The following is a 72089-nucleotide window of genomic DNA, read 5'->3' on the forward strand; positions in this document are numbered from 1 at the left end:
AGAAACTAGGTATAGGCCAATATCTCACATCCTATACCAAGATATGGTCAAGATGGGTATATGATTTAGACATAAAGGGTGATACCATAAGTAAATTAGGGGAACATAAAATAGTTTACCTGTCAGATCTATGGAGAAGAGTTTATGGCCAAACAAGAGATAGGAAAGTGAATAATTTTAACTATATTAAATTTAAAAGTTTTTGTACAAACAAAGCCAATGCAACTGAGATTAAAAGGTAAAAATCAAATAAGGAAAAATTTTCACAACATATTTCTCTGATAAAGGCCTCATTTCTCAAATATATAGAAAGCAAAGTCAAATTTATAAGAATATAAGCCATTCTGCAAACGACAAATGATCAAAGAATATGCATAAGCATTTTCAAATGGAGAAATCAAAGCTATACATAATCATATAAAATGTTCTAAATAATGTTTTAATTAGAGAAATGCAAATTAAAAGAATTCTGAGGTATCATCTAGCACCTTTCAGACTGACCAATATGACAGTAAAGGAAAGTTATAAATGTTGGAGGGGATGTGGCAAAATTGGGACTAATGAATTGTGGTTGGACTTGTGAACTGATACAACCATGCTGGAGGGCAATTTGGAACAATGCTAAAGGGTTATAAAAATGATGTGTTCTCTTTAACCTACAAATACCCCTGCTATGTCTGTATCCCAAAGAGATAATAAAGCTTGGGAAAGGACCTACTTATATAAAAATAGTTATAGTAGTTCTTTTTGTGGTATCAAAGAATGGGAAACTGAGGGGATGTCCATCAGTTAGGGAATGGCCCAACAAATTGTGGCATATGTTTTCAATGAAATACTATTGTATTATAAGAAATGATTTCAGAAAAAAAGATACAGAAAGACCTACATAAACTGATGCAGAGTGAAATAAGCAAAATCAGGAAAACGTATATAGCAATAGCAATATGGTATGATGATCAATTGTGAAAGACTTAGTTGCTCTCAGCAATACAATGATCCAGGATAATTCTGAAGGATTTATGGAGAATAATGCTATACATCTCCAGAAAAAGAATATTCGGCGTGCAGATCAAAGTACATTATTTTTCACTTTAGTTTATTTAGGTTCTTATTTTTATGTTTTAATGTTATATGCGTATTCTCTTACAGCAAAGGACAATATAGAAATATTTTGTATGATAATATGTGTATAACCCAGATCAAATTGCTTATCATCCATAGGAATGAGGAAGGGAAGAGAGGAAGGGAGACAATTGGAGTTTATAACTTTAGAAAATCTATGTGGAAAATTGTTATTGTGTGTAATTGGGGAAATAAATATGTATATGTATATTTTAACAATTTTAAAAAGAAATGAAGAGAAAGATGGTTTTAGCAAAAAATGGGAAGTATTTATAGGAACTGATACAGTGAAGTGAGAAGAACAAATAACAGCAATATTGTATGATGACCAACTATGAATGACTGCCATTTTGATTAATACAATGATGATCCAAGACAATTCAAGAACTTATGATGAAAAGTTCTATTCCTCTCCAGAGAAAGAATAGATTGAGTCTGAATGCTTATCAAAGACAGTTTTTTCTTTTATTTTGCCTACTTTTTTTGACAACATGGGTAATATAGAAATGTTATATGTGATTTCACATTTACATAATTGATATCATATTTCTTGCTTTCTAAATGGATGGAAATAGGTGGTAGGGAGGAAGAGAATTTAGGAACTTCATTTAAAAAACCAATAATAAAAATAAATTAAGAATTAAAATAACAAGGATTACAGAATCATAAAATTAGAATTTAAAGAGACTTTAGAAATCATCAAGTCCAATCTTCTCACTTTACAGTTTAAAAGACAGAGGTACAAAGATATTAAATGACTTACCCAAAGGTACCCAGTTATGGAGTGTTTGAGGCAGAATTTGAACTCTGTTCTTTCAGGCTCCAGTTTAAGTGCTCTGTTCTTTAGATCATTTAGCTGCCAAAATAATACTTAAAATGTTCTATAACGTTGGCTGAGTACACAGGAATTCCAACCTTCCTCTTTATAATTTGATCAAAGGTCCAATCTCATTACATTCTATAAAGTATATAATAAATGAGAACTGAAATTGAAAAAAGGAATTGTTGATTTAAAAATATGAATCCATACAATGTGACTTTTAAATAATTTCATGAATCTCATACATAATTCTGTTCATATTCACCAAAAGGCACCCTATACTTCTGTCATTCTGGAACAACAGAGCTTTCCCATTGGTTCATAGAGGCTGGTTAGCAATATTCTACTGTTGCTCTGACAGAATCCTAGAAGAGGAACTTGAATAACTCAGACCAGCTTGGGCAACAATTATACTTTGACCTGGAAAAGGCCACTTTGTGTAAGCCTTCAGCCTGCCTCTGAAATCCTGGAATAACACAACACTCAATCTATCAAGAAAGCAGCAACAGGACTAGCCCAGGCTTTCTGCCCCCAGAAGTGTGGTAGAGACTGGTCCTAGCACATATTTTGAAATCAAGAATTATGCTAAAAGAATGAACAAACAAACAAACAAACAAAAAGAATTCTGTGACATTGTGGTGGCAGGGTTCCTCAAAACACAAACATTAAAAAAAAGAGGGATAACTCCAAAACATCTATATGCAGTTCATTAGAGAAAAACACAACTTGGGCATGAACTCAGCTGTAATATCTGGAAGAGATAGAGCAAGAGGTTTTTTAAGAGTTAAATATTTGTATTCATAAAATAAGAGCACTTGAGTAAAAAAATGGAAAAGAAATGAGAGCTGAGGAACTAAGAATTAGAAATGGAATTAGCAGCTTGACACAAGAGGTACAAAATCTTATCTAGGCAACAAACTCACTAAAAAAGAAAAATGGACCAAATAGAAGCCATTCATTCCATGAGGCAAAAATAAAGTCAAAAAGCTGAAAATGTAAGGTATCTCTTAACAAAAACAACTGACCTAGAAAACAGACCAAGAAGAACTAATTTAAGGATTATTGGACTATATATGAAACCCAGAACTAAAAAAATAGCCGGGACGTTCTATCGCAAGAAATCTTAAAAGAAAATTGCCCAGATATCTTAGAACCAGAGGGCAAAGTGGAAACAGAAAAAATCCACCAGTTACCTCCAGATAGAAAACCCCAAATGAAAACTCTCAGGAATATCCTAGGCAAAGACCAAAGTTTCTAAGTCAAAAGAAAAATGCTGTAGGCAGCCATAAAGAAAGAATTCAAATACCAAGGAGCCATAATCAGAATCATATATGATTTAGCAGCCCCTATTCTAAAATAATGAAGAACTCCTATATGATATTCCAGAAGGCAAAGTGTATAGGCTTACAGCCAAGAATAATTTGCCCAGAAAAACTGAGTAAAATGCTATAGGGGGGAATGGATCTTTAATGAAATAGAGAACTTCCAAGCATTCCTGATGAAAAGAACAGAACTGTGAAGAAACTTTAAAATTCAAACATAGGAGTGAAGAGAAATATGAAAAGGTAAAACATAAATGAACAATGATAAAGGACTAAACAATAATCTATTGCTTACATTCTAATATAGAGATATGACACATGTCTCCTTCAAGTCCTGTCATTACCAGAGTTCAAAGAGGGAGTGGACAAGGCCTGGGCATGGTTTTGCTATGTTTTGATGAGTTTGAGAAAAGAATGGAAATACAGCAGAAAAGGAATACCAGTAAAGTAAAAGGTAGGAAAAGAAAAGTTAGGGGAAACAACCTTACATAAAGAAATCTCACAAACCAGAATACATGAACACATGAACAGACCTCTATACAAACAAGGAGGAGGTAGTTAGGAGAGCATCTGACATTTTAATCTCATTTTCATCCCAAATAATCAAGGAAGAGAAAAATAAAAATCTGTAGAGATGGGTTTAGATATACAGTTCATTCAACAAGAAATTAAAAGGAGAGAAGAGAGGTGCAGTTAGAAGGATAAATTAAGAAATGGTCCTATGCAAAACAAACCCTAAGGATGTATAAAAATATTTATAGCTTTTCCTGAGGTGGCAAAGAATATGGAATCTTAAATTCCCACATATTGGGGAATGGATGAACATATTATGAAATGTAAATATGATGCAATACTATGGTGTACTCATGTATTAGCATATGACCAACCAATCAAGGTTCCAGAGTACTAATGATGAAATGTTTCCCACCTCCTGATAGAGAGTAAAAAGACTCTGAATGCTGAATGAAACAGAAAATGTATTTTGTCATGGCCAATGTAGAAATGTTTTAATTGACTGTAGATGTTTATAATGTGTTTGCTTTTCTTGTATTCTCATTTGGGGACAGGGTGGGAGAATGAGAAAGCATATGATAGCTAATTAAAACGAGTAAAAATTTAAAATTAAAAAGAAAGTAGGTAGTCAATAGAGAAGGTATAAAATTAGGAGATTATTTAAAACCAGATCTTAAAATTTGATTAAAGACAAAGATGTATTAAGTCAAATTGATTTCATTGGCAGGATGTAGGCTAATCTTTGACAAAAATTTTCCTAAGAGAGAGAAAAAAATAATTTCTTGGAAAATGCAAGTGATTCCTTGTATTAAGACTTCATAAAGGAAGGAGATAAAATTAAACTGAAGCATAATTAAGGGCAGTGATGGACATACATAAAGTATGTATGGAAACATTTCCCCCCTTAATTAACTGAATATAGTCTTTGTGAACAGAAACATTAGACCTCCTGAATTGTCTATTTATCCCAAAATAAATACTACATGGGAAGAATAAGCAAAAAGCTCTCTGTTCCTTAGTCCTGTTCTTAGCCCCTAATCTGCATTCAAAACTTTCAAATGAACTTTAAACCTTCCTGTTTCTCTTTCTACATACTGACTGAAAATTATTCTGAGCTCTACTAAATATTGAATTTAGGAGTAATGAACCACATCATTCTGTTTTTTACCAAGTCTCCTTTCTTTTGATTATTGTTTTAATATGTACCTATCAAATCTAGGAATATAAATAGAAAGACATATGAATTCATATGAATGTTATGATATTTATAATCTTGATAAAAAAGAGGAGATGTTTTCCTTTTCATGGAAATTATACATATGTATGCAGAGAGAGAAGAGGTGAAGGAGGGGAGAGACAGACAGACAGACAGAGACAGAAGGAAAGTGTGAGGGAAAGAAACCAAAAATGAGAAACAAAGAAAGAGAAAAGAAATAAAAAGAGAGCAAGAAAAAGAGAGAAAAGGAAGGAAGATCACAATCACACTTTTAAGTTTATAAGTCTAGACAACAAACAAAACAAATCAAGCTCTGATTTGTAGCTTTAGCAATTTCTGAGCTTAAATTGAGTTTAACAATCACTCACATGAGCTAGACCTAATATATATTTCTAAATCAATGCTCCTTTGACCTGAAAGATCACAAGAATGTGAATTCATAAAGAGTCTGAATTATATTATTATTTGTACTAACATCCCCAGGGCTCAGCACAATGTTTGGCACATAGTAAGGACTTTATAAATAGTTATTGATTGATTGATTGATCTCGAAAGTCTATCTGCAAAGTCCTTTCTGATACTGAATCACTAGATAGTATGAGTTGTTTATTTAATTCCATTATCTAGCTCTGTGTCATTGAGCAAGTCACTTACCTCTCATTTCCTAGCCCTTACTGAGCTTCTAAGACAGAAGATAAAGGTTTAAAAAATTCAATTAGCTCTACAATTATTAAGTTCACATTATATGTGAAGCACATTATATTCCATGGAAGATAAAATGATAAATAAGGTATAATTCCTCTCCTGCATGAGTTTCTATTCCAGTATAGAAGCCCAGAAGAGAAGACAAATAACAACAAATATTAGGATATAAAGTCTAATGAAAAGGACAACAATGCTAAAAGAAAATTCAAGGGAAATGGAAGGCATAACTTTTTCTTGAAAAAGAAACAAACTTCTTTGAGGAGATAGATTTTGAGCTGAGCCTTGAAGCACTCCCCTTCAAGGGCAATTTTAAATAGGTGGGAAGGGGATAGGGATAAGGAGATATCTCAAATGTTAGGAAATTGTATAAACAATTATCAAGAAAAGAAAAGGTAAGTTCTAAGGATTATTTGTTATTGTTCAGTCATTTTTCAGTTGTGCCCTATTCTCTGTGATCCCATTTGGAGTTTTCTTGGCAAAGATGCTGGATTAGTTTGCCATTTCTTTTTCCAGCTCTTTTTACAGATATGGAAACTGAGACAAAAAGAATTATGTGACTTGCTCAGGGTATGTCTGAAGTGTCTGAGTTTAGATTTGAACTTAAAAAGATGGGTCTTCCTGACTCCAGGTCTGGCACTGTATCCACTGTGCCACCTAGCTGCCCCTCTAGGAATAATGGCCCAGTTTAAAATGAGTGTGGATAGAGCACATGAAATAAAATTATACCAGGAGGCTGGCAAGATAGATTAGAGGCGAGTTATGAAGAATCTTTCGTGGCATACTTTGAATGTTTGCTATATGCAATGGGAGTCAATGAAATTTTTGTATGTAAAAACCTGATGTGATGTGATCTGGGCTTGAGGAACATGAATCTGGTGGCACCATTGTGTAGGATGGAAGTGACAAAGGAGATCTGAGGTTAGTAGAATCAAAGTATATGAGAGAATTCAAATGAACAAATATTTATTAATCTCCTTTAAGTGCAATCACTGAATCTAAATTGCAGAAGACAGCAGAGGTCTTTGAATCTAATCATACCTGGAAAAGACTCTTCTTTGTAATGTCCCTGGCAAGTAGTCATTTATCCTTCATTTAAAAACTGCCAGCAAGGGTAGAGCCAATACCCCCAGAGGCAGGCCATCTCACCTTTGAATAGTTGTTAGCAACCTTTTTACTTACCTTGAACTAACATCTGGTTCAATGTAAGAGAAACTGAAACCCCTTGAAACCTGGCTTCCAATATCATCATTCAACTAAAACTTTCCTCTCCACTTAACAGTGATCTTTTAACTGCCAAATCAGATGATGATCTCAATCAATCTTTATCCTTCTTGATTTCTCTGTGCCATTTAACACTATTAACTCTTATCTCCTATAAGATACTTTCTTGTTCTGGGTTTTTCTTATTCTTTTCTCCCCTGGTTCTTGTTCTGTCTAATTGATCTTTTTTGATCTTCTTTGCTGAAGTATCATGCAAATCCCCACCCTCAATCCTCAAGCATTTGCATATACTCAAGGTTCTGTGCTAGACCCTGGTCCTTTCTGTCTCTCTTCTCCTCTCCTCTCCTCTCCCTCTCTCAGTGACCTTATCAACACTGGGATCTATTTACTGTATAACCAAGTGCTTATGAGATGTTTTAAATTGAAGGTCCATAGGTAACTCAAACTCAACAAATCCAAAACTCAGATCATTTTGTTTTCGCCATAATAAACCCTTTTTCTAAAGGTTTTAGTTTCTGTTGAGGATATCACAATCTTCCCAATCACTCTAGTTAGCCACCTGGTAGTCATTCTGATTCTCCTAAGTCTCTCTTGTCCCATATATCCCATAATTTGATAAATCTTGTGGAATTCATAGTTGCAACTTTTTCATCTGTGACCTTCTTTCAATTTGCATGCTGGCCACCTTAGTTTAAGCCCTCAACACTTTTCTAGTGAACTTCCTCATAAGGCTCCCTGCCTAAGGCCTTTCCCCTCTCCAATCCATTTTCCACAGCGTTGCCTTAGAGCAACATAGGTAAAAAGTTATTATTAAAAAAGATGGACCTTTGATTTTTTATGAAAAACGTGAAGTTATTAAAAAGCTTTGCATTTTATTCAAAGCAATATAGCCCATCTCATTGTCCATCTCTATTGTCTGTTCCAAATATATAAACTATTAGACAAACTCTAGAAAGTATCCAGTAAAATACAATTAATCTTTGCAATAGACATTCTTCTTCCACTCAGTCTTTCCTCCATAGACAGATAGGTCATACTTCTTTGAATGATTATAGAGCATTTCCAAAAGTTTCTGCAATGTCCTGAGGCTTGATACATTCAGCACAATGTCACAAGGAATCCTTTCTCAAATTGGACTCTGTGCTCACTCCCATCATAGCGGCTAAAAACTTTAGCAAGCATACATCTTCTGGTTTTATGCCTCAGTGATGTTTATCACTTCTATCGTTACATCTTCCAAAGACTCCTAAATAATCTTGATTCGTAGTTTAGATTGGAAGTATCTTATTGTAAAAGACTATGTAAGTTGACATCTTATTCTACCTTAAGCAACGGTTTACCTAATTAATGAACAATTAACACAATGTGATCTTAGACTCCTGCTTCCTCTCTATATTATGCCCAACAAAAGGGGTCATCCCATCTCTGCTTTAAGACTCCCAAGAAGCAGCAACTTATCATGTCCCCAGAGAATCCATTCTGTTTTTGGAAAGCTGTAATTGTTCAGAAGATTTTTTATTTTGTTTTAGTTTTGTTTTGTTTTTTAGCCTGGCATCAAACTTGTTTGTCCCTTGCATCTTCCGTGGATTGCTCTTGTTGATTCTCTTTGGAACCAAACAGTGTAAGTTTAATTTCCCCTTCTTATTATAACTCTTCCAATCATTTAATACATTTCTTTTCTTTTAACCAATGCTCCTATGTAAAAAAGAGAATAGAGATCCTTCACCCATTTAAGTTGCTGTCTGGACAATCATGACAAGTTTATTAATGTCCTTTTTCAATTGGAGTGCTCAGAATTAAGCACAATACTCCAGATGAAGACAGTGGAAGGTGGGCTATGGTGACATCACCTTCCTATTCCTGGAAGCTATGCCTCTTTCAGTGCATCCTAAGATCACGTTTGCTTTTTTTGACTGGTATATCACATGGATGATTTACATTGAGCTTGCAGTCCACTAAATCCCTCAGATCCCTTTCTGAATAACTGCTGGCTAACCATGCCTCTCCAAATCAAAGCTTACAAATTTGATTTTTTTAATACCCAGCTGTAGGTCTTTTCATTTATCCCTACTGAACATCAGTTTATCACAATCAGTTCAATGCTCTAATCCTGTCAAGATCTTTTTGGATCTTAAGTCTACCACATAGTGTTTTATGCTATCCAGATATCAACATTAGTACCCTGTTACTCCTACTGAGCTTCTTTGGTAGGGGTGTGTAATGAGTGACCTATTTATATAACATATTTCTTTGGGGAACTTGATTTTCCAGACAGTGGTATTCATCCTTCCAGAATTCACATTAAGAACAGAGAGGGATAGAAATTTTTAGCTATTTTTTTTTAAAAGGAAATGGAGGGACACCTGCAATAGTAGATTCGTGAATCTAACTCTGGTAGTCTGTCATCTCCCTGAACCACACGATCTCTAAAGGAGACATTTTTATATCTATAGGGTCTTTTTCCTCTTCCCAAATTAAATAAAAGAATGTGGTATGCTTCAAAGAACTTATTCCACTTTAAATGCCTACCAACCAAATACACAAAACCATTGGTTGTATTAAAAAAATAATAAATCAAGTTGTATAAATGTTTAGCCAAAAATTGATGAGTAGATTATAATTAGAAATTAGTATTAGTAGATTATGACTGGAGCCAGTCATAGCACTGCCATGGATGTTTAAGGCTCATTCCACTAACAGTAGTTTATTCTAATTAATTTATTACTAAGAATAATAATCCCTGCCAGAATACTAACTGATACCTCCTGCCCTTTGGGAAATTAGTTGAGCGGTCTATAAACTCCCTTGACTTGAGGTTTAGCTACCTCTTTGCCTTGTGGTCACAAGCCATAAAGTTTTTATTCAAATTGAGTGAGTTGCTGGTCTGTCTGTTGCTGTTACTATTCAGGTGTCCCTGGGATGGCTTCAGTCTTCCAGGTTGTCCTCCAGTGAGCCCTTGACACATTTCTCCCCTGTATCTGGCTCATCATTCACCAACGGGCAAAGAACAATCCCTAGAACCCAGACCAACACCCAGGGGCTGTGACTTTCTTTAGTTTCAATGAATAACATCCTTGTCGGCACTGCCAGTATTTAAAATGAAACAAAAGCAAAAGGCAAGGCAAAATTAAAAGAAGAAGAAAAAAAAACCCACCACACACGCATGCACATACAAAGCTTTTGAACTCATAAAAGAACAGCCAGTATTCTCAGGGAGGAATGGAAGTTCTGGATCATTGAATCATTTTTCCAGCTGATAATTAACCACCTTTCAGAACCCAGCAAAGCCGGGCTGAGGGAGAGAGAGCAGATAGGGATTGGAATCCATTATGTGGCTGGGGCTCCTGTCTGGTCGATCTTTTAAGCAGATTGTAGCAGAGCGGCAGTCTCACATAACCGCCCCAGGTAAGGTAGCCTAGTGTTCCTGTGGGGTTATCAAACAGACCAGGCCTTGAAGGCAGAGCAAAACCCTTCCACTGGGGAAGTTCTTCCTAAGTGGTTGCATGGCATCCCTCGGATTATCCCACCACACTAACGCATCATCTGGCTTTAAACTTCAGCCCCTCTGGCTAAGGAGAGACTAAACCTTCTATTCTCCCCCCTCCCACCCCTTCCCTCTTATCCCCTACTTCTGCCTCTCCCAGCCTGTTTCCTAGCAGCCGTTGGCCGAGGCCTGCCCTTCTCTGCCAAGCACCAGGCTGGATTAGCTGCGAGCCAATAGCTGGGGGTCAGGATTAAGAGGCCAGCATGCACTTTAATACAAGCTGCCTATAATTAATGGCATTATTAATAGCTTGACTGAAAAATTCATTAAAAAATCCATTAAAAATAAATACCCTTTTACAAAAGGCATTGCCTTGGGTAAGAAAAACAGAAAAAAAGATAAAGGAAAATTGATTGGTGGCTTTCAGTTCACAGAAAGACAGACCATAGTTCAAACTGATTAAAATTGAACATTTTAGATTAAGCACCCGTGCCAAAATATTCTCTGTAGTTACCCAATATGAAAATATTATGAGATGTCACATATTTACATTTTTTATATATTAAGGGCTGGGATAGAAGACAGGCAGGTAGTTACTTGCAATAACTTCGTACTGGTGATATGCCTTCCCTGCAGGAATAACAAGAGTCCCTTTTTGAAATTGAGAGTAACTATACAGCCGATAAACTTGGAAACTCCATAACGAAGTGTCTACAGAAAAGGCCATTTACTATCCACAAGTTCAGGGCTTTGCCCATCTGTGATCCAAGAGGACAAGGGAGTTGGGGCTTTCATGAGGTCTCTCTATCTAGGAAACAAATTGAGGATGGAAAAAAAAACAAATTCTCATCAGTAGGGCTATCTCCACACAAGATGTGCTGCTTTGGGAGGCGATGAATACTAGAGGGATTCCAGCAAAGGCTGGGTAGGATGGGATGCCCACTTGCATGAAGGACAAGGAGGATGCTTTTCCAAATTTGTGTGGCCATCATTGGCCACTGAGGTCCCTTCCAACTCTGAAACTCTAGGATTCTGCCATCTTTGGGGTTGAGAATCAACTCAATTGTGTTTTGTCTTAGCCCAACTGAACAATCCTGGTGATGATTAGAACAAAAGAGGGGCTGATACACAGTGAAGATCAAAGATCACAGTAGTAAAAAATAAAATGTTGGTCCCATGACTTTTCTTCTGACTCAGCAGCTTTAAACTGCCATTAATATTTGAATTAAATTTGACTTTGTGAGAAAATCTCTACCTGGGAGTGAGCTGCTCACTGATGTGAGGTGAACAGTACCTTCTAAAGGGCTGGGAGCCGATGTTCTCCAGAGAAAGCCCAATTTATAAAATAGTGTATTGGGAGAGAACATTCACTCACTTCACCTGAGTGAGCACTTGAGTCTGAAGCTGAGTATATTGAGCACAAAATGAAGGAGCTGTCAGGCATTGATCTAACTAATCGGATTAGCATGCACCAAGTATCTATTCAAGATCATAGGAGCACAGATTTAGAACCAGAAGAGGCCCCAGAGGTCATTTACTCCAACTCCCACATTTTGCAGATATAGAACCTGCTGAGGTCCAGAAGAGTGAAATGAATCAAGGTCACAAAAGTGGCGAAATTAGGATTTGAACCAAGGTCTTTGACTCCAAATCCAACACTTTCCCCACTGCAATATGGTACCTCTTACAATGCATCATCTATTTAGCCATTCTTACATTTAGATAATAGTGTGTCTTCCCAATATCCTCTGGCTAATGGGCAATTTTGAATTCCTAGAAAGCATGTCTCATGATTCAATGCCATATTAATATCTATTTTTAAAAAGATGGGCTTTCAGAGGGCAGCTAGGTAGCTCAGTGAACTGAGAGCCAGGCCTAGAGATGCGAGGTCTTAGGTTCAAATCTGACCTCAGACACTTCCCAGCTATGTGACCCTGGGCTTGACCCTTGACACTTGATCCCCATTGCCTAGCCATTACCGCTCTTCTTCCTTGGAGCCAATACACAGGATTGACTCCAAGATGGAAGGTAAGGGTTAAAAAAAAAGATGGGTTTTCAGATTAGGATGATTAATGATGCTCTGCCTTCTCAAATGTGATTTAACTCATGCTCTCACTATTCAATTCTGAATACTACCTATTGTCTAGATCTATAGTTGTCAAATACTTTGGTCTCAACACTCTTAAAAATTATTAAAAACTATCCCAAGTGTTTATTTATGTGAGTTATATTATCTATTGATATTCATCTTATTAGAAAAGAAAATATCTTGGAATTGTTATGAAATTAATTTAGACCTTGTGGACTCCCTACAAGGGTCTCAAGGACCCTCAGGGATCCTTGGTGTACATTTTGGAAATCATTGGTCTAAAGACATCCAGAAATGAGCATTGAATGGGCAACAAATTGACATCCTGAAATGCCAATCCAAAATACTGTGGATGCTATTCGTCAATATGGCACGTAAAGGAGACAAGGCAGCAGCAAAAGAAACATATAGACAATAATTCCAAAGTAATATATGAAGAAATGCACGATAATACAGTATTGTATTTTTAGTTCTAAGGAAATGCAGGCAATGAGAGAGCAATGTATAACCCTGTATATTATATAATCATATGTACAATTATGGATTTATTTATTTTTTATATATTTTTATTTTTATTATTGTATTTTTATTTTTATTATAAATTTTATTTATATTATATTATATATGTTATATATTTATATAATTTTTCTGCCTCTATTTAATTTCCTCAGTGCAGAAATCTCCTCCACCAATTAGAATCAGTATCTCATCTGCCACATAGAGTTTTAGAGAATTGCCTGGCACAGTGAAAGATGGAATTACTTGCCATTACTCATATTACTTATATATGTCAAAGGCTAAACTTGAACCCTGGTTTTCCTCACTCCCAAGCTAGCCCTCTACACACTATGTCAAATCATCTCACTTATGTATTCAGGCAGACATACATATATATTTATCACATGTGTATATGGATATGTACCTATATACATATATGTATGTATTTACCTCTAGTAAATTCCCTAATTTATAGCTTTAAAATTTATATTTAACTAAGAGTTTTAGACTCTTTTGCTAGAATCCACTGAATTAGTTTTATTCTAATCCTATAGTTTTAAAGGGAAAGACATGTTCCTAGATCTGGGAGGGTCTTATATTATTGAAATCACAAAGCCCATTCCTATTCTTATCCTACAAAGAAATGGGGTAGAAAGAGTTGAAGAGGGTAAAGGGAGAGAATCTCACTCATCTGTGGATCACCCAAAGTAGACTAGGTTTGTACTCAGGACCTTGGCTATTGAATGAAAAAGTGCTCCAGAAATTAAGGCTCACTTAAGTCTTCATATCAATAGTTATAATTCATTAAAGGACTTCATGACTCAGGAAATGAAAAAACAAAACAAAACAAAGATGGCATTACATTTGTTTATGACCTAAATGTCTAACTTAACTCTTAATTCTCTTGGATAAGTTTCTAGTCTTTAAAGTATGCTTTCCCTCTAAGGGCAGTAAACAGATTAATATTTACTTGGGGCCTTTCCTTAGTACTACATATATTGGGGTTTATGACAACTATGGAGTGGATTATTAGGCAGAATAGGCCGTCTAATAACTACTAAATAACAGACCGAATTTCCACAATATGGAATTAATTTCTCCTAGTTTGCATTTAGTTCCTAGAAATAGTTGCTGAGAGCACAGTTTGATCTATCTCACAAAGGCACTTACCAGGGTGAAATGAAAGCTCATTGACTCAGCAGTATTTTTTCTCTTCTTTTTTAATCATTGTGCAGGACAAATTGATGAACATTAACTGTGCTCTGAGTTCTTTGGAAGAAAGTGGTCTCCAACTTATAAATAACATTGCTGGTCTATTAAAATCCGAAATTCCGAAATTGCTTTAAGACAAGTCCGCGTTTATACTTTCTTCACTTCAAAGTTAAAAACTTTTATTAAGCATTTACTATATACAAGCCAAAATAAAGCCCTCTTCCTTTACAGTTGAGCTCATGATCTTAAATCATAAGTCACAAACCTATGACATTTGATTTCTATAAGTTTCTTCAAAAATTTACTTTGGGCCAAAAATGAAATTCTCTGCACTTAGGGACAATCCATTGCTGAGGTCCTTATTTCAGATTTTATGTAAAGACACCAACTCCAACTGAAAAATTCAGTCAATCAACTAATTGCTTTGTCTACATGTCATGCAATGCAAAGAATGCCAATTTAAGAGTCAGAAAATTGGATTCATGCCATAGCTCTGCCATTATGTGACCTTGGGCAAGTAATTTCATTTCTCTTCATCTCAGTTTCTTATTTTATAAAAGGATATGGTTAGACTAGATGGTCTCTCAAGTCTCTTATAGTATTAAATAGTATGGCACTTAGCAAATTTGAATTATTCAAATAAATTCATAGATAGCATTATAGAACTAGAGTTGGAATGAACCTCAGAGGCTATCTGGTCAATTTGCGAATGAGGAAACTGAAGTGTAGAGAGAGCTAATTATTGATTCAAGGACTTATAGGCAACAAGGGCCAGAGCTGGGATTTGGACTCAGGTCTAAGGAATTCGACTACAGTGCTCTTTCCACTAAAACAAATAAGGATAATGGAACTTAGTGATTGATTATGGCCAAAAAGATCATCAATGATTAGTTTTTAAGTTCCTTGAGCAGCCAAGATGATATCTCACATAGGTAGTAAGGAGATTTTGCAAAGTTAGATGCATGAGAGGTTGCAAGGTCAAGATTCCACTTAAATCTTAGAAAATCAGTTGGTGTGTCAGTTGTGACTGGATTCCATTATGGGAGAAGTTTCATCTCTCCTGCTCATAAGATAGACCAGAGGAATACCTGATTGAGTTTGGGGTGGACCCAAACTCAGTATTTTCTTCTCTTTGCCTATTTGAATTTAATGCCTGCTTCCAGTTGCTGAAAACTGCATAGAAAAATGGATTTTCTACAGGAGATTGCTGTCATCCTTCTGAGCTGCTGGCTGGACCCAAGGAGGACTCTTGTGTGTGAGAAAATCAATTTTTTGGGTCCACCCCAAACTCAGTTAGGAGAGATGTGGCTTCTCCCTTCAATGGAATCCAGTCACAACTGACAGACCAACTGATTTTCCCAGTAACAATCTCTGTGTTCAGCCTCTGCTCCTAGGAGAGTTCTAAGTGGAATCTTGACCTTGCAACCTCTTGCGCATCTAGCTTTGCAAAAATCTCCTTACTACACATGTCAAAATATATTTATAGCCTAGAACATAGTAATAATTCACTGTTATTGATGATGCTGATATTACTGCTTGGACTAAATGAAGTATAAAGACAGTTCACATAATCATAAAGTGTTCTTCAGATGCAAAGAATAAGTAAGGAATCACAGTGATAGAGAGTTTGGTGTCTAATATTGTCATGGTCAATATGGTACACAAAGTTTAGGTGACAGATATTGGTGCAGTGATTAGAACACTCAGTCTGGAGTCTTTTTTTTTATTTTAAACTTTATTTTATTTGGTCATTTCCAAACATTTTTCACTGGAAACAAAGATCATTTTCTTTTTCTCCCTGCCCCCCCTCCCACCACCTTTCCGTCTCCCATCACCACCTTTCCCTCTCAGATTCAGTCTGGAGTCTTAAAGACAAGTTCAACTGTGGCCTCAAATACTTTCTAGCTAATAAGTCAAATTGTTGACTTATTAGAGAGCTAAAAGAGCTAAAAGTCAAATTGGGATAATAGTAGCTCCTATCTCACAGTTTTTTGGGTTTTTTTTGTGAGAAGAATCAAACAAGATTTCATCTAACTTTCAAGTTTCTTTTCAATTCTAACTCTATGGTTCTGTGAATTTATCATCTAAAATTGGTGCCTGATACTCAGAGAGAAGAAGGGAATTTTCTATACTCACCCAGACATTAGCAAATATTGGGAGAAAGATTCAAACCAAGGTCTTCTTAATTCTGTCCTTCACTCTATCCTCTATAATAAATTACTGCTAATACTCAATATTAAATAATGCTATCATAAATGCCTCTATGTTTCCAAATGTACACAGCTAGGTGGTGCAGTAAATAGAGTGTCAATCCTGGAGTCAAGAAGACTCATTTTCCTGAGAATAAATCTTGCCTCAGATATTATTAACTGTTTCACCCTGAGCAAGTTTGTGTCAGTTCTTCATCTGTAAAATGAGCTGGTAGAAGAAATGGCAAACTACTCTAGTACCTTCACCAAGAAAACCTCAAATGAGTCACAAAGAGTCAAATGTGACTGAAATGACTGAAAAACAACAAAATGATCCAAAATTTCAAATGGGCATTTCAGTGATTATTTCTAATAAATGGTTTTTGATAGATGATCTCAAAGACAAGCAGGTATGTCTGAGATAATCTGACAATTGTTTAATAAAAACCAAATCTTTTAACTTCATCTACAAACCAATAGGAAATTCAGAATGATTTTGTCATTTCTCTTCTTATTAGTGATTTGGATATATTTTCCAGAGAGGTCAAAGACAGACACAGAAAAGGACACGTGTACAAAAATATTGACGACTGCACTTTTTTTTAAAAAATAACAATCATTTTTACTTTTAAGATTCAGCTCACTCCCATTTTGTTCCCCTCCACCACTGGGCAAGTGACTTAACCTTTTACATTCTGTACCAAGAGTCTGGCTCCCAAGGAAATTATAACCTGACTACTACTTGGGTACCATAACAGCAGCTGTGCAGATGCCTTTGGGAGCATTCCTCATTCCCTAAGCAAACATACTTTTTATCCCCCAAAATACCTCATGGCTATCACAGGTTTTCTTCATTGGTTGGGCATGACCTATACCTCTCTTCTTTACATTCTGAGTGGCACAGAGTGAGAACACATAAGCGATTTGCAATCTGCATCACTTATCTAATTATTTCCCCCACCTTCATTTTCTGAATATCCCATTTTTATGAAGGATATCACCCAGGTTTCAGAATCCTTTCAGTCACCCATTACATTCACATCTTCACTTTCATATTTGTACCTTATTCTCCTTCAAATCACACATTTGTGGTCTTTCAGCTTCCAGGTGTCCTCATTTCTTCCTCAGTGCAACTCTTGCTTCTACCTATTTCTCTTTCCTCACATAGCTATGTACTTTATTCACACCCTAATACCCTCTTGTCTAGACCAGTGTAATAGCCTCCTAATCTGTTTCCCTCCTTCAAATCTTTACCTTCTCCAATCTATCCTCCATAAAGCTCTCAAAGCCATTTTTCCTAAAATATAGGACTAAGCATGTCACTACTCAGTAAACTTCAGTAGCTTCTTTGGGAGTCAAGGATAAAAAATTATTTATTTACTCATTTGCTTTCTTGTATTTTGTGTAATTCTTTAAATGCATATAATTATTAGTTCAATAAAACATTTGTAAATAATTTAGAAATATATGTACACATATTGGGAATTTGCTTTTTTTTACTGTAATAGGTGACTGATTGAAAAAAAGAAGAGATTTTTGTACATAGCTAATGTGAGAATGTGTTTCTCTTAGATAAGCATTTATTATAATTTGTTACATATTTCTAATAAATCATTTGTATTACATTTTGTTATATATTTTAAAATACAAAATATGGTAGCTAAAGAATGGATATTAATTTAATTTATAAATAATATTTTTGATAACTGTTTGAATGTAATTGGTTTTCTTTATTATCCTATCTATTTTCTTTTATGTATTTTAAAACATTGTTCTGAAGGGGTTATGACAAATAAGTAGAAAACAGAAGAACCTTTGCCCTAGATAATTGTTGGAAGTTTATTTTAGTGTTAATTATGTAACTGTTGCTTGTAGAGGCAATTAAATTTTAGAAGACCTATTTAGAAATAGAACTTTTAGGTTTGCAAAGTGTTTTACAAATGTTTCAGCATTTTATCATTATCACAATTTTGAAATATAAGTACAATTATTTTGATGTAGGCCATATTATTATTCCCATTTTTTACAGATGAGGAAAAAGAAATAAAGAGGACAGAGCTAGTTAAGTGCCAGGAGCTGGATTTTAATGCAAATTTATCTGACCCTATCTGCCTTAACATCTAGCTGCTTCCCTGTGTCTCAGTTTCTGCTTCTATCTCCGACCATCTATCACTATCTATCCATTAGTCTTTTTATCTACCTACCTATCTATCTATCTATCTATCTATCTATCTATCTATCTATCTATCTATCTATCTATCTATCTATCCATCTTTCTTTCTTTCTTTTCTTTCTTTTTTCTTTCTTTCTGGCTCTTTCTTTCTTTCTGGCTCTTTCTTTCTTTCTTTCTTTCTTTCTTTCTTTCTTTATGGCTCTTTCTCTCTGTCTACTTATGACTGAATCTCTGTCTGTTTAGCTAGCTAGCTATTGGAGAGAATGCTAGATTTGAAATCAGAAAAACCTAAATTCAAATTCTCCTTTTGATTTTTTTTAATGTTATGCCCTGTGCAAGTCATTTAGCCTCATCCTCAGTTTTCTCATATGTAAAATGAGAATCATAATATTACCCTTCCAGGGGTATGTGAGGATCACATGAGATAATATAAATATTAAGTGCTACGTAAATGCTATTATCTTTCTACACTTTTGTGACCTTGGGAAATTCATTTCACATCATGGAGCCTCAGATTTTTCTTCTGTCAAAGAAAGAGTTGGCTTAGATAACTTCTAAGGACCATTCCATCTCTAAATCCAAGATCCAGGACTCTATGATATGTGAACCCTGCCTTTATTGAAACAGTAGGAGTTCAGGGTATTGAGCCATCTTGTGGAATATGGAATTTTGGGAAAGATGCCCAACATGATTCTTTGCATTACATGATTTTACTTCAATGCATATATCTAGGTCAGTCACTCTAGTACTCAGCTCTGTAAAAGTGAAGCTTGTCAGATGTGGCATTGGGGTACACTAAAGGAAAAGAGGTCCATGCACCTCTGAGTGCCCTCAAGCAGGGTCAGGGGGCATAGATAATTAGACTAGGAGGCTGCCTACATTGTATAATTTTATCTCCATCAAGAAAATTTCTCTCTCCTATAAAAGATCACCCCCATCACCTCCCCATGCTTGCACAGATATACATACAGCCATTGGCTGATGCCTGACACTTACCATTTCTTTCTGTTAGCTTAAGCTTTTTCAGGCTTCCCAATTACATTCACACCTGGGAGGGGGTAATAGCTCATTTCTCCTTCAATGCCCTCTGCTGCCATTTTGTGAATACCCTCCTTGACACAGTGGGGGAGATGGAATTTTTCATGCCCTTCATGGTATTCTCCACTGGAGACACACCAGGCCAGAGCAGCTGCTGCTATGACTGGGGGATGGCTATGCTTGCTTTAGGCTGAGAATAGCTTTCCCCTCTGCATTAGCCACCTGGTGACTAGTCGCCATAGAAGATTCTCTATAGCTATGCTAATGGAAGCTCTGTCTGGTTCAATGTCTCCCCAGCACCCCACCCACCCACAATGTAGGCCATAGCCCTCCTTTTTAGAACTCATACATCAGTGGATTAACATCATTACCAATAAATGCCTCCTAGGTCTAGGATACTGTGCTAGGTACTGGTGATGTAGAAGAGGAAGGCATGATCTCTGTCTTAGAGCTACATGATCACAATTAAGGCACTTAAACTCTTTAGGTCTTAGTTTCTTCATCAGTAAAGGGAGGAGGTTGAACTAGGTCTTCATCTATGATTCTCTGACCCTGTAATATAGTTGGGATGTGAGCAATATGGGAATAGCAATGTTGGATGGATCTGTGATCTTATTGATAATGACACTTTATCAGTGCAGATTAAAACCCATTTACACAGCTCCATCTTCCTGCTAGTCCTCTATAGGGGTTCACCCAATGTCCTGAGGGCCTTCTTCTAGTTTTCTTAATGTTGAATAAATTTCTACATATACAGAAGCACCACATAATATATATCACATAAGGTGAACTATTTACTTTTGAGTTCTGGCCAGGCAGGAAAGACCTTCTTTCATATTGCCTCTGACACTGAGTGTGCCCATAGAGAAGTTATCAAACTTCTTGGTGTCTGAAACTGGGTTCAAATAATAAATCCATTGTTTATTGGTTGAGTCATCATAAGCAAACTTCATAACCTCTATGATCAACACTTTCCTCATTTGAAAATATTAACACCCATTTCATAAGATGGCTGTGAGGGTCAAATGAAATAATATAGATAAAGTACTTTGAAAAACGTTAGTATTATATAAATGACAGTGGTTATCATTATTGAGAGCCAGCTTGGATTATGGAAGAGTGAGCTGGCCTCAGATAATGTCTCTAAAACTGACTGATTCTTTGACCCTGGGCAAGTTAGTTACTTAACCTCTCAATGTTCTAGGAATTTCTCTAAGACTATAGGTGGCAGAGAAGCTACTTACCTGCATAAGTAGGACCAGTTCTTCACTAAGAGTTCCCTACACCAATAAAATCATGTCTGATTAGGAAAAAAATCTGCCTTTTCTCCTTCCATTCTTTCCTTCCTCTTTTTCTTCCCTTTCTCCTTCCTTCTTTTTCTTTATTCCTTCCTCTCTCCCTTCCTCCTTTCCTCCCTCCCTCTCATTCTACTTTCCTTCTTCTAGGCCTCCCTCCCTCCTTTTCTTTCTCCCTCATTCTTTTCCTTCCTCCCTTCTTTTTTCACTACAAGTCTCCCTTCCTTCCTAGCTATCTTTCAGTTTTCCTAATTGTCTACTTACCTTCCTAGCTACCTAACTACGTATTTTTCTATATTTTTCTACCTATCTACTTTCTTACTTATCTTCTATTCTCCTTTCTGTCTCATTCCTTTCCTTGATTCTTTCTTCCTTCCATCCCTTTTCTCTTCCTTTCTTTTCTTATTTCACAGACCTCTGTCTCTTTTTGTCTCTCTCTCTCTCTCTCTCTCTCTCTCTCTCTCTCTATTAGTGTAGTAAAGAGAATCAGCAAGACTTATATTCAAATTCTCCCTCTGATTCTTTCTCTCATTAGGTCTATGACTCTAAGAAAGACATTTCATCACAGCCTCAGTTTCCTTATTTGCTAAGTAGATATACTAGTACCCAGGATTCTGTAAGAATCAATTGAGATAATACAAATAAGATACTCTATAAATGTGATGGTCGCTTTATCTAGTTAGCTAGCTATCTTTGTCTACCTAGTCAACTGCTTTGTTTTTGCCTAATTAGGTAATTATCTTTCTGTGAGTCTACATACCTACCTAGCTAACTATCTGTCTAACTGTCAATGTATGCATGCATGTATGTATGTATGTATCTTTCTTTTTTCATTCTTCCTTCCTTCCTTCCTTCCTTCCTTCCTTCCTTCCTTCCTTCCTTCCTTTCTTTCTTTCTTTCTTTCTTTCTTTCTTTCTTTCTTTCTTTCTTTCTTTCTTTCTTTCTTTCTTTCTTTCTTTCTTTCTTTCTTTCTTTCTTTCTTTCTTTCTTTCTTTCTTTCTTTCTTTCTTTCTTTCTTTCTTCCTTCCTTCCTTCCTTCCTTCCTTCCTTCCTTCCTTCCTTCCTTCCTTCCTTCCTTCCTTCCTTCTTTCTTTCTTTCTTTCTTTCTTTCTTTCTTTCTTTCTTTCTTTCTTTCTTTCTTTCTTTCTTTCTTTCTTTCTTTCTTTCTTTCTTTCTTTCTTTCTTTCTTTCTAGCTAATAGCTCCTAGTTAGAGGAAGCATACCATTTAACAAATCCATGATCTCAGTGGAACTAAGTATTCTCCACTATTTCAAAAGCAACATTATGGAAACAAGAAAAATGCAGAGCATCAACTTTAAAGCACTGAGACAAGAATAAGGGACCCTGAATTTGGATGCTGAAATAAAACCAAGATATGGAACTTAACAAAGATGAATGGAATAACTCTGGCACAGAGGAGTCTGATGTGCAAGGAACAAGACCTTCTGGGCTCTTTCAACAATTAATCCTAGACTTGCCAATCAGAGAATGTGGAAAAAAGGCTCTACCTACAGTGTAGGGTATGGCAGGAGCACAATGAAGTTGGTTCACAGAATGTAATTTTTCCCTATCATTTTATTTCAAGTTATACATCCTACTTTGTACTTAGCTACTCTGAGCTTGACATCAGCCAGGCAGACACATCCATTTCAAAACGGCATGTGTGCTGCTCTGTATGCAAAAGATATCCATGAGCATTAACTAAGTTTGCAGGAGGAATTAGGATCAGTAATAAATGCTTTAGCAAAGAGGCTTTTGGGAATCAAAATGTGTCTTCGGGCAAAATTCTCATAAACTAGACATCATCTTTGATTTACAGTTTATAGTATTTTCTTCACTGTATCCAATATCCCCAGCTCCAGGGCTCCTGCTCTGTCTGCTATGATTGACTGCCGAAGGTGGGAGGGCAGTGCCATGGATTGAAGTCAAGTCAATGGAATTAGGAATTGGGCAAAACACAAAACTTCAGTTTTATACAAGATGGATCAGAGTTGTGGGTTCTTCCTTTGATAGCCAAAGAAGATGCTACTTCCCAAAACACAACTGCTGTTTGTGAAGAAGTTACTGGTCTTACTTTTCTATATTATCATTTTATGGCAAGCAGAAGAAGGAAGATGATGCCTCTGAAGGCACCCTCCATTCTGCTCTCTTTCCTAGAAAGTGCAGTATCCTCAGGAATATATTAGCACAACTACATTTGCCCTAGAAAACTTTTCAATACAAATGATCAGAAGAATTATTTATAGATGATACAATTAAAGTTCTTCTGTCTGCTAACCAGGAATTAGGAAATTTCATATTGGGAAGGTAGCTTGACATAGTTCTTAATGTTACCTTTGAAATTACAGGACCTATATTCAAATCCTATGTCTGACAGTTATTAGCTGGATGGCTCTGGGCAAGTCACTTGAATTCTCTAGACCTCTATTTCTTCCTCTATAAAACCAGGGAGTTGGACTGGATGATCTCTGAGGTTTCTTCCAATTTGAGACACTATAAAGGCCATTTTACAAAACATTTAAAGCAGTAAGGTAGAATGACAAAGAAAGTACCTAAGAGTAGTCATTAACATTATTAATTAGAAATATCTCTATAATACAATAAATATTCATTAAGCACTACATTATGTCAAGCATTATGCTAGACAGAAAATAATAAACATAGATAAAATGTAATCATGCCTTTATGGAATGACAGAAGCAGCTAAGTAGTATAGTGGACTGAATACTGGACCTAGAGTCAGGAAGACTTGAATTCAAATCCTGGTTTGGATAATTTACTAACTAGTATGACGCTGGGTAACTCGTTTAGCATTCCTCAATTGGTAAAATGAGGTTTAAAGTAGCACCTACTTCCAGGGTTACTGGGTAATCAAACAAGATGATATTTGCAAAGCATTTAACACATTTCCTGACACATATAAACACTTAATGATTTTTTAAAATATTTCTTCCTTTTTTCAGTGTAAAGTATGTCTGCCTTGTGTGGGAACTTCATCTAGTCAGCATCACAACTTGTATACAGAGATCAAAAGGTTAAGTGACTTACCCACTAGTTTAGGTTATTTTAATCAGTTTCCTGAGTACAGGTAATCAACATGTGTGTGAATATATTTATATATGAAAATATACATATTCTATATGATATGTGTATATGTCTATATGTATACATATGTGCACACATGTTGGTTGCCTATATATAAGTATATACATACATATATATAATTATATATGTCTATATAATGATCACAGCTAACATGCACCCATCATAAGAAGGCAACACATATTTTAATGTAAATTTTATTTATTTATAAATAATGTAAATTTTAAATGCTAGACAGAGTTTATTGAAAGTAAAATATATTCATGACTGCAATATATTTGGTGTTAGATTTTAAAACTAGATACCTATAAACAAAAAGCCCTTTCTTAGGTTTCCATGGCACACAAAGGAAATTACCCAAGTCCCTTAAAGCTGGGAAGTAAGAATTATTTCCACTTGGTCATACTCTAAACCAACAACAACTACTACCTTTTCACCCTGGGATAATGTAACAATAGAATGTCTAGGGGTCTAGAAGTGGAATGAGCTGGAAGGGGATAGGAATCAGCGATAACTGGGGATTCCAGGAGGTCCAAAGAATGTGGGCTAGCAGGCAGACCTCTTTTAGAATCCCTAGAATCCCAGAAGCTCATGAATTGGCTTTTGCCTACGTACGAGGCTTATACCAATGTGTACTAACTGCCAGAGGAAACATTGATCACTACTGCAACAAGAAACTAGTTAGTCACAAAATCAGGTGACCACCTACCTGATCTGATGTGTCCTGATTTTATGATCAATCTAGCAAATAGAATAAGGAAATATATCATCAATATCTAATCAATATTTGAGTATGTATCAATTTGCTAATATAATGACAGTATCACCATAGGTGATATGACAACTTAAAACAAATATTTTTTTATTATCTAAGATTCAGAAGACATTATGTTGAATTAAATGTTGAATTAATATTAGGCCACCATGACCCACATGTGATTATCATATTGTGTTTTTATTACATTCTCAAAGTATTTGTGAATATGCATACTTATCCTAGATTCAGTATAAAGGCACTCAAGTCATAGTAGACATATAATAGTTGTCACATATCAAAGTCAAAGGTAGAATTTGAACCCAAGTCATCTTAACTCTGAGGATGAGCCCCTCTCTGTTTTGCCACACTACTTCTCCTATATAAGGAATAAAACATAAACTCATAAGAAAGTGATTATAGATCTAAAATACAGAAGGTTAACAGCATCAGGAAAATGTTCACCTTTAGGATCATATAACAAATTTCTAAATAACTATGTATGCAGATAGAATAAAAAGGAAGGAAGGAAGGAAGAAGAGTAGGAAGAAAGGAAGGAAGGAAGAAAAATGATAAATTTAATTTCTGTTCTGAGCCATCATGGGTATTCTCAGCATGTGACAGTTTTAAAGTAATTCAGAGGTCCTTTAAAAAAAACAATATAATATTTGGCAGCAATGATGAGTATGTTTTCCACTGAGAAACCTGATGTTATTATCATTAAGTAATTTATATTCTCCTAAATTACTTCCTTGTAGTTTCAAGCATTCTATTCTTCTTGTCCTTCTCTCTTTCCTTTCCCTCCAAAGACTTCCATTGTTGGCCTGAAGCTATGGGAAAGCTCAAGAACATTATGTGATTTATTTTCAACAAGATGTACTTATTAGTAAAAGAATGTATAAGTTGGTAATAAACAAGAGAAAATAGAGAGGTAGATAGCAAGAACATATTGGAATAGTGACAGTTTGAGCAATGAGGCCTGCCTTCAAATATATCTCTTAAGTTGATCATCCACCTATTGACAAATAGAATAATAATCTCTTTGGAGCTTGAGAACTTTGAAAAGTGTGCTCCATTAACATGAAATAGTACAGAAGGGCATAACAAAACAGTTCCATAAGTGAATTGCTTAAGCTTTCCCCTAAAGGCCAAACATTTTTTTCAGGGAGCTTTTCACTGTGTTTTGAAAGGGTTTATGTGAATTTATTATGTATATTGGTTCCAGATCATCAGCTTCGCCTTTGAATTTGAGATTTGCCATCTCCTACAACTTTTCCTTGACTTTCTAGGATAATCTTTTTTTTTTCTTTTTTTATATATTATTTTTTATTCTTTTCCTTTTCCTTTTTCTTTTTTTTTAAATATATTTTATTTGATCATTTCCAAGCATTATTCGTTAAAGACATAAATCATTTTCTTTTCCTCCCCCCCACCCCCCATAGCCGACGCATAAGTCCACTGGGCATTAGATGTTTTCTTGATTTGAACCCATTGCTTTGTTGATAGTATTTGCATTAGAGTGTTCATTTAGAGTCTATCCTCTGTCATGTCCCCTCAACCTCTGTATTCAGGCAGTTGCTTTTTCTCGGTGTTTCCACTCCCATAGTTTATCCTTTGCTTATGAATGGTGTTTTTTTCTCCTGGGTCCCTGCAAGTTGTTCAGGGACATTACACCACCACTAATGGAGAAGTCCATTACGTTCGATGATACCACAGTGTGTTTGTCTCTGTGTACAATGTTCTCCTGGTTCTGCTCCTCTCGCTCTGCATCACTTCCTGGAGGTTGTTCCAGTCTCCATGGAACTTCTCCACTTTATTATTCCTTTTAGCACAATAGTACTCCATCACCAACATATACCACAGTTTGTTCAGCCATTCCCCAATTGATGGGCATCCCCTCGTTTTCCAGTTTTGGGCCACCACAAAGAGCGCAGCTATGAATATTTTTGTACAAGTCTTTGTGTCCATTATCTCTTTGGGGTACAGACCCAGCAGTGCTATGGCTGGGTCAAAGGGTAGATATTCTTTTAGCACCCTTTGGGCATAGTTCCAAATTGCCCTCCAGAATGGTTGGATCAGTTCACAGCTCCACCAGCAATGAATTAATGTCCCTATTTTGCCACATCCCTTTCTAGGATAATCTTAACAGTCATAACCTTTGGATTTCTCTAAGACATAGCAACCCCCCTTACTGAATCCAAATCCTAATCACTTCTTCTCAAATAGAAGTGTACCAGATAAATAAAGTTTCTTTTATCTCCTCTAATTATACTTTATATGAGCAAATATAAAATAATGTTAGAATAACACATAGCGTATTTCCTATCTTTGCACCTTTTAATCTTTCTTTCTCTCTGTTTTACCTCAGGACCTCAGATTCAATGACTTAGAAATGTTTTCTGTTTTATTCTTAGACTTACCAAGAATAAGGAAAATTTTTACTAGAGTTTCTCTGAAATGACAAGATTCTCTCTTGTACCAAATGCAACACCATAATTTTCCAGAAAATATAGGCTTTTAATTTAGAGAAATTATTCAGAATTCACATGAGGGAACAGGTCTTTTTCATTTTTATCATTAACACTTTAGTCTCATCATTTACCAGGAAGAGCATGACTAAATGGATTATACTGGGCTAGGAGTCTAAAAGCATGAGGTAAATATCTTAATTCTGATATTTACTATTACAGTGATCTAGAATGAGTCTTAAACTCAAATCATTGGAGTTGGAAGAGGCCTCAGAAGTCATCTAGTCCATGTCCTTCATTTTAAAGGCAAGGAAATGGAGACCTATTGAGGTTTAGTAACTTGTCTGATATCCCATAGGTATGGAGTATTAAGGAATGAATCTGAATCTAAGTCCTCTGACTATAGAAACCATACTTTTGCAATTTATTTTTGTTTATACTTTATTTATTTGCAATTATTATTTGTTCCTCAGTCACCTTCCTAAGATTTATCTACTAATTCATAGTGGTTTTGTATCATTGAAAATCTTTTACCCTAAAAAGGAACTACATTTCCCAGGAGCCCACTGTCTTCCTGTCATTACTTACTTCCTGTAGATAGGAGATATTAGGTGGGGACATGGAAGGTCCCACCTCTTTACTTCTGGTCCCAAGCTTGGTGGTAGTAAGGTGGAAATTTGAACTGACTGATCAATCATGGGCATGTGGTTTTTATTTTGTATGTTATTGAAATTTAATTTTAACTTTTACAGTTTCTAATCTACATTAGTGTAAGGATAAGAAAGAGCATAAGATAGTGCCTAGAGATATCACCAGAAAGATGTATATTCTCTCTACTAAGAGAGGTTGGTACCATTTCAATGACTTATAACTGTTGAGATTTGCCTAGCACACTGAAGGGTTAAGTGATTTGTCAAGGGTCATATATCTAGTATAAGTAAGAGGCAAGTCTTGAACTTGAAACTGATATTTTCAACCTCAGGCCAATTCTCTAGCCTTTTTAGTTGCTTTAAAGTGCTAAATCCAAGCACTACATATTGCTTGAAGTCCTTCCCAGGTACTAATGCCTTCTTACCTTCCCTCCATTTCCCAACTTCCTTCTTTTTTTATCACATATATATGTATATATATATATATATATATATGTATGTGTGTGTGTATAGTTTGTTTCTCAGGATAGAATATAAGCTCCATGAAGGCAGGGACGGTTTCATTTTTGTTTCTGTATCCCCAGTATCTAGCATAGTGACTTTAGCCTTTTAATTGTTTAATAAATGTTTTCTGTTTCATTGATTATTTTTATTCTTCAACAACATAAGTTTATAAAATGAATGGGGCAAATTTTCCCTTTATGTCACACATAGATACTATTTAATCAATTCAATACTTATTAAATATTTACTATGTATATAAATAGAGACTGGCCATGTTGTCTGGAACTAGGAAGTTCCATGATCTGGAACTAGGAAGATTTGGAATCTGCTCCTGCCTCAAAAACATACAACTTATGTGCATGAATGTATGAGTGAGTAAATGAAAAACATTTACTAAAAACTTACTATGTACCAAACAATGAGGTTACAAATACAAAAAGAAAGCAGCCCATGCCCTCAAGAAGCTCACGTTTTAATAGAGAACAACACATACCTCAAGGAAGGGTGTCATAGTTCAGAAAGTCAGAGACAGCAAGTAGAGTCACAGGGAAAGTAATTGATATATCCTTTTAAAAAACAATGATAGTATTGATTGATTCCTAGAGTAAGAGATAGAAAGGGAAAGGAGAATACATACCTAGGCAGAGAAGATGGTCAGGATGGACATTTGGAAGGAAAGCCATTTCTGATCATGGATACTCATCTATAAAATAGGGATAATCATGTGTACTATCTCACTGGATTTTTTTGGGAATTGAAAGAGATAATAGAAACGTTTTGCAATTCATAAAATACCACATGAATGTGAGCTGTTACAGTGAACATGGCTCAGCACATTGGAACTAAAAAGATCATGTTTGTTTTGGCCAATTGTTGCCTCTATTCTTCCGATATATTATAAACTAAGCACATAATACTCAATAGTTATGAAATATAATTAATAGCAATGCAAATAAATAAGCAGGAACTGTAATAGGCACCAACCCTCTAATGTGCCATGAAATCATGCATCTTTTCCTGTAAAATGTTTTTTCCTTCATAAAATAGAGGGAAGGAGAGGATTTGGCTTAATTACCTCAGAGGTCCATTCTGGATCTAAACCTGTGATCCTATAACCTCTTTCTGCATCCATTACAGAGTTGTGCCCTTTGCCTTACTCTTTCCCCATTAAATCCCACAAAATAAAAACAAAATATGTTGTACATTTTTAAAAGTTTACCTAAACAACCTGAAATTTGAGCAATAGAAAAGAAATAGTTCTTTAAGACAGAGGATAGGTGAGGGACATCAAGGACAGCATAATACATGTATTATTCAAAGTCAGTCTCTGTATTGGTTATTTTTGTTTAATTCCTTGTTGGAAGAAGGAGTGGCATAATAAATAGTATACAAGCCAAAAATCAGACAGATCTGAGACCTTGAATTCAGATATTGACACATTATGGCTTTATGACACCAGACAAGCCACTAAACATTTGTAATCTGCAAAAGTGGGAGAGGTTTCCTCACTGGGGAGTCCCTACAACAATGAAAGCATAGATTTAGTCAATTTAAAAAAGGGGTTTTCCTTAGTTACAAGAGAGGAAATTCAATTAGGAATGGGCTTCAACTAGAAATAGCAACGATGTAAAACAAGTCACCAATGATTTGTTGTTGTTGTTGTACCTAAATTTTTCAAGAAAAATTGTGAAGCAATGGAACTCCTCTCTCTTTGAGATCCCATTGAGGCCCAAGTTTGGGATGTAATATCCATTTTTCCCTGTTGGCTTTCAATCTACAGTTGGACAGCTGTATCTACAGACTGTCAGTAAGGGGTGGGGGTTTAGTCTCTCTGTTTGTATTGTGTTTGTGTTAGTCTAACACCCATGTCAAATCGCTCCAGCACTGAGTATACTTGAAAGGTTCAGTCTGTGAGGTGGCAGAGGGATTTAGAGAGGGGAAGGGGGAGAAACTCCCCTATTTTCTTATCTCATTCAAATTGAATTGCCCATCTCTGGTACCATGTGCCCCACAAAGAACCAACCCAATAAAGATAAGTGATCTCTTGGGGATCAAATAGTCCCTGTCAGCTGAGGATTATGCCCCCACAATCTGTCCCTTAGTACTTTTATCCTCCCCCATTTGAAATAACTCCAGTAACAAAATCTTTGAATGACTCAAGAGATGGTGGGGGGTGGGAGACTTCTCAGTATGACTGTCATTTTGGTTCAAAGAAGAAGAAAGAAGTTGATTTGATGCCTTGTATTCCAGTAACAATGTGTGAAAAGATTCATTTAAGTCTCTGATCCTTGTTTGTGGTGGGACCTAAAAAGATCTGAGCATTTAACAGCCTCACAGCATTCTGCTTTTTAAGCTTTTTTTTCTTCTTATTTATGTCCTAGTTGTTAAAGCTAGAATTGTTTCCTTTATTGTTTAGTGAAGGAAAGGGGTGGAGGAAGGGGAGAGATGACAAATTGATATCAATTCCTTGAAAAGCAACAGCTCTGCCTTTTTATTTAATAAAATAAAATGAAAGTGACTAAAGTCCTTTATCCTGGAAAAATTTGACTTTGAATATTTTTATAATCATTAAAAACAGACAAAAATTTCCCCAGATAACAGATAGTCTTGTGCCCCAACATGGATTAATGAAACTAAGCTCTTTCAAGTAACCAATTAACAACCATTTATTAAGCAGCTACATGGTAGACCCTGTGACTAATACTGGGGATACAAAGACAAGAAATGAAACAATCATTGCTCTCAGAGAGGTTACATTCTATTGGGAAAGTGAAATGTGTATGAGGTTAATCTACAAAATAAATAAGATGCAACTTTGAGGATGGTTGGAGAGAACACTGGCTTGTAGGGATCAACCTTGACTTCCCAGAAGATAGCATTTGATGGGGGCAGCTAGGTGGCTTGGTGGATTGAGAGTCAGGTCTAGAGAAGGGAGGTCCTAGGTTCAAATCTGGCCTCAGACATTTCCCAGATGTGTGACCCTGGGCAAGTCACTTGACCCCCATAGCCTAGCCCTTACCACTCTTCTGCCTTGGAGCCAATACACAGTATTAATTCCAAGATGGAGGAAAGGGTTTAAAAAAAAGAAAGATGGCATTTGAGCCCTCTTCGAGGGGCAAATTTTATGAAGTGAACCAATGAAAAGGAGAAGTCATAGGCTCAGCATCACCCTAAGGTGATGTGGCAAGACCTAGTCTAACTAAAGACTTGTTCAATTTATCCTCTGTTTCTAAAGGTAGGAATGAACCCCAGCCTGTGTGAGGTGCTCCTGACCTGGAATTAGTGGAGTAACTGACAAGGAAGAGGTATGGTCTGAGACAAGGAAAAAAAAAAACATTAAAAAAGTTAAGTTAAAGAGTTAAAGTTAGCTTGTTACTTTGGAACATTGGATTTTTAACAAGAAAATGTGAGCTCAAGTCCTGCATGTAAGTCTTACATACAAGTCTTTCTAGACCTCATTTTTCTCATCTATAAAGTGAGGGTTTGTGACTAGATGACTTCTGAGATCCTCCCCAACTCTTGATCTGTGTACTATACTCTCATCTAAGTTGGGAACAGAAGGATAAGAAAAATATGAAAACAAGGAAGAGAGTAATCATAAAATTAAATTAAGGAATTTTGATTAAAGTAGTATAACAGGAGGGAGTAGGAGGAGATTTTCTCTGGGAGGAATTGTGATTCTAATTAGTATATGGAAACAAATAACAGATTAAATTCTGACTCAAAAGAGGAGAGAAAAAAATTAAATTAACATCAATGAATTAGATAGAGAAAAATAATTAATTTAGTCATTTTAACTTTACATGTGAATGCATTCAATGAATTAAAAAATAAAAAGTGAAAGATTACAAATTTTATAATGTATTTGACAGAAGAAACATAATTGAGACAAAATAACACAAAAATGAGAGGCTAGAGCAAAATATATTATGAATCAAGAAATTTCAAAAGAGGAACATGAGTAATCACAGTTTCAAAAAAGAAACACACCAACAGGGAAACTACAAGTAACATAGGCAATAAAAAATATAATTATTAAATTTATTTGCACTGAATAACATTATTGAAATTCTGAAAGTGACACTAAAACTTGCAATATAATATTAAGTATAGCAGTAATTGTAGGAGATTCTAACATTCCTCTTTAAAAGCTAGATAAAATTTATAAAAAAAATTTTTTTAAAGGAAAAGAAGGAACTGAGGAATTACATGTGAAAGATCTAGGGCAAATTCAAAAAATATCAAAGATTATACAACAAATTATTGGTACCAATAGAATATTTTAATAAGGTGATCATGTTATAAAGCATTAAAAGTCTCACATAATTATTAAAAAAAAAAACAAAGGAAACCTGAGCAAAAGATACAGACAAATTGGAAACTAATGAGAATAAATCACAGAAAATAAATGATAAAGACAAAAATGAGACTACATACAAATGTTCATGGACTTCATCTAAAGGTGTGGTTTTTTTTTTTGTTTAAATAAGAACATTGGAAAATAGAGGACAAAGGAAATGAAAGCATGATACAGTATAGAAACATATATTTTTTTAATTGAAAACTCTAGAACTATAGAACAGCAAGGGATTTTTGTTATTAAAAAGACTATCAAATTCAATAAAATATCACCTAAAAATCATCTAACTTGATAATAGAAATGAGGAAAATAAAATCACCATAATTAAAAGAGGGAAAAGTGAATTCACAATGATTAATAATGAATAATAAATGTAAGCATCCCTAATTACTATGTTAAATTATATTTTAGTAAAACTAATACTTTAAAAAAAATGATAGACGATCTATAAAAATTTAAACTATCTGGGGGGCAGCTAGGTGGCTCAGTGGATTGAAAGCCAGGCCTAGAGACAGGAGGATCTGGGTTCAAACCTGGCTTCAAACACTTCCTAGTTCTCTGACCAGGGGCAAAACACTTAAAATCACATTGCCTAGTCCTTACCACTCCTCTGCCTTAGAACCAATACGGTTCTGAGACAGAAGGTAAGGGCTTAAAAAAAAATTTAAATATCTGGATTAACACAATGAGAAATAAAGATATTACTCTACCTAGTGTCAGAAAGAAAAATTGGACAAGCCATAAATGAACTCCCAAAAAAATAAAAGGAAAGCAGGGGTCACATGAATGGAATTCAGATGAACTGATTGACTAAACTTTAAAATACAGTCTTCTGAGACATAGAGGTGGCTCAGTGGATTAAGAGTCAGGCCTAGAGAAAGAAGATATTAGGTTCAAATCTAACCTCAGATATTTCCTAGCTCTTGTGACCCTGGACAAGTTACTTAACCCCCATCACTTAGCCCTCACTATTTTTCTGCCTTGGAATCAATATCCAGTTAAGGGTTAAAATATATATATATATATATTTATTTATTAAATATATATATATATATATTTATTAAATATATATATATATATTTAAATCTTCATTTGTGGTGGAGGTACAATTATGGTCCTAAGCAGGAAAGGATAAAAGAAATATTGATGCAAACATATTAAACATTTTAGCATAAGAAAAATATAGCAGCATATTTCAAAAAGTATTTATTAGCACTGTGCTGGATTTAAATCAATGATACAACTGCAGGGGATCATTTGGTATGATTAATCCTACAAACAAACAAAAAACAAGTCACATGATTATATCAGTTGACACTGAAAAAACCTTTGACAAAATACTTCCTTGACACTTTGATAGATTGTGATCTGATTAGTATGAGTAATCCCTCAAACAATAAAAAGAATTGCAACCCATCCATGCTCTTATCTTCTGCTACTCTTATTTAAATTTCTACAAATCCTCCACATGGGGTCTACTGAACATTCTGTGGGACTTCTACTGGTACTTTTAATATATTCTGACTTCCAATGGAGCACATAATTCTGTTAATTAATTAATCAACAAATAAACAAGGAGTTATTAAAGTGTATAAGTTTCTAAATCCCAGCAAAACCTTCTAGCAGACATCCTAAACCAGGCTGAAGGAAACCAAAAGGCCTAAAACTCATCAGTTACTTTGGGAAGTAAAGCACTTCAATGGCAGAATGGGTAGATGAAAGCAATTTCTCCCAATGACCATGAAGGCAGCTGAAGCAGGTGCTTTGGAGGGCTTAGAGCTTGATCAGACAAAGATGCCAACATCATCCACTGCATCCTGGGCCATCACCAGTCTTCTTGATTTTTATCTTGCTACTGTACTTTGATGACCCTTGAAGACAGAAAGAAGCTGATGACTTTGTGTAACTGCCTCACTTAAATCCAATTCATGGAGAAGGCAAGACATCACCAGAATATATTACTGGTCCTCTCTGAAAATAAAGAAGGAATAATGACTTTCTGCCATACAATGGTATTGGGGTCACAAGGGCCTTGCTTAGTCTTTGCTCTTGCCAAAAGACCAGATCACCCTTTCTCTAATCATACATCTCTGATGACATCCTTTTGGTTCTTTCCTTTATAAAATTTTTGGTTGGTATATTGTAGCGTACTTACTCCCACCATGTTCCTCTACATAGCCTATTAGTGATTCAATTTTAATCCTTCAGAAACTGTTGTTTTTGTATCTCCTGAACATACAGTATATCTGAAAAATTATTATTATGCAGATTCAGCTTCATTTCAGGAAGAATCCATGTGTGTTGTTGTGCTCTTCTGTGTCAGCCCCCCTCCCATCCCAATCTGCTTCCAATATTATTCAATTGCAAATATTCTCTGCAAAGTTATTAGTAATCATTTTAATTTATGAAAATCAAATGGCCTTTTCTCGACCCTCATCCTTCTCTCTATAGCTTTTAATATTATTCCTCTCATCTTCTCGATACTCTCTCCTCTCTTGGTTTTCATGGTACTGTTGCTTCACTTTCTTTCTTCTACCTGTTTGACCATTCCTCTGGCTTCTTCAGTACTTCTTCACTCAGGCCACACTCCCTAGAGCTCTGGCCTTGTCCATCTTATTTCATTTACAAGCTTTACATTTCCAATTAGTTTATCATTTCTACCATCACATACCCATATATGCCTCTTCACTCCACTCACATGGCTGCCATCTTTATACAGACCCACATCACCACATGCCTACATTATTGCAATAGCCTTTCAATTAGTTTAATTGCCTCAAGTTATCTATCCTCCACACAGCTATCAAAAGCATGGGTCTGACTATGTTACCATGTATTAATATAATAAACTTCAGTGGCTCCCTATTATCCTCTAGGATCAAAGGTAAAATTCTCTTGTCTTTTAATTTACAACCTGGCCCCTTCCTACATTTTTATTCTTATACTTTATTCTCATACACACACACACACACACACACACACACACACACACATATATATATATATATATATATATATATATATATATATATATGAGTGAGATATATTCCATGAGTGAGAAACACTGAGATACACATTCCAACACCCAGCTTCCAACAAAAAGAACCCCCATTCCTCTGTGTTGGCTATCCCTCATGCCTGGAATTATTTCCCTCCTACCCTCTACCTTCTGGACTTCAAACTTAGCTATAGATAACCTATTGTATGTCTTTCCCTGAACCACTGAAATGCTTGCAACTCCCTCTCAGTTACCTTCCATTTACATTCTGCATATATCATATGCATTTACAATATTTGAACTGTCTCACCCATTAGAATATGATCTCCTTATAGGAAGGGACTCTATTTTTGTTTTCTTTTCTTTGTGTCCCCAGAACTTAGCTTAGTGACTGATATATGGTAGCACTTAATAAATTCTTGTCAAATAACTGATTGTAGTCATTAAAAACCTGTTACAATTTCTGTAAGGCAATTCAGTCTGGCACCACTCTTTCAATTCTGAACACAGTTCATTGTCCATATCCAATAATTACCCAAGAGATAAAGATATATAGTTACATCAATATCAGTGTCAATATAAAGATATAAAAGGGCAATAGGTCACAGTATATGTAGTTTATGGAGTGTGCAGAGACGACTAGTACCTCTGGTGTGAGCCCTTGCTGAACACTTTTCAGCTTGATCATCCATATTTGATGTCTACCTGCCATGCAACTCTTACCTGTGGCTTTAAGAAGCTGTAGCATGTATAACAGCTTCACCCTGGTAGAACTGCCTTAGCAGATAAACTAAACCAGGTTGATTGTAACTGAAAGGTCTCAAACCAATCAGTAAGTTAGAGGGATGTCTACCTCAAGCTGGTAAAGATTTCTCCCAGAGGAATAGCTGGATGAAAATAATTTGTTCCAACAGCTATGAAGGAGGCTGAAGGAGGCACTGTGCATGCTTAGAACTTGGTCAGACATCAAAGCTACCAAGATTCTTTATTATAGTCCAGGCCAGTGATGGTGAACCTATGGAAAGTGTGCCAAAGATGGCACACAGAGTGCTCTCTGTGGGCACATGGCCACACTCCCTCCCCACGCCACTCCCAGAGTCATTACTGAAAAGGCAGAAGGACTTGATTGGAGCTGCTCCCTTCCCCCTCTCCACCATGCCTGATGATGCTTTTTTTTTTTTACATCACCAACCCCTCTGCCCAGCAGCCTAATGGGAGTGCACAGGGGGTAAGGTTCATAAGTGGCAGAGCTGGAGGGGAGGGGAGCAGAGCACTATGGCCACTCCCCTTCCCCTCTCTATACTCCTGGAGGACATTCCTCACTTCACCCACCCCTCCATCCAGCAGTCCAATGGGAGTGCTTTCTCCTTTCCCTGTGTGGGTTAAGAAAGAGGGTGGGGAGTACCTAGCATGTGGTGGGGAAGGGCATGTCATGTGGTCTCTGGAGGGGGGCAGGAACAGCATTTGGTCTGGGGGCTAGGGTGAGGGACAGACCTGGCACTCCATCTCTGAAAGGTTCACTTTCACTACTCCAGACCATTACCAGAAGCCTTGATTTTTGTCTCGCCACTGAACTTCAATGAATCTGGAAGAGAAAGTAAGACTGACAGCTTGGTGCAACACAGCCTCAGTTAAATCCAATTCATGTGTAAGTGAGGACATCAAAATAGAATTTCATTTCCCCTCTGAAATAAAGGACAAACAACAATGGCATAGTGGATTGATTGCATTCTTTTAAGACAAGAAGACTTCCTTTCAAGTATTTGTAGCTCTATGGTGTGGGGCAAATTACTTAAACTCTCCCAGACTCAGTTTCCTCATCTGTTATATTGGGGGTGGGGGGTTGAACTAGATAACTTCTAAAGTTGATTCCAGCTCTCTGTTTATAAGTAGCTGGTGCAAACACCTAGTAGCTCTCTGCTAGTTCTATTGCTATCTATTTATTTTAAAACCTAAAATGAATTACATGCCAAGGGCTTTTTACTTTTTAATATGACCTAAAGTATATATCTTAAACCAAGAATTAGCATTATATATGAAAGAAAAATACTCAAAGTTTTTGTAGTAAGCAGAGATGTTCTTTTTAAAGATAAAAAAAATTAAAGCATAAAATTAGTGAATGATAAAGCTATTTCCTATATGGAGAGACATAAAAGTATACTTAGAAAATCCAAGAGACTTAGTAAGAAACTAATAAAGATGATTAATAGCTTTATTCAAGTAACAGGGTTCATAATAGTTCTATAACCCCTTACCCCCCCAAAACTAACAAAAGCCAAGAGGAGATGATAGAGAAATAAACCATTCACAATAACATATCTGGAAGTTAGTCTACTTATATAGGACTCACATGAAGTCAGCTACAAAATGTTTTTTTTTTTTCCAGAAATGAAAGATATTGAAATAAGTAGGGATTTAGATACATCCATGGTTTTGTTAAGGTAATATATACATTTTAAATTCAAAAATCCCTCACCTATTCACTGGAGTTATGTTCCAGAGACACACTTGATAGGTGAAAATCTGTGGAGTAGCAGCTTTTTATTATATGTGTGTATGTATATATATATATATATATATACATATATATATCTTTATAAACCCTTCACACACTCCTATAAACCTTTTGAAAATTTTTATTAGTCAATTTAGAACATTTTCCCTTGGTTACAAGAATCATATTCTTTCTCTCCCCTACCCCCAACCCCTTCCCATAGCCAATGTGCAATTCCACTGGGTTTTACATGTGTCCTTGATCAAAATCTATTTTCATGTTGTTGATTTTTGCACTAGGGTGATCATTTAGAGTCTACATCCCCAATCATATCCCCATCAATCCATGTGATCAAGCAGTTGTTTTTCTTCTGTTTCTACTCCTACAGTTTTTCCTCTGAATGTGGATAGTGTTCTTTCTCATAAATCCCTGTGAATTGTTCTGGATCACTGCATTGCCATTAATGGAGAAGTCCATTATATTCTATTGTACCACAGTGTATCAGTTTCTCTATATAATTTTGTCCTGGTCCTGCTCCTCTCACTCTTCATCAATTCCTGGAGGTCATTACAGTTCACCTGGAATTCCTCCAGTTCATTATTTCTTTGAGCACAATAGTATTCCATCATCCTATAAACCTTTTCCACATTCTTATTAACCTTTCCTAACATACTCTTATAAATACTGAGCCACTCAGCGACTAAGATACAGAACACAGAGCTGTGGTTGGTCACCTTTCATAGCATCAGTCAATTTGCATAGTGTGCAAACTTTGCAAACAGTAGTGGCGTGCTGCATTTCCATTGTGTACAGTATGGTATTCATCCACAAAATCTGATATAGTGAAAACTCCATGATACAGAATTAGATATATATTTTTAAAACCCACAGTACAATGAAGCTACTATAAAGGAACTGTATAGTGAGGGATGACTGCAATATATATACTAATTTAAATATTTTAATTTATGCCAAACTAACAAAGTAGTACTTTATCAAACTATACAAAGATAATATATTTAAAATCCTTTAAAAAAAAAAACAAATGTTCAAAGACTTTAAGGGAAATAAAAAATAGAAACTAGTAATGAATTAAATCTAGCACTACTAGCTATCAAACCATATTATAAATCAATAATAACCAAAACTATTTGGTTGTCAAAAATAGAGAAAGATGACACAATGAGAAATAAAATATGAAAACTTAGGAATCAACAAATAAAGTAACTTAATGCTTGATGAATCCAAAAACAAAAAACTAAAGTAGTGAGGAAATGAGTTCATATTAGATAAGAATTACTGGGAAAACTTGTTAGTAGTTTGAAATCATCAACATATACCACACACCACAATAAGTTATAAATGGAAAAATGATAAAAAAAGTATGAAGTAATATCATTTAAAAGAAAAAAATAGAGAATTACATGTCATACTTTTTTCACAGCTGTGGCTGGATGGATAGAAGATACGCACACATACACACACAAAAGAGAATGTTTAAATTATGTGCAGTTTTTATAAACTGTGAAATTAGTAATTAAAAAAAGATGTTGGAAGAAAATTTATTTTAACCAAACATCTCTTAAATGTTACTGACATCTAGGTTATCTATAGCAGGGGTAAGCAAACTATGGCCCAATGCACCAAATCTGGCCCAATGTTTTTTCTTTTCTTAGCTCATGAGCCATGGCGAGGGGGGGGGGGGGGAACCGGGGGAGAGGGAATGAAAAAACAGAAAGCTGGGTCGGCTACATTTGTTCCTTAGGCTATAGTTTTCCAACCCTGGATTGAAAGTATTGATGCAAATATGTATGAAAAGCTACCTCACCATTTGCTTAATGGTGAAAGAATATGAACAATTTTCTAAAGAAAAGCTCATTATAAATAACCACATGAAATAGTTCTCCAAATCATTAATAATAATATTAGAAATTAAAACAACTCTGGGATTTCACTTCATGCCTGGGAAAATTGGCAAAGATGATAAAAGAAAGAAAGAGTAAATGTTGGGGAAGGTATAGGAGCACAAGCACACTGATGGTTGGCAATTTTCCTGTCTTGTTTCTGACATCCAGTTGGTTTTACTTAAGTGTTTTTCTTTGTTATAAGGGAGGATTCTTATGTAGGAAAATGGCTATTGGGAAGTAACTATGATGTATAAAACCAAAAAAAGCATCAATGAAACTTTAAAACAAAACAAAAGAGGGTCATTCATGCCTCTTCAACTGTTCCAACCAAGTATTCAGAATATTTCTTGTTTACAAACCTTTCAAAGCACCAGGGGAGGAACTACAAAGAGAAAGAGAGAGAGAAATGCATATTTTCTCCTTAAAATTTCAAGGTGAGTTTTAATATCTAGGGTTAAGGGGAAAGAAAAGGACATATACACATGCCATGCAAACATATATTCATTATATCTATCCTACACACATACATGTATATACACATGGAATATATGTGTGTTTTAATATATTCAACATACACATGCATATATGTATACACATGCATGGTGTGCTTGCATATATTTCCATTTATATTCCTCATATACTAGGGATATATAAATTGGCATATGTGTAAGATATGTATTTCCTCTATATGCCCTTCATATATGCGTGTATACATATATCCATATTATATATGTATGTTTTATATACATATGTGATATGTATCATCCATTTTCATACATCTATCACACACATAAATGCATGTGTATACATATATGCACACATGTGATTCACACACACAAAATTATGTGTATATTCTTCATACACATGTATATATACCCACATTTTGATGTATATGTATTTTCATATATACATTCTTTGTACACATTTGCCTATATACACATACATTTAGATAGATATAAAAATGTTTATGTGTACATATGCACATACTATCTATATGCATAATGCATATATGCGCAGTTTTCATATACATACCCTTCACATAGATCAGTGTGATTTCCCCGGTGTAGTTTCTGAATGATTCATGATTTATTAAGGTCTCCATGACTTTATTGTGACTTCTAAATAAAGTGCTTTGTAGGCTTGAAGTCGAAAGGCCCAATTTAGAGGGTATCTGCCTTTTCCTTGTCATGAGGAAACATTTTTCCAGATATATACACAAGGATGTAGCTTGCACTGAGCAGTTCGGGAGACAATAGGTAAATACATGAATCAAATCAAAGCAAATAGCTGTGACATATTCTGTTGGGATACAATCAGAAGGGGTCCATAGCCAACTTAAGTGAAAAAAAAAAAGACAGTTAATATCTACCATACACTTAACCCCAATATCAGGATATTCCACTGCATTGAGCAGGGGAAAAAACTAGTGGTTCCAGGTTGGTATAATAGTTCCTATTTCACTTGTACCTTAAGTCCATGAAATCATTGAGACAGGAATCATTGTGCCCATTTTATAGATAGTAAAATTGAGGTTCAGAGAGGTTCTGTTACTTGTTGGGGGTTACATAACTTTTTAAGTTTTGAGGTTTGGTCTTCTAGCTCTGAAACCAGCAAGTAAATGTTTTACAATGCCTTGCTCTCTCTCATGACATGACCTATGGCTAACGAAGAAAAACAGAAAGATAAGTCCATATAGGGAAATATATAAAAACAAATGCAGCCAAATGGAAGATAATGTCATATGCATTATAGCCTTATGACCTACTTAAAAAGCTGAGGTGTGAATTCCATTCTCCAAGTCTCTCTTAAAGAAAAGGAAAAAAGGAGAGAGGATGGGGGTTTGTGCTATGCAGAATATGCTTCCTTTTCTATAATGGAGGGGGAAAAACCAGATAATGATCTCTAGTTTCCCTCCCTCTGACTTGCTATGAATCTTTGGAAAAAGCAGTCATAAAAACCAGACCTAGCAGGATAGATCTATGTCCCATATTCAGCAATGATCTCAGAAGACAGCATGAGCTACGTATGAGATTTGGAGCATTGGTTTCTTAAACCTATAGGAAAAAGTCCTGATTTATTCTTTTTGTACTTTTGTTATTGTTGAGTAGCTCAGTTGGGTACGACTCTTTGTGACCTGTGTACCCTATCACAATAATACAATTACATGGATATTTCTTGTGAAATATAGTAGAGTGGTTTGCCATTTTCATCTCCAGGGAATTAAGGTAAATATAGGTTAAGTGAGTTGCTCGGGATTACACAGTTAATAAATATCTGAAGCCAAAATTTGAACTCGGGTATTACTGATTCCAAGTCCAGTGTTCTATCCTATTGAACACTTACTATATGCAAGATATTATGCTATGTACTAGAGATACAAAGAGTGGACAATCCTTGTCCTCACAGAGTTTATATTTGGTTGAAGCAGGAGAAGGGGGATCATATAATTTGACATTTGTACAAAAGAAGTAAATTTGAAAATGAAGAAGGAAAGAGAAAGGAACACTAATAAGGAGTCAGGAAAGGTTTCCTAAAAGAATTCACTTCAGTTAAACCTTGAAGAAAACAGAATCCAAGAAGTCAAGGAGATGAGAAAGTGTATTATAGACACAGGAAACAGCCTAGGCAAAGGCAAGGAAGTAGGAGATAAGTAGCAGAGGATTGGGTAATATTCCTCCAAATGGATTACTCTTCTAGTCTGTGTTTGGTTTGCACACACAACACTGATATAGAGAATTCTTTCTGTTGATGCAGTGTTAATTTTTTTTTTTAATTTCCTTCAGGGCAACATTCCAGTACATTAAGATCAGATAGACAGATAGACCAGATTCCAAGTGCTCCTTCTCCCAAGAGAAAGCCACAAACAAAACTTTAAGTACAAAATGACCCCAGTCATCCATCACACTTAATTTAAGGGGAAAAAATAATCTAAATAACCTCAGGATTGTAGCCAATAAAACTTTCACAGGATAGTAGAATTTTATACCTGGGAGGGATCTTAATGATCATCTGCATTCCCCTCATTTTAAAAAGAAGAAAAATACTCTATATTTGGAGCCTCAGGATATAGGCTTACATCCTGACTATCATTTAGCAGCTTTGAGAGACTGGATAAATAACTTTCTTTCTCTTGGCCTCAGTTTCTTCATCTATAAAATGAAGAGCTTGGGCTGGATCAGTGGCTCTAAATTCCTTCACTCACAGACCCCTTTATAATCTCAAAAATTATTGGGGATCCTCCTCCAAGAGCTTTTGTTTGTGTGTGTGTTGTGTGTGTGTAGGTTTATATCAATTAATATTTATGACATTAGAAATTAAGACATACTAGTATTCATGTGAAAATAATTTTGACCTTGTGGACCCCATGAACAAATGTCAGGGATCTCTGGATTATATTTTTCAAAACAATGGACTTTTCGATTAACTTTAAAATCCTTGCTTGCTCTAAATCAGTGAACTTAAGAAATTAATCACCGAATCAAGGCCAAAAGCCAGGTTTCCTGTTTCCTGGTGTAGAGCTCTCTCCCCATGGTCTCTCATCATAACCAGTGGACAGATTGTAAGTCTAAAGTGCATCCTTGAGAAAGATTTTTATTTTCTCAAGCACCTTTGCTTTATAGCCCAACACAGGGCATGCTGGTAGACTGCTATTACTTGGCATCTAGACTCTTCCCATTCTTAATGAATCTGGCCTCTCCTGGCTCCCCCATCCCTCCTAACCCCATTAATGTCCTTTCTACTTAGTCCCTGCCTTATTCCCTCAATGCCCAAAGCTCCCCCCTCACCATCCATATGTAAAACATGAATTTACATAAAACCAGGAAACTTACTCCTAAATGATTTCTCAAGTGTCAGAGCCACCCAGCCATGCCCCAAACAGTACACATAATTAAAGCTTGCCCTTGGCTTGGTTTATTCGTAGTGCCTGTATATTTGCAGAATGACAGTGTCCTCTTCTTGCCTGGAACTATTTGCAAGTTATACCTGGAAGTATTTACTGGAAGGATTTAAAATATCAGATCTATTCTCTCTTTCTCCAGAGCCATTAAGTTAATACTAAAGAAAACAAGTAGCATGATGTGATAGAAAGAATGCTGAGTTTGATATTCAAGAACTGGATTTTGAATTGTGGCCACCACATTTGTAGCCTTGGGAAAATACATTAACCTCTCTAAGTCTCAACTTCCTCATGTGGAATAAGAGCTTAGAACAAGATGACTTCTAAGGTCTCTTTCTTTTAAATATTGATGATCCAATGGCCAGGATTCAGTCCCTGATTCTAACTCTAGGCATATGACCCTGGACAAGTCCCTCTGAGCCCAAGTACTTCCCAAGGAAAGCATTTTGTAACCCTGGAAGATGAATATAAATTGTAGATCCTAATTCTCATCAATAACTATCATTAGTCTTTTTCAGTAGTTATAGTAGTAGTAGTAATACTAATAGTCATAGTCATAGTAGTTGTATTAGTAGTATTATCAGTAGGAGGAGGAGTGGTAGCAATAGTGGTAGCAGTCGTAGTAGCAGAAATGAGTGGTTATAATAGTAACAGCAGTACCAGTAATAGTAGCAATCATAGCAGTAGTAGTAATAGTGGTGGTGGCCATAATAGTAATAGTAATAATATAAGTAGTACTAGTAATAATAACAGTAGTGGTAAGAGCATCTGCAATAATAATAGAAATAGTAATATTAGTGATGGGGTGTATGGGGTGCTCAGGGAGGAGCAATATCTTTGGTATGGAGGGCTTGTCATGCCCTCCTAGGGCAGCTCTCCAGCCTCTGACCCTCACCTGACACCCAGCTCTCACTTGTGGCTCCTAGTAGCTGCTAGCATGCGGCAGTGGGCACACCCCGGGCAACGGCTTCAACAGGCCAGCTAAACCTTGTGAGGGTAGCCATCGGGTCGTTGTGGACACCTGGTGAACTAGGGCTTTGCTCACCCAGCATGGGAAGACTGCTTCGGCTGAACAGATGGAAGAAACCAATAAGAAGGTTCAACGGCTGAGAGGGCGACGCAGCAAGGCACTGTGGAGTGCTTAGGGCGTGTTGGAGCACAAAAGACAACACGACCATCCAATGCAGCTGAGGAAGTCTCCAGATGTAACGATTTTTCGTGTCACTGGACCCAGGCTTCCAACGCCGAGAGAGTGGAACTGTCTCTGTGCAACGACTTTTCCACTTAAATTTTCATGCACAAGTGTCTTTGTGCACAAAAACACACAAAGACAATAGTCATCCTCGATTACCGAGAGACTACTACTACTAATATTAGTGATAGCAGTACTAATAGCAGTAGAGGCAACAGTAGTAATAGTTGCAAAAGTAATGGTAACAAATATAATAATAATAATAATATTACTAGTAGTAGAAATGGTATAACCAGCAGTAGTAGTAATAATCCTAGTAGAAAGAGTTGTGCGAGTAATAGTAGCAATTGTAATTGTAATTATAATATCACTAGCCTCAGCAGCAGTTAGTAATAGTAACAACAGGAGTAGGAATAGCAGCACTACAGAGGCACAATTGTGATAGCAATAATAATAGTAGTAGTAGTAGTAGTAGTAGTAGTAGTAGCAGCAGCCATAGGTATAGGAATAGGAATAGTGGGAACAGCAGCAGTAGTAGTTTTAGTAATTGTAATAGTGACAGTAATAGCAGAAGCAACAGTAGTAAAAGTAGTAGTAGCAGCAACAATAATACTATGGGAAAAACAATAATAGTAGCAATAATAATAGTACTAATCATAGTAATAGTAGTAATAATAGGAGCAGTAACAGTAGCAACAATTGTAATAGTAATAATACTAATAGTAGCTGCAGTAGTAGTAGATATAGCAATAATAGTGGTAGTAACAGTAGCACTAATGGTAGCAATTGTGATAGTCATAATAATTATTATTATATTTTATTATAATTAAGTATTATATTTATTCTAATACTATTTATCATACTTTATTATATTTATTATATTTATTTTTGTAATAATTATTAGTAATAATAGTAGCAGTAGGAAAAGGAATAGTTGTGGTAGGAGCAGCAGCACAGTAGCAGTAATAATAGTAGTGGTTCTAATAATAATAGTAGTTATAGCAGCAATGTAGTTATGATATAGTGGTGGTGATGGTTGCAGTATAGTAATAAAAGAAGTCAGAGGAGAAGTTAGTGGTAGAGGTTAACAGCAGTAGCAGTGATAGTAGTAGCAATAATAGCAGCAGTACCTCAACTCTACTCCTTCTTCTGTGATCTTGGTCAAGTTACCTTCTGGGATCTCTCTGGGTCTCTCTTTCCTTATTGACGAGGTGAGAAGATTGAATGAGATACTGGAGAGTCCCTTCTAGGGCTTTGGTCCTGTGAGAACTTTGTCTTAAAAGATATATTTAGTGATCAGAACATAGGATCATATAGTAATGATAATAAATGGCGTTCAAATTGTGCCTCTTCTGGGCAAAATTCTTTACAAATATCACATTCTGATCCTTATTACAAGCCTAGAAAGTGAGTATCATTATAATCCCCATTTAATTTTAGGAAAATGAGGCAAAGAGAGGTTAAATGATTTGCCCAGGGACACAGAGCTACTAAATGTCTGAGACTAGATTTGAAATCCCATCTTCCTGACTCCAGCCCAGCATTGTATCTGCTGTGCCACTTAGTTGCCTGAAAGATCTAAAACTAGGAGAGAACCTCAAAGACCATCCAGTCCAATCCTGTAATTTCATAGATGAGGAAACTAGGTCCCAGATAGGGTAAATGATTTGCCAAGACCATAACCCTATTCAGTTTCAGAGGTAGAACTTGAACCCAGGTCTTATAGTTAAATATGCTCTTATATTATGATCATTCTGTGCTAGTATTTATAAATTATGACCCATGCAAATGGTTAGGATGAGTTAGAGAGTTAAGGCAAATGCCTGGCTACTTCAAACCAATTAAAAATATATAGGGAGGGAGGGAAATAAGAATAAATTACCTTCAATGAATTATCTATATTAACGACCTACATTGAATGAACCCATTAGAGAACATTTCTTTTCTCATTTCACTTTTGCTGATATAGATTGGAAAAGAGTATTCTCAAAGCACCTGAGAAAAGATAAAGAAAGAAAAAAATACAGTGATTCTAATTAGGTTTCTATTCATGTTTTCTACAAAAATATACTTATTTAAATTGTTCCAACAAAATAGCTAGCAAAGAAAATTCTGGAAGGCAGATTCCTCTTTCCTCATTCTCTGATCATCTGCTGAAATGCAACTAAGCTGTAAAGTGAGCATTCTTTCTTCCCTCATATCTGTGGTGACTATGAAGGACAGGGAGACCTTGGAATTTCCACTGTCTCACTGAGTCAGAGAACCAAAAGGGTTGTAGAAGTAGGTAGGAATTTTAGTCAAAAGACACGAGTTCATAAATTGGATCCACCATTCATAGTCATTTGACTACAGACAACTTACTTATTTTCTCTGATTTTAAGTTTCCTGATTTGCAAAATAGGCATAATACTCACTTGCATTCCTTATTTCATGGGATTCCCATGAGGTAATTCTTTTGTGAAGGGGCATGAAAATATGCTGAAGTGATAGATTAATTCAATCTAGTTTAATTCAAAAGAAATTCATTAAATACCTACTGTGTGTCAGGTCATGTGTTAGACTCTAGGACACAAAGGCAAAAAAAAGAAAAGAAAAAAGAAATAGTCTCTGCCCTCAAGTAGTTTGTATTCTACTGGAGCAAACAATATACTCACAAGATTAGCTAGATATGCTTCTGTAATTAGATGCATGCAGAGAAGAGAGACACAAAAACACAGACAGAGAGAGAGAGGGATAGTAATTGGGAGTGACTAGCCAAGGGAGAATCAGAATTATGGCATTTAAGATGAAGTTTGAAGGTGCATTGAGGTTTTATGAGACAAAAGAGAAGGGCACACATAAAGCATGATTTATGCTATGGAAATGGAAGATGCAATGTCAAAAAGAAAAAAAAAAGCGATTGGTCTAATTTCTTCTCAACCAGCAGGAAAGCAAAGTTGGCTAAAGACAGATAAACTAGAAAGACATGAGCCATAATTTTCTCTTCACCAGCTATTCAGAGTTTGATTTTAGATAATATTGAACTCTTCATTTGCTCTGAGCTTCCCAATGAAGTAACCCTTGCCAAATAAAAATATCACTCAAATCTTACCTGTATCTGAATTAGGTCAGAAATCAAGACCTGCAAAGAGATCCCTGGGACAATTTGGAAGGGATCATGGACCCTGAAACTGCAGACAACCAAAACAATTAGCAGAGGAGATGCTATGTGAATGACAGAAGGTAATCAGCCCTTTCCATCCTCACTCTTTCCAAGGCTTTCAACCTGTGAACACATAATCTTTAACTTTTTTTCCAAAAGGAAAGGTGGAGCCAAAGAATTTCAAAGAACAATCGACTGGTGATAGCATATACAAGACAGGTTGCCAGATGCTCTTATTTGGAATTTTGAGTTTTGCTTAGGGTTTAGAAGATATGGCAAAGAGCTTCCCAAGAAACACCACAGAAGGTGAGATACTTTTAGTTCCACTGTCAGGGTTCTTAGCACCTAACTTAAATAGGAAAGGCAGTAGCTATATCACATCAATTCTACTGACACAATGAAGCACAGTATAGTTAAAAAGATATGAAAAAAAGTACTGGAATGAAACTGAGAGAACCTGACTTCAAATCCCAGATCAGTTCACTTGCTATCTTTGTGATTTTGGACAAGCTACTTAACCTCTAGGATATTAATGTTTTCATTTGAACAATAAAAGGGTGATCTTTGATGGCTTTACTAAACCCACCAGCCATAGCAGCAAAGAAAAAGTGGTATAGATGCCTTATCTTCTCCATTTTACAGATAAGGGAATTGAGCCTGAATGGTCAAATGAATCACCTAAAGTTCCATTTGGAGCTACCACTGAGGCTAGAAAGAACCATGGAACTCATCTAGTCTAACCATCCTAGGCATCTTGGGCCCAGAGAGGTCAACCAACCAACACACTATTAATAGTGGAATAGCTTGGGGTGTTCAGGGAAGACTTGGTGTGAGGGCTCATTAAGTCCTTTCTAGGGCTGCTTTCCTCCTTTTGTGTCTACCTGCTCTCTTCTATGGCTCTAAGAAGCTAAAGCAGTGATGGTCAATCTATGGCACAGTTGCCAAAAATGACATGCTGAGCACTCAGTATGGGGAACAGGCAGGGCACTTGGTCTGGGAGGGAAAAGGGGCAGGTCCCAAAAGGTTCATCATCATCCCCGAGTAATAACATGCACAGCAGCCACACCCTGGCAAAGCACCTTGCAGGCAAACCCAAATTGGAATTAAAGTTTTCGTGACTTCAGATCCAGCCCTCATTCTACTCTATCCACTCTGGAACTTAGATGCTTTAGTTTTATTATCTGAGGAGTGAGAATAACAATTTATAAATAAAGTGATTTGTAAATCCTATCTTGCATTGGAAATATCAGTTGCTATTTTCACCACATACAGTAAACTACTGTAATTGTTACTCATAATTCCTGGAAATGTTAACATCTCATCATCCCTTGGTAACTACTCAATCACTGGGAAGATTTGATTGTCCCATGAACCCTCATGCTGTCTATGAGAGAAACAGGAAACATCTTATGATCTCCTCTCCCCAACCCCCAATACTGTGTATTACCAGTGTCTGCTACTTATCTGGGTAATCTTGGCCAAGTCACTTCTCCTATTTAAAATTCCGTTTCATGATCTGCTGAATGAGGGAGTCATTCTAAATAACCTTCCAGCTCTAAATCAATGCTATTTTTCACCATATATGCATCAAAGTCCTATAGTTTCAATTTGCTACATGTCCATCTAGTGGCATGAATGAGTAATTCATATCCTCCAAAGCCTTGGGAGAGTTTGAGTGTTTATGTAATGACTTTGAGCTCCTTGGAAGACTGGAAGTACATGGTATGTCTCCTTAACAACAAAGATCAGTATGATACAACATAAATCTGGGTGTAAGGAACAAGATTTCCAATTCCAGGTCCATATTTCTGAGGTATATTTATCCAAGGTATATTAATTATGTTTCATTCACTAATATTTCTATTTGTAAGAATTGTATTTATCCTAAAGTATATCCATAGTAATATTAATCAAAACAAAAATGCAGTTTAGAAAAATCATTGGCATTTACCCTATGGCATATGGGAAAATAGGATCTGTTCTACCAATGGATGGAAACTTTTAGCATTACTTACCCTGACCATTTTTAAAGAAATTGAGCCAATGAATTCCCGGAGCGTCTTTGTTTTTCTAGGAGATGAAAGATTTTATGCTTCTCTCTGCCTCTGCCTCTCTCATCTCTCCCATTCCCCATCTTCTTTCTCTGCCTGTCTGTCTCTTTCTCTTTCTAACTCCACCCACTCCAGCTAGCTTGCAAATTCTCACTTTTCACTGTCATCAGGAGAACCGGTGAGATCATGGGGTTAGCTCTATTTGTAATTTATCAAATGCTGGGAGTGACCCTCACCGTATTTGACGAAAAGAGCAAGAAGGGAGATTCATCACACACACACACACACACACACACACACACACACACACACGCACACACACACACCCTTCCCACTCCACCTCTATACATGGACACTCCTGCCTGGGCCCCCCTGTGCCCATTAGCATTGGACAGGACAAATGGCCTATTTTTGATCCCTCCAAGTCAGCTGCCTTGCACGTGCCGCTGCCTCTCTCATTCTCCATTGTTCTTCCAGCCCCCTAGCAGCAGGAGGTAGGGGACATGTGGAGCCACTCTCACCCTCTGGCCTCAAACCCAAGCCTTTTCATCACACCATAGACAGACACTGTCCGCAAACCTGAATGGGGAACTGCAGCTTCCCTTCCTCTGATGGCTCATTAATCTGCCCGGTCATACATTCCTCTGGCTCTTAGCCACTCTTCTCTCTCTCCCTCCCCAGCAGGACAAAACCAGGGTGAATCTTCTTCTAATCAGTAAGTACAAGTCAAGAACTTTGGGGCTTGTGTGAGAAAGAGCTCAGCGTATCTATGATAGAGTGTGTTCATGTAAATCAAACGCCAGGATGCACATGCTTTATCAACCTGTACACTGACTGGTGTTTCCCTTTCAAACATAAACTTTTACAGAGGAGATAACATATCAATTGTATATTTGGCACAGTACCTAGAATGCTCAGGCTCCTTTACACGCACATGCACATGTATACACACATTTATTTATTATTCAATCATTTTTTCAGTTGTATCTGACTCTTTGGGATCTCATTTAAGGTTTTCTTGACAAAGATACTGGGGTGGTTTGCCATTTCCTTCTCTAGCACATTGTGCAGATGAGTAACTGAAGCAAGCAAGATTAAATGATTTGCCCAGAGTCACATTGCTAGTCAGTATCTGACTCCAAATTTGAACTCATGAAAATGAGTCTTTCTGGTTCCAAGTATAGTGCTTTATCTACTGTGCCTCCTAGGTGCCCTACATGTGTGTGTGTGTGTGTGTGTGTGTGTGTGTGTGTGTGTGTGTGTGTGTATAATGAAATTATTAAGAACACTGAGATGGGAATTGAAGAGTCACACACAAGGAAGAGCTAGTAAACCAGAATGACTATATCTTAGAGGGTATGGAGGGGTGTAGAACCCAAGAAGATTGAAAGATGAGAAGAGGTTCAACCCAAGAGTTCTAAATAAAGAATTTTATATTTGCTCCAGGAAATAGAAGGTAGTCACTAGAGTTATTCACTGGACTGGAGAAAGAAGAAACATTTTAGATTCATACCTTAAGAAAATCACTTGGGCAATTATGTAGAAGATGGATTGGAGTGGATGAAGAATTGAGGCAAATTGACCAATTAAAAGCTCATTATTTTTAATTTATTATTATTTATTAATAATAGATGGGCATTTAGGCAAAAGCAAACAGATATGTTACCAAAATGATTCTAAACTGAACATTTACTATTTAATGAAGCTAATTCACATACCAGTTACTTAAAAGGAGTTCTGGGATGCTCTTGAGGAAGCTGAATGTCAGTCTTTGTCAGTACAAAAGACCCTGTAGGGTGCTACCTCATTTTCTTGGAAAAAGTCCTGAAGTGATTTTGCCATTTTCTTCTGCAGCTCATTTTTCAGATGAGAAAATGGAAGCCAATAGGAAGTGACTTTCCCAGGGTCAGACAGCTAGTAAGTGTCTGAGGCCAGACTGGAACTCATGAAGATAAGTTTACCTGATGTTCTATACTGGCTCTAATAATATTATTAATAATAACTTCTTGAATAGTAACCCAGGGATCTAAAGAATCATTTTCAACTTAGACTATCTCTCCTACTCTTTTACAACACATTATGAGTTTTCCTTACTTCCATATATTTGTTTATACTGATTCCCATTTTTCTATTCATCCATTACCCAACTTCACCTTTGAAATTCTCCTTATCCTTCCATGATCATCTTGAGTACTACCTTTTCTATGAAGTCTTACCCCTAACTTAACCGAAGCTAGGACTAATCTTCCCTTTCTCCATTATTTCAGCACCCCACTTTGCTAGGGATGTCAGAGGTACAGAGTATAGTATACCTGTTGGATTAAATTAACCCTTTTTAAATACAAGAAATAAATTTTATAGTTTTAAATCTCTGAAAGTGTTTTTTTTTTTCATTTGTATATGAGGAAGCTAGGAGTTGAGGTTAAAGGTTAGAAAGTTGAAGGTGATGACCAAGGATGCATGATGGCTGTTATAAATTGGATCTAGATTGCAAAACCACTCATTTATAATCCAGTACTTTAGTGGACTATGCCAGATTACCTACCAATTTGTTTTATGTCATTTCATCAACAATGTTATCACTCAGTCACATTGTTCCAAGAGCTTCTCATTCCCCTACACTCCCAACCAAAAATTCTTTCATTCCTATTTCTCTCTCCACCCCAAACCTTTTTTCTTTTCTTTTTTCTTTTTTGCAATTTATAGGCTTTTTATTTTTTATTTTATTTAATTAGTTGATTTAGAATATTTTTCCATGGTTACAAGATTCATGTTCCTTCCATCCCCTCATCCCCTCTCTCCACACCCCTCCCATAGCTGGCACACAATTCTACTGGGTTTAATGTGTGTCACTGATCATGACCTATTTCCACATTATTAAAATTTGCACTAGGGTAATCATTTAGACTGAAGTCTACATCCCCAATCATATCCCAATTAGGCAGTTGTTTTTCTTCTGTGTTTCCATTCCCACAGTTCTTCCTCTGGATATAGATAGCATTCTTTCTCATAAATCCCTTCAAGTTGTTCTGGATCATTGCTATTAGTAGAGAAGTCCATTACATTCAGTTGTACCACAGTGTTTCAGTCTCTGTGTACAATGTTCTCCTGGTTCTGCTCCTTTCACTCTGCATCAATTCCTGGAGGTAGTTCCAGTTCCCATGGAATTCCTCCACTTTATTATTCCTTTGAGCATAATGTCCATCACCAGCACCACAATTTGTTCAGCCATTCCCCAATTGAAGGGCATCCCCTCATTTTCCAGTGTTTTGCCACCACAAAGAGTGCAGCTATGAATATTCTTGTACATATCTTTTTCCTTATTAGCTCTTTGGGGTACAAGCCCAGCAGTGCTATGGCTGGATCAAAGGGCAGACAGTCTTTTATTGCCCTTTGGGCATAGTTCCAAATTGCCTTCCAGAATCTAACCCTTTTCTCTTAAAACCAGATTCTTCTAAGTGATAAAAGCAATGAAGTTAGACAATTGCAATTAAGAGACTACTAGCCTGTTCAAATCTAAGTTCAGATTTAAACCAAGGAATTTTCTAATTCTGGGTCTAGGGCTCTATCCACTGTGTTACCTAGCTGTCCCTGGGGCATTTTCTTTTTAGCCTAATTGAAATCATATACAAAAGTTCAGCAGTTTTCTTATTTATATATTCTGTTTTGAGGAAAACTACATAGTGAGGATCATTTTATGTTCTCTTTTTTACCCTGAGCTACTCGTGCCATGTACTGGACCTGAATTCGGGAAGGTCTGAGTTCAAATTCAGCTTCAGACACTTACTAATTATGGGATCTTGGTCAAACCACTTAAGCTTCTTTTGCTGAGGAAACAGCTAGGTAGCTCAGTGGATAGAGTGCTTTGCCTGGAAAACTTGAATTGAAATCTAGACTCAGATACAGACTAGCAAGATACATGACCTCTGGTAAACCACTGCAAATGGCAAACCACTTTACAAAGATGTCCCATGGACAGCATGGTTCATGGGGTCATGAAGTCACCCATGACTGAATGACTGAAAACAACTTGTATAGCTATAGTTGAGGAAATGGAGATGCTACCCGAAAAGTACCTGGAAGGTACCAGGACGATGTATGTAAAGTTTCATGCGATGTTGGAAGAATAATAGTATGGTGTTCTATTAATGCTGGACTTGGAAACAGAAATCTGGGTTCTAATACCACCTCTGATACTTACCGGCTGTGTGAACCTAGACAAGTCACTTCATGTCTTGGTTTTCTTGTCTATAAAGTGAGGGGGGAGGATTAGGCCAAATGGCCTCAAAGGTCCTTTCTAGACTTCAATTTATAATCTTGAGAACTATTCACTTTTTAGACTATTTGAAACCATAAAATATATTCCCAGATGCTCAGTGAAAATATTTTGGTGGCAGAAGAGAAATGTCCATTTTGCAGATAGATTTATTTGCATAAAGAAGTATAAGCCCAGGAACAGGAGCAAATGAAGTCATGACAGGAATAAATATGGCTATTTCTTGGCCCTCTCTTTTCCCATTCATTTTTTTCCATTTCCTACTCTGACTCATTCTCACATGGCATGGCCCTGGAGCTCACAAACAGCACAATTATATAGAGAATTTCTCCTCTCATGCATGGGATAAAAGAATAAGTATCTCTCACCCTCTCTGTCCCCCACATCGTTCCATAGCACATGCTTATTTCTCCATTCTGCAGAAACAGAACTGGCCTCACTATAAATATTATTGGGCCTTTGAACACTTGGTAGAAGCAAAATAGCAGAGAATTGGATTCATGAAGATGGATTGCATTTATTACCCATACCTATATTGCACATTCAGCCTATATTGCCTTTTCCCTCCTCCCCACTTGCAGGCTTTGTCCCTCTCAGTTGCCCAGAATCCTTTCAAAGAGCCAGGTCCCGGTACAGTTATCCCACTATTACCCTCCAGAATCATGCTGGTATCGATGTGAAGGCATCTGCTCATTGTGTTAGCACAGCTGTCTTCCTCATGGTAAATGCTTTAGATCCCAATATTGCTTTGCTGTAGAGCCCAAGAAGGCTTGAAGTTCTCTGAGAGATTTGGAGCTCTGGCAACCTTATCTAGTGGTAAATAAAATGTTCTCTGGGAGTTAAGGAAACTAAATAGTCTCCTGTGTTCAACCACAAACTATTATGAGGCCTTTGGGCACCATTTTGTTTTCAGTAAGAGGTTCTTTGCCAAATGGTACCCTGGTGTCCAACAAGGGTTAATAGTTTAGCAGCTTAAACCATAAACAATATCTTATTGACCCTGGCTCATTCTGCTTTCCGATAAGATATATAAAAAGAAGCAAAACTAATCCTATGATTTTATTTACATCTGGGAAGAAACCTCTATATGTTTTTAAAGAGTTTGCAGTTCTGTGTGATTTAAATCTTTATACCATGCTATTAGAAGTTAAAAAATAAATAAACAAAAACAGAAAACATTGCTCTGGGAATTGAGGTTTGCTACAAGTGCCCTTTGGAGAATACAAACCCATCATATTTTATCTACTTGTTTTTCCAAGCTACTAATAAGGCCTACACAGCATGTACAGAGAGCTGCTCTACATAACTGGTGGTGAGATAGAGATACACGGATCAGAGAATCTGGGTCAAAAAGGAGAAAATGGTACAGACTTCCTGGACATGCACTGAAGAAGATTCATTGCTCTAGGCAATCCATGATAAGAAGTTACTAAGGGAAAAAAATATGAATCGATCCCTTCCAGATTCATTAGCTTGCAGCCCACTGCAAAGAGAAGAGTGAACAAAAAGGAAGTTAGAAAATTAAAATAATCAAATGTTAAACTTTTATAATATATTTATTAGTAGTATTTTCTTTAATTCTGGCTTTGATGAATGTCAAAGATGATGATAACTCAGGAAATATCTTTTTTGTAGTGTTTTAATTATATTCTGAGGGGAAAAGCTAGCTGCCTCCTTTAAAAACAGCACCAACAGAAGGTATTTTTTATTGACCTCTGACTTTTGTACCAGTATCCTTGCATTTTTCAAGGCTAATGGTTTCATTTCCAGTGGCCAGTTTGCTTAGGTGAGATTATTATGATCATAGGATCATATATTTAAGGCTGTAAAAAACAAAAGAAGTGTAATAATCCTATACAGCCCTCATTTGACAAATGAGACAATGGAAGCTTGAAAAGGTTAAATAATTTATCCAAGGTCACACAGGAAATCAATAAGTAGCAGAGCTAGGATTAAAATCTAGTACTCTTTTTTTTTTAAATCCTTTCCTTACATCTTGGAATTAATACTACATATAGGTTCCAATGTAGAAGAGCAGTGAGGGCTTAATGACTTACCCAGGGTCACACAGCTAGGAAATTTCTGATGCCAGATTGGAACCTAGGGCCTCCCATTTCTAGGCCTGGCTTTCCATCCACTTAGCCACCTATGCCTAGCTGACCCTGGCCCAAATCTAGTACTCATTCAAGGCAACATGATGTAGGTAGCAGAAGACCACAGTTGTTTAGGAACTGGACTTGGAGCCAACAAGACCCAAGTTCAAATCCTGCCTTAGACATTTCCTAGATGTATGGCCCAGAGCAAATCACTTAACCTCTTTGTGCCTCAGTTTTATAATCTGTAAATGGAGATACCTAACTAAAAGTGATAAGGTTCTGAGGGCTAAGCAAGATACCATATGTAAAGTGCTTTGAAAACCTTAAAGCATGATGTAAATGCTAGTGATGATGATGATGGTGATGGTGATAATGGTGGTGGTGATTATGATGATGGTGATGATAATGATAATGATGGTGATGGTGAAAGTTGCAAACAGTTCTTTGAAATATCCCTCAGGGGATGGAGGAAGAGATATTTTAGGATTATTACTGGAAGAATAAGACCAATGAATTAAGCAAAAACCATGGGAAGCATACTAGATACCAGAGAAATACTATGAAGAACATGTGACCTTTTGTGTTTGGAGAAAGACTTACCCAAATGAAGATATTAGACAATAGAATATATTGAATTGAGAATAACAGGAAGTTATAGATCTTAGAGCTGGAATATCTCTTTTGTTCCCTTAGCTGCCTTGCTCTTGAGCTTGATGAATTCTTCTTTATTCTTTAAAGTTCTATGTATATATCACACCCACAATTTCCACACAATGGTCCATTAATTCATCTGTTCAGTAGTCTCCTAGGCATTTTGATTAGTGTTGGGGACTGAAGTCAAGAAGATATGAGGTCAATCTCTCCTCAGACACTTACAAACCCTATGACCTTTTTACAGCCTGGTCCCATCCTACCTTTCAAGATCATACTAGATTGTCCTTTTTCATGCACTCTATTTTCTAAACACAGTGACCTAGTTGCGGTATGCTATATTCTATCTACTGTCTTTAGCTTTTCATAGTCTGTTTCCTAGGCCTGGATTGTCCTCTCTTTCTTTGCCTCTTAGACTACCTAGTTACCTTCAGAGGCCAGTTTAAGTGCTATCTCCTTCAAAAGTCCAAATCAGATCTATCCAGAGGTGTGATGCTAAATATTTAAAAACTGGCTCTATAGGGGGAAAATGTACACATGACAAGCTTTTGAGGTTAATGTGTATTATTAACATTTTCTCCAGAGGAAGGGCAGCATTGTGGGAAGATGGAGGAATAAGACATGAAGCTTCCTCACTTTCCTAATACTACTCCACAAAAAATAAAAAATAACTCCATAAAATCAATGCTAAGAGCAGAAATAAAAAAGCATATAGGAGTCACGAGTGAAGCCAAATGGCCAAGGACAAGTAGGGAGCACTGTAAAAACATCTACTTCAAAAATTGCCAAGAAACATAACAAATGGCTCCTAGTTAAAAAAAGAGAGTTTTTTGGAAGAACTTAAAGAAAACCTAAAAATCCCAATGAGAAAGGTTAAAGAAAAACTAGAAAAATAAGTGCAATGCAAGAAAAATCAAGAAAATTATGAAAGGAAGGTCACCAACATAGAAAAAGAGATCCAAAAACTCTTAGAAGAAAATAGTCTATTAACAACAAGAATTGGACAAAGGGAAACTAATGATTTCCTAAGACAAGAAATAATAAAGCAAAATCAAAGGAATGAAATAATAGAAGTTAATATAAAACATCTTATTGCAAAAACAGCTGACTTGAAAAGTAAATTGAAGAGAGATAATATAAAAATAGTTGGACTCCCAGAAAGTTATGATTTTTTAAAAGATAGGTTAGACACCATACTCCAAGAAGTCTTTAAGAAAAACTGCTCAGAAATTCTAGAATCAGAGGGTAAAATAGAAATTGAAAGAATCCACCAATCATCACCCCAAAGAAGAAAATGTGCAGAAATATTATTGGTAAGTTCCAAAACTCTCAAGTTAGGAAAACAAGCAACAAGAAAAAAATAATTTAAATACCGTGGAGCTACAGTCACAATAACATACATCTTTGCAACCACAACATTAAAATAACATAGAACATGAAATACAGCCTTTTTCAGAGCAAAAGAACTTGGCTTACAACCATGAATAACATATCCAAAACTGAGCATAATTATACAGGTGAAAAATGGATATTTAATTAACTAAAGAAGTTTCGATTACTCTTGGGGAAAAACCCAGAATTCAGTAGAAAAGTTGATCTATAAAAAACATACAAAGGCACTGATGAATGAATATTCATAGACAACCCAAAAGATCAAATCATTTTATTCTTTTTATGGGAAAATGTAATTTATGATTCCTGGGAATAGCATCATTGCCTAGGTATTTTAAAAGGGCATGCATGGCTAGAAGACTCGAGGTCAAGGTGAATACAGTGAAATGATCCTAAATGGTAGTGGAGTAGACTAGGGAGAAGTAGGTGGATAGCTATGTCATATGGAGCAGAAATGAATGAAGAAACTTCCATATAGAAGGGAAGGAGTGGGTTGAGGTCTGGTAATACTAAAACCCTACTTTCATCAAATGTAGGATAAAAAGAGAGCAACATACACAATTAGAAAATCTTCTTAACATAAAGAGAAACAGGAAGGAAGGGGGATTAGATAAGAGAGGTACTAAGGTAGGATAAAGGAGGGACTAAGTGTTCTCATAAGAGACTAAAAAACTAAGTAGAATAAGAGAAATGAGGGCTTGGGGATAAGAAAAGGGAGAAATAGCTTCAAGTGTATACATATCAAGAAAAAGTAGGTTAGGATGAGGGGATGAAGGGATGAAGGAGACTTTTGGAAAGATAGATAGAATAAGAATTAAAAGGTAATGGGGAAAAGACAAGGGATGGACCTTTAGAAAAGTGGGCCAATTCAGAATTAGAAAAACAAAGAGAGAGATTAAGGGAAGGGTTTTTAAAAAAAGGTAAAAATTGGAGAGTTAGTGGACAAAAGAAATTGGACAACTAAGAAGGATACAGAAAAAACAAAGGAAGAGAAAGAGAAACAATTGGGAAAAACAGAATTGAGGGAAATATACAACTAGTAATTATGACATTGAGTGTGAATGGCATGAATTCATCCATAAAACAAAAATGAATAAAATCCAAAACTCAACAATATGTTGTTACCAGAAACACACATAAAAATGAGAGACACATAAAGAATAAAAATAAAGGCCTGGAGCAGAATATATAATGCCTCAGATGATACAAAGAAAGCAGGGGCAACAATCATGATCTCTATCAAAGTTAAAGTTAAAATAAATGTAACCAAATGAGATAAACAAGGAAACTATATTATGTTAAAAGGTATCAAAGATAATGAAGCATTATCAATATTAAACCTATAGGCTTCAAATATTAAAGCACCTACATTTTTAAAGAAAAAACTAAATGAGTTACAAATGTAAATAGATTAAAAACATAATAATAGTGGGGGATTTTAATCTCCACATATTAGGGCACAAAAATATTATAGTTAAATGTAGAAAGGCAGAAATATTACACACATCATTGTCATACCATAATGCAATAAAAATTATATATTATAAAAGACCATAGAGAAAAAAGTAAAAGCTAATTAGATACTAAGTAACTTAATATTAAAGAATGAGTGGGTTAAAAACAAATTATTGAAAAAATAAATAATTGCATTAAAGAAAATTATAATAATGAGATTACATATTAAAGTCTTTGGGATACAGCAAAAGCAGGAGAGGAAAATTTATATCTCTAACTGCTTATATTTATAAAATAGAGAAAGAAAAGATCAATGAATTGGGGAAACAATAAAAAAAATCAGAAAAAAGAACAAGTTAAAAACCCTCAACTTAAGCACCAAATTATGCATCTTAAAAATTAAAGGTGAAATAAATACAATTGAATGTGAGAAAAGCATTGAATTAATAAATGAATCAAGAAGTTGGTTTTATGAGAAATCAAAAAAAAATTGATAAACCATTGGTTAATATAAAAAGAATAGAGAAGAAAACCAAATCACTAGCATTGAGGATGAAAAGGATGAATATACCACTAAGGAAGATGAAATTAAAGCAATTATTAGGAGTTAGTTATTTTTTTCAGTTATATGAAAACCAATTTAACAATGAAAGAAAATAGAGGAATACTTAAAATATAAACTGCACAGATTATCAGAGCAAGAAATAGAATACCAAACTAAACCTATTTTAGAAAGAGAAATTGAATAAGACACAAATGAACATCCTAAGAAAAAGGCATCAATCCCAAATTAATTTATAAGTGAGTTCTACCAAATATTTAAGGATCACCTAATTCCAATAATAAATAAATTATTTGAAATAATATGTGAAGAGGAATTTTACCAAACTCCTTTTATAAAATAAATATGATTCTGATAAATAAAGAAGGAAAGACAAAAATAGAGAAAGCAAATTATAGACCAATCTCATTAAAGAATATAGATGCAAAAAACCTAAACAAAATACTAACTAGAAGATTATAACAATAGATCATAAAAACAATACATTGTGACCAAACAGGATTTATATTAGGAATGCAGGGATGGTTTAAAATGAGGAAAACTATCAACATAATTGATAATATCAATAATAAAAGTTATATGATTATTTAAATAGATGCAGAAAAAGCCTTTGACAAAATACATATATTCTTATTAAAAACACTGGGAAAATTAAGTGGATTGTTTTCTTAACATGATTTGAAGCACCTATATAAAATATCAGCAAGTATTGTTTGTAACAGGGAGAAGCTAAAAGCCTCCCGATAATAACATGAAACTAGGCTGCACATTATCACCAATATTATTTTACATAGCATTAGAAATTCTAGCAATAGCAAAAAGAGAAGAAAAATGGAATTAGAATGGGTCACAAAGAGTTGGACATGCTTGAAAAAGAAAAACATAACTTATTCAGTTTAAAAACATATTTTGTTTCTTTTTTTGGGTCCATCTTGTTTTCCCTAATAGAATACCGTTTTCTTGAGGGTAAACACTGTTTGGGGCTTTGTGTCCCTAGCATCTTGCAGAGCACTAAAGTATAATGATGTTCAGTGGGAGGAGATCTAGGTTTAAATCCTCAACTCATCACAAAAGTCTATGGTACCTTATAAAATTTACTTCCTCTCTTGAACTTAGTTTCATCAGCTGCAAAATAGCAAGATGGGACTGAATGATCTGAGTCCTTGTAGCTTAATGGCTAAGAATTGCAGTGAACAGGGCAACAAGACTTGGAGTTACAAAAATCAGAGTTCTAATCCTTCCCTAGAATCTTGTTAGCTCTATGACCCTGGGGAATTTTGTGTCTTTGTTTTCCCATCTGTGAAATGGGGATAATAATAGAACTGTTCTCATAGGATAGTTATGAGGATCAAATGAGTTAGCATTTTTAAAGTGTTTTGAAAACTTCTTAAGTACAACATAAATGCTATTATTATTATCATTTTTATGAATTATAGTTGTGATCTGATAATCCCTTAAACTTTGAAATTCTGTGACAGTTCCTTAAAAGAAAGAATCAACTAAAGAAACATCACAAACAACAATGTAACAATCTTGCATTTAATGACATTCTCCAATTTACCTAAGTGTTACTCTCAGCAGGGATAAATTCTATAAATCTAGAGCATCAACTGTAAAAAAAAAAAGAATTTAAATAATCATGATCTGTGTTCTCTGATCCTTGGGTTGTAAATGGGGTTCCTGTAAGCCTAGGGAGGAAAGCAGATCCTGTCCAGATTGGCATTGTGAAGCCAGTGATGTGTGCATACAGGATTCTTCTGGGACAAATTGCACTTGTGGCTAGGCTATACCTGCTTCAACAAGTTTCTTTTTCTTTTAAACAAACCCTAACTTTGCATCTTAAAATTGATGCTCTGTATTGGTTCCAAGGCAGAAGAGCAGTAAGAGCTATGCAGGATGGCATTCTATCTATTGTACCACCTAGTTGGGGCTATTCAAAATAGGGTGTTATAATGGAGAGTGTCCTGACTCTACTGTCAGACAACCTAGGTTCAAATTACATCCCAGATGTTTACTTTCTCTTGGTATTTTATGTGCCTGGACCATAATTTCCAAATCTGATATTGGACTAGATAACCTCTGAGAGCGTTTCCATATCTAATCTATGCTCCTAGTTCTTCTTGAAGTAATTAAAACAAAAACAAGAACAAACAAAAACCTTCCTTGATGCCTTTTGCTATTAGATCCTTCCACTATCATCTCATGGACCATCTTTTGTACATGAAATGTTAGAAAATCAAATGACTTAGTGAAGGGGACTAGCAACATGCACAGCATTCTGCATCCATATCCTCCCCCCCCCGCAATTCCTCTAATAAAAGGAGAAAGCTCTATTTTAACTGTGCTTGAAAGCATTCTTCTTAAGTTTGTAGAGAAACAGACAGAAAAGCCCTGTTTTAAAAATAGGAAAGCAGAGACACAGAGAAGTTCAGTCTTGTCCAGAACTCCCGGTCTAGATCTGTTACTCTGTTTTATCAATCTAGACTCCTAGATGTTAGTTTTGGGTGGAAAATATTTGAAATATATGCCCTGCATGCATTAGATTTTAGCACAGGCCTAATACCTTGCTGAAATTATGTAATTTAATTATGAAAGTTGCATTTCAACCAAAAATCTTTACAGTATCATTACGTTGTTTTGGTGCTGAATGTGAACCCATTGCCACAAAGGAAAAAAATGATTTCTTCTTGAGATAAAATTATGGTTGTATATAATTTCTCAGTCCCAGTGGTGATGCAGGTGGGAGGGGGCAATTTCGTCTCTCTTAAATTCATTTTCAGACACCAAACTGCTATTTCTTAAGAAAGGAAAAAGCCTAAAGACCGTGGTAACCTTTCATTCTGAGAGGTGGTGGGAAATATGTCATTTGATCATCTAGCGACCTCTGGCAGATGAATCTAATTGACAGACTCAGGGGCAAGAAGCAAATTGTTTTCCATATTCATTGGCCTACATTTGATCCTTACCTCAAAAAATATAGCCCATAGTTTGACACCATTTCCTTTGATTGTTCTTTAGACCCCTTGTTCAACTTTGCAGCAAATATTTAAAAGGCATCCTATGCTACCCACAAATATCCAGACAAGAATTTGTGATTGCAGAGAACCTTGATGTTGTAGGTTTCTGATCTTTGAGACCTTATAGTACTCCACTGAAGCTGGTTTATTCAAAAAGTACTATAGCATACAAAGTACATGTGGAGATATTTTTTACATAAAATTCCCTAGGAATGGGGAATGAACACTTTGATTCCTCCACCACCTGCCTCCCCCATCTCTCCATGAGATTAATGGTAAAAACACTGGTTGTAGTTGAACTAGACTCCAAGAGCTTTCCTCCTCTAGAATCTAAAGGATCTTATCCAAAACTTATAGAGCATTCTGGGAATAGTGGTTGTGCAAACTTGGGCAAATTACTTAATCTCTTAGTTTCACTTTCCTTTTCCATAAAATGAGGATAATAATAACATATACCTCTCTGGGTTATTTTAAAGAGTAAATAAGAGTGTGTCTAGACAGTTGGACCTCATTTTATGTGACCAATCTGTTCCAAGACCTTTTGTGTGAGTTGAAAATCATGCATAATAGCGAACCCCATTATTTAACAAGTATTTCTTATACAAATATACTTATGCACTATTTAGCTTTTCCTAGGTTTATCAGAACAACAGTATCACTACTTTGTGACCATTATTAATAACTAACTAGCAATAATAAAACAAAGAGGAGCATTGCTCTGACATAGACATGACATGTTACAAGTAAGAACTCCAAAGACTGATGTGGGAACTAATATTTGGCACAAAATAATGTAATGACTCACGCTAATGCTTCTCTGAGTGAGAACGGGTGTGATTGGGTGAACTGCTGTGAGATTTTATGCCTCTTAGAAAAAATGGCACATATTTGGTGTGTAATTAATTTTTTTTTCATTTTACACATTTTTCTGACTTTATTTTTTTGGACTGCCAATTGCATATACCTGAATTCATGTGTTGAATTAATGGAAAAGTGAGGTCCTGTTGTAATGATGAGGGGTTATGATTAAATAGGTGTAGGGAACATCTGGTTTGGAAATGTTCTACCAGTGTAAGATTGGTAGCTTTTTTAGAATTTCTAGCCTTAAAGAGTTCCTTAAAGGCACTGAGGGGTTAAAACATCTTATTTATAGTCACCTAAATGATATATGTCAGAAGAATAATTTGAACCCATGTCTTCCAGACGCCAGTGCCTACCCTGTACCCATCAGTCTCTGCTATTTCTCAAAGTAAGTAACATGCTGAGTCATTTCCCATTATGTGTGACTCTTCATGACCCTATTTGGGGTTTCCTTGGCAAAAACACTGGAGTGATTTGCCATTTCCTTCTCCATTCATTTTATAGGTCAGGAGACTGAGACAAACAGGGTTAAGGGACTTGATCAGATTCACATAAAAAGTGTCTGAGGTAAGATTTGAATTCAGAACGATGCACCTTCTAAGACTCCAAGTCCAATTCTTTACCCACTGAACCACCTAGCTGCCTTAATGCAGCTCATGCTCCAGCCACTACTGATAATAGTTAGCATTTATAGATTACTTTAAGACTCACAAAGTACTTTATAATTATTATTTCATTTGATCTTTAGGATGACTCTGGGAGGTAGGTACAATCATTAATACCATTTTAAATGAGACTAAAAGAGGTCAACTGACTTTGCCAGATATCATATAGCACAAATGTCTGAAGTAGCACTTGAATTCAGGTCTTCTCAGTCTAGTATTCTATCCACTACGCCACCAGACAGCCTCTATGAATATTTGCATATAGAACAGCTTGCACACAATTCATATTTACTTTCTGACAACACTTTGTAATACAGTGATGCTACTCTCCTTGCTGTCCATTGAACAAGATATTCTATTTCCTGAGAATTTTAATTGGTTGGACCCCAGACTCCTTCCTCATCCCTCCCTCCTCGTCTCTGTCTCATGCTGGCTTCCTTCAAGTACCACCTAAAATCCTAGTAAGAAACTTTTCTTGATGTCCTTTGATTCTAATGTCTTCCTTCTGTTGATCATTTCCAAATAGATCTTGTTTACAGTTAACTGGTGCATAGCGGTTTACATGCTATTTCCCCCATTTGACTGTGCGAGTTAAGGGCTCTCTTTTGTCTTTCTCTCTTAGCACTTATCAGAGTGTCTTGCAAATAGTAGATGCCTATTAAATGTTTATTGACTGACTGATTCTATTTCCTCATGTAAATCCCAAATCAAGTGACTCGGTTTTATATATTAGATCTATCAACAAATATGATTATTTTATTAACATTTCAACTTTATATGGCCAATGTGCTCAGTTCCAAAATTATGGTGGAAATACTTAAAGAGTTATCAAGTCTGACTGAGCTCAAACATCCTCATCCCATTCCCATATAACTGCCCTCCCCAATCCCCCATAAATGTAAGTGTCTTGGTTTACTGCATCAAGTTGGCGCTTTAGAGCCCATCTTGAACACTTGGGGAAAAAATCCAATATTGTCAGACCCAGGCTCGCTAATTTTCCATATATTGATAGTACATCAATTCAACAATACCAAATAAAGAAAATCTTTGTTCCTTTGGACCCAGACTCATCTTGTTTCTGTATTTCCACCCTGCCCTAAACCTCCCATGAACTGCAGTAAATGACTTTCACTAAGGTTCTACACCAATGCTTTATCACAATATGGACTTGAACCTATTTTCAAAACTTCCACAAAGTAGCAAGACTCTTCCATTACAAAAGTTTCTCTCTGTCATGTCAGCTAACTCAGAGATCTCTAGAATCTTGGACTCCAGGTCTTTAGATCCTTTAGCCAGAGCAACTCACAAAGACTATATATTAAGGCAATGACAGAGTGTCCACACCAATGAAATCATGGCTCTTTGAAAGAATTGAAAAAGTTCATGTCTAAATAGAGTTTTAATAATATAGATATGTATATTTATACACATAAATATCCATACATACATACATACATTATTTATAAAGTTAATGAAACAGCCAAAGAATCATTTATCTTCATAACCATCTAAGCCTGTTAGTTATTTTAACATCAGCATAATTGAAATGTCCACAGTAAAATATCACTCTAAATTTTGCCTGATATATGTGAAAATGGATTTAGAAATGTAAGGGATCCCAGAGGGCATCTAGTCTAATGTTCCCACTTTACAGATGGTAGAACTGAGACCCAGAGAGGCAAAATGACTTTCTGAGATTCTGAGCTGAGAATTGAATATAATTCTTCTGGCTCTAAATCTTGTGCTTTCTCCATTAAATCATGATGCCCCGCTTCCAAGTTCTTAAATTGCACTGCATATGCCTATATAGAATCATACACATATGCAGCAGTAAATTTACCTTGTGAAACCTCTCTATATCATTTTTCAAATGTCTGAGAAACATAAACATTTAGAGGAAAGGAGCATTTGGGTATGATCAAAGTTAATTGTACTCTGTGTGTGTGTGTGTGTGTGTGTGTGTGTGTGTGTGTGTGTGTGTGTGTGTTTGTATTCATATACTCCCTCTCTCATTTATTTGAGTTTCTGGCAACTAGCATTATTCCTAGCTGCCAGAATCAGGGGATCAGGGGTGGGGGTGTCACATAAATAGCTAAGACAACAATAATCATGGACATATGATATCCTTTATTTATCTCAAACATGGGGATATACAATAGAACCTCACTATAATATGCAACTTAACAACAGCACAGAATATAATTCAGAGGAGGGCAATGAGGAAAGTGAATGTTCTTGAGTTGACGCCATATGCAGATCATTTGAAGGAACTGGAGATGTTTGGTCCCAGGAAGAGAAAACATGATGGTAGTTTTCAAGTATTTATAAAGTTCGCAGCTGAAAAAGGGATTTAATTGTTCTTCCTGACCCCAAAGGGCAGAACCAGGACCAGTGAGTAGAAGTGCAAAGAAGTCAATTTCAACTCAATGTCAAGAGAAGCTTCTTAATAATTAGAGTGGTGTAAAAATGGAATGAGCTGACTCAAGAAGTGGTGGATTTCCTACTCAGCTCTTGCATCTAGGGCTGCAATAACTCAGCTCTCTCAGGGTGACAGGCAGTGGCATGGTGGCAAATAGTTAACAATCAACTTTCTGAGGGGAAAATGAATACACAACACCCCTTTAAATTTAGCATTAATGCACTAAGATATTATTAACATTTTCTCCATCACTTTCTTAAGACAAATCAACAAAACGATAACTCAAGCCCTGCTTTGTATCATTTGTTGATTTCTGAGGTATTAGTGTTCACACTGAAAATTTAACAATTGGCTTTTATGAACTATTTCAAACAAGTTCAATTTAGCTCCCACACAATTATGTTCCAGAAGGTAACTCTAATAATGCATATTGCGGAAAGAGAGTGTTGTATGCTCCTACTTATAACAAATTTATCTCCTGGCGTCCTCTGTTATGCTTCCCATTTAAACAAAAATTAAAATGACCTTACTTGACAAATATAAAACGAATATGAAAGAATAAGGCAGAAACAATAATAAGCATAACATTTGCTCATTAGAAGCTAAAATAGGAATCATCAAAATAGCACAGTCCACCCACAGATATGAGTCACACTCTGCTATCAATGCACCTGATGGTCCATGGTGGAGTATGATTAGGCAATTAAAGAATCCTAGCAAGGAGGCACATAAGTAGAAAAACCCCTATACTCAGGCAATTGCTAACTGTACTGCAGGATTTGATGTTCTTGGTCCTTCAAGAAACAATTTGTACCACATAAGAATGAATATGTTTATAGGGCTTTAAAGTGTGCAAAGGGTTATTCCTATATTATATCATTTAATTGTCATAACAACCATGGGAGCTGATTTCAATTATTATCCCCTTTTTATAGATGAAGAAACTGAGGCTTAGAGAGGATAAAGCTTCTGCCTAAGGTCACACAGCTAGTTGGTATTTGAGGTAGGACTTGAACTCAAGTCTTCCTGCCTCCAAATTCAATGCTCTTTATCACTTTGCCACCTAACTGGCACAGAAAGACATTTCTGTGCTCAGTGATCCTCTTCTGATCCTCAGCTCTTCTGCGGGACAAAGCTACTTACTTTTGATTCTTGAATTAATAAAGCATTTTATCTCATGACTGTCTTAAAAGGGTGCTGAAAAAGTGTTGTTCTTTTAGGGGGAAAATACAAATCATGATTGTACTTGTTTAATGACAAGTAGCTCCCTTAAAATCATAGAACTTCAAAGTTCCACATGTTGGCCTTCTGGACAATGCAGACCAAATCAATCAGCAATTCATTCTACAGGAGTTTGCTGTCTGTAATCATCTTCTACCAAAGCTAAGCCTCGTTTTCACTCAGGAGTACAGCTCACAGCAAAACAGATGCAGAGCCTGTCCACTCTCTGTGACTTCCTTTCAAATCATAGAGGGTAACCAGCCAGCTATGACTGATTTCTTCTTTCTCAGGTTGTAGATGGCATCCGAGAGCAATAGCCCCTAGAACAACTCTACATGCATAATAAGTAGGATTCATCTCTTCTTCAATCAGTATAGCAGTAGGACAGCTCTTTCTTCTGACCTATCCTTTCCTCAGTCAATTGGCAAATGCCTTTTCCAAACAGTGAGTGCCCAGAAAAGCCATCAAAGAGTTCTGTCTCAACAGAAACTATATAGCTTTACCTTCTATGTCTTCTGTCCCTGACTCCTTATGACTTCTATGTGAGGCTACTTTTTTTCTTCTTCCCCTAGTTTCTTCTCTGTCTTTATTTTCTTATTGGCTTCTATATTTCCCAGTGTTCATACCAATCCCAAACCAGAGCTGCTTGTTTGTGACTCATCTTTACTGTATGAGGTAAAATTCAAAAAAGCAACCTTTCTGTTTAGTATGAACCCAACAGTACTTGTATACTCTTCACATGCCCCCAAATTATTCATTTATATTTTTTCAGTTTAAACTTTGAAGTTCTAGAAACATTCACATGTAGCTTTATTTATCCAAAAGTATTTTAATTTGATGTATTCAGAATTATACTTTTTATATCTTACAATGCTATCTGTTATTTATTCATAAATTCTTTTCTTCTCCATAAATCTGACATAATATACTCCCCATTCTTCACATTTGCTTATGATATCTCCCTTTATGTCTAGGGCATGTATCAGTTTTGATCTTATCTTGGCAAATGGTGTAAGATATTGGTCTATATCTAGTTTCCACCATATTGCTTTCCAGTTTTACCCACACTTTTACGAAATAGTGAATTCTTACCCCTAAAACTTGTATCTTTACTTTTGTCAAACACAACGTTGATATAATCTTTTAAAACTGTTCACTGTATGTTTATTCTGTTCCTCTGATCTACTTTTTTATTTCTTACCCAGAGGCAAATGAAATGATATTTCATAACATATCCTATAGCCATCTTTCAGCTCAGTTCAATTCTGTCCAATTCTTTATGAACTCATTTGCAGATTTTTTTTTTTAAATTTGGCAGAGTTCTGGAGTGGTTTGTCATTTCCTCCTCTGGCTTATTTTATAGATAAGTGACTTCTCCAGGGCCTCACAGTGTCTGAGGCCATCATTGAATTTAGGAAAACAATTTGTCCTAATTCCAAGTCTGTTGCTCTGTCTACAGCACCTTCCAGCAGCCATCCTTACATCAGTCATTGTTCTGTCTTCAAACAAATCCTCTCATCATATTCACCAGAGGATCAGTTTTCTATTTGACTTGCAGAAAAGTCTATGCCTTTCCTCAACATTTGTCTGAACAATTTGGTTTCTTCTCTAGTTGATTTGACACATAATTGTGCTTTTTCTGCCCCTTTAAATAAGCAGACTATATAGCTGCAAAAGGAACATTACCTTACCTTCCACAAATATTATATAATTCTCATTTTACAAATTGGGAGAGTGTGGCTTATTGATGTCACTTTAATTTACTTCAATCACACAGTTACTAAGTTTGAGATTATTGCATAATGATCAGTGATTATTTAGTCAATGACTCATATGGGTTTACTAGTGACTATAGGTGGTTAAGGTTAGCACTTCAAATCAACATATCCAACAGCAAGTTAATTACTTTCTCTCCAATATCTGCTCCCTAATTTCTGACTGTATCCCTTCTGTCAGTGGCATAACCAATTGTCCCATTTCCCCTGTTTAAAACTTTGTTATTCCCTTAGACTCTTCCCCATCTCCAACCTCTCATATTCAAGCTGTCCATATCCAGTTTGTATTGATTCTATACTTGCAATATTTCTCTCATCTGCCCCTTCCTTTCTACTCGCCTTACTATTGGACTCATTGCCATCTGCCTGAACTATTATGATAGCTTTTTTAAAAAACACATATTCCTGCTTTCTCCCTCCACCTTCAAACCAATCTTAATATACTGGGCAAATTAATATTTCCAACTCATGGATCTTTTTAAGCACCTACTCTAGTTAAAAGGTATCAATGAGGGGGCAGCCAGGCCTGGAAATGAGTGGTCCTGTATTCAAATTTGACCTCAAATATGTATGTCACCCTGGGCAAATCATTTAACCCTCATTGCCTAGTCCTTACCACTCTTTTGCCTTGAAACCAATGTACAGTATTGATTCTTAGGCAGAAGGTAAGGATTTTTTTTTTTAATAGCACCAGTGATTCCCTACTGTCTACTGAGTAAGGTTTAAATGTTTGCTATTTTATTCAAGGTATTTTACAACCTTTCATCACTCTGTCTTTCTTGCTTATTTAGTATCACCTCTTCTAAGCTCTGTATTCAGAGCACCTATAGGTACTCTTTCTTCTCTTACCTCACATGTGTTCTATACTTCTCTCATGTATTCATATAATAATTGCCTCTTGTTATCTGCATTATTTCTGATCTCTCAGCCAGTCTGACTTCTCTTGAAATCTATTTGGGATTTCCTTGGCAAAGATACTGGAGTGGTTCACCATTTTCTTTTCCATCTCATGTTACAAATGAGGAAACCAGGCAAGAGGGTTAAGTGACTTGTCCAGGGTCACACAGCCAGTCAAAGTCTGAAGCCAGATTTAAATTCAGGTCTTCCTTACTCTTGAGTCTGGTGTTCTATCCACGTTGCCATCTAGCTACCCTCTATGCTCTAGGCCAGCTTTTCTTTTTTCCTCAATCATGCCTGACAATTTCCAATTCCAACCAGGAATGACTTTCTTCTCTCTCTTCTCTCATCTTTAAAGGCTCAATTTAAATATTACCTCCTATA

At 36.0% G+C, this 72089-nt stretch overlaps 1 long non-coding RNA gene across 1 annotated transcript; it reads right to left on the reverse strand.

The window, feature by feature from the left end:
* Positions 1-33788: 33788 nt before the first annotated feature.
* LOC103095637 (uncharacterized) lies at positions 33789-50549 on the reverse strand. The gene is made up of 3 exons (XR_008916569.1): positions 50383-50549; positions 37229-37319; positions 33789-34707 (listed from the first exon to the last, which is right to left on the reverse strand). It is a non-coding gene; the product is annotated as an uncharacterized LOC103095637 (long non-coding RNA).
* Positions 50550-72089: the final 21540 nt, after the last annotated feature.

The sequence above is a fragment of the Monodelphis domestica genome, chromosome 2 (assembly GCF_027887165.1).
Source record: "Monodelphis domestica isolate mMonDom1 chromosome 2, mMonDom1.pri, whole genome shotgun sequence".
NCBI lineage: Eukaryota > Metazoa > Chordata > Mammalia > Didelphimorphia > Didelphidae > Monodelphis > Monodelphis domestica.